The 72,089-nt window shown below is 39.2% G+C and overlaps 3 protein-coding genes across 3 annotated transcripts; all 3 read right to left on the bottom strand.

Moving 5' to 3' along the window:
* Positions 1–18,275: 18,275 nt before the first annotated feature.
* On the bottom strand, positions 18,276–19,712 carry LOC138869291 (uncharacterized). Its single transcript, XM_070146898.1, has 3 exons — positions 19,518–19,712; positions 19,078–19,403; positions 18,276–18,864 (listed from the first exon to the last, which is right to left on the bottom strand). The coding sequence occupies exons 1-3, from the start codon at positions 19,710–19,712 to the stop codon at positions 18,276–18,278; spliced, it is 1,110 nt and encodes a 369-aa protein (XP_070002999.1).
* A 12,671-nt stretch (positions 19,713–32,383) lies between these two features.
* On the bottom strand, positions 32,384–34,402 carry LOC104238391 (uncharacterized). Its single transcript, XM_009792730.2, has one exon. It carries the CDS (start codon positions 34,095–34,097, stop codon positions 32,589–32,591), a length of 1,509 nt encoding a protein of 502 aa, XP_009791032.1. The 5' UTR covers positions 34,098–34,402; the 3' UTR covers positions 32,384–32,588.
* A 25,382-nt stretch (positions 34,403–59,784) lies between these two features.
* Positions 59,785–60,288, bottom strand: LOC138869290 (uncharacterized). Its single transcript, XM_070146897.1, has one exon. The coding sequence runs from the start codon at positions 60,286–60,288 to the stop codon at positions 59,785–59,787; it is 504 nt and encodes a 167-aa protein (XP_070002998.1).
* Between the last annotated feature and the right edge of the window lie 11,801 nt (positions 60,289–72,089).

Below are 72,089 nucleotides of genomic sequence, written 5' to 3'. Positions count from 1 at the left end.
CAAACTCATAAGTGCGTTCATAACATAACTAACTCTGGGTCATTAATCGAATAATTCTTTTCGTTCCTTCTCAGCTTTCTTTAAATGTAAACAATTATTTTTCCTGGTCTTTTTGCCCCCTTCTTACGTGCGTACTTAGCTTACCTTAGTGCTTGCACATATTGGAATTCCATACGACTCATATGATCTTGAATATCATTGCTGATTTTATTTCTCATTCATTAGCCACAGTAGGTGCCATTTTCTTATGTAGTGCATACACTGTTGTTATGAAATTGTTATTACAAGTCCATTTCCTCCTTAGGTTACTGAGATTAGGTTGAAGCCTTCTTACTTACTTCCTCAGCTAGTCTTTCATTGTAGTATTTAGGGAGGATCCTCTGATTCTTGTAAAGTTATGAGTTTATTACATTGTATACTCGACGGACCTCTTGGTGTCCTTCCTTGCCTATAATTATCCATAGTTACTTGCCTCCACGTCTGGATTGCTTCTTAACTGATATCTTGATTGTCTTCGCAGTGCCACTCTCTTGTATTCCCGTAATACTCATACGGTACATTTAACTACCCCAACTCCTATCTGAATATTTCTCAAATATTACAATAACACTACTGCGAGGCTGAATTCACTATATTGGGTTTTACTATATTTATCTTGCACGATCTGCTGACTCGTCTGTAACCTCCTGTCTAGCCATAACTAGGCTCTTCCTGAATCAACTACCAACTATTTGTTGTCCCATTCTCATATCAATGTTTCACGTAATCTTTCTTGGGTTATTTCCTTTGTCTTAACTTACCTTTCGCAATGGCTCCTTATTTATCAATAACATCCAGGACATGAACCCTTACTTCCTTTCTTTGACGTCGTGTGTCACGACCCGGATTTCCCACCCTCGGGAGTTGTGATGGCGTCTACTAATGAGAGATAGGCAAGTCAATCCTTAACTACTTACTTCACTATCAAATTACTTCCATTTAACAAATATAAGGCGATAACAGAAAAAACTGCGGAACTTTAAATAATTAAGCAAAAGATAACAATTAAACATCTGAAATCTGCGTCTATTACAATTACTTAAGTCTCAACCACCCAAAACCTGGTGTCACATACTGTCTAAGAGATTACTAAATACAAAGTCTGAAAAAAATGACAATACACTGTTTCTGAATAAAAGGAAAAGGAAACAGGAAATAGGAATAGAGGAGAAGCCAGGGCCTGCGAACGCCTGTAGGTCTACCTTGGATCTCCACGTGGACTGAAGGTAGCCTCCACACTACGGTCCAAAAGATGCTCCGGGATCTGTACATCGTGCAGAGTGTAATATCAGCACAACCGACCCCATGTGATGGTAAGTGTCTAACCTAACCTCGGCGAAGTAGTGACGAGGCTAGAACCAGACTACCAAATAAACATGTGCAGTGATATAATATATATCGGAAAGTAAAGCAGAATAAACAAATAAAGGTAGGAAGGGGAAACATACTTCGGGGAAAATAGGTAAAACAGAATATCAAGAGAACTATAAATGAATCAAACTCCAACCACTAATAAGAATAAGGAAAACAAAGGCAGATTTCACTTTCTTTTCACATCTTGTTGCAGGCGTGCAACCCGATCCCATTTCCATTATCTCGTGGCAGGCGTTCCACCCGCTCCCATTTCATTTATCTCGTAGCAGGTGTGCCACCCGCTCCCATTTCATTTATCTCGTAGCAGGTGTGCCACCCGCTCCCATTTTATTTATCTTGTGGAAGGCGTGCCACCCGCTCCCATTTCATTTATCTCGTGGTAGGCGTACCACCCGCTCTTATTTCATTATATATTGTGGTAGGCGTACCACCCGCTCCCATTTCATTATATCTTGTGGTAGGCATACCACACGCTCCCATTTACAAGCCAACAATAATCACAAGGAATCACGGCAAGGGAACAAGAGTAATATAACAACTGCCTGGCAAGGGAACAATGATATTTCAACAACATCCCGGCAAGGGAACAATACTATCAAAACAAACATCCCGGCAAGGGATCATTAATATCAAACAAACATCCCGGCAAGGGAACAATGGTGATAATAATATATGAAGCACAATAAACCACAACAGAGTCATAACATTTATAATACAAGACTCACGGGCATGCTTGACACCAACGTATCGATACTCGTCACCATGCCTATACGTCGTACTCCACAATTAACATGTAGCAAATAAGACACAACTCCTAATTCCTCAAGCTAAGGTTAGACCAAACACTTACCTCGATGCCACGAACATAATTCACAATTCAACTATAGTTTTACCCCTTGATTCCACCACCAATTCGCTCGTATCTAGTCACAAGTTACTTAATTACGTCAATAAACGCTAAGAGAATCAATTTGAATGCATGAAAATGAATTTCCCAAAGTTTTACCCAAAAAGTCAAAAATTGCCCCCCCCCCTCCTAGGCCCACATGGTCAAAACCCGAGGTTCGAACCAAAACCCGATTACCCATTCTCCCACGAACTCAAATATATAATTTGTTTTGAAATCGGACCTCGATTAACCAATTTTTGAAAAACCTAGGTTCTACCCAAAACACTCAATTTTCCCCCATGAAAATGATTGATTTTGAGTTGAAATCATGTTAAAAGATGTTAAGGAGTGAAGAAAATGAGTTAGAAATCACTTACCAATATTTTGGAGAAGAAAGGTTATTTGAAAAATCACCTCTTATGTTTTTGGGGTTTTGAAAAATGAAAAATAATTGAAAATCCCGTCTTAATATACTACTTTCAGCTGCCCTGTGCGGACCACACAAAATCAACTGCGGCCGCACAGCTCCCATGTGGACTGCAGTGACATGCTTTAGTATTTTGGTCATCACTTTCTCTATAGATGTCCAAATTGTGATTTCTTTACCTTTCTGGAAACTAGACACGAAGGGCTACAACTTTCGTTTTTGAATCATCTCAATAACTCCTTGTAGATAAAAAGATATAGGCTTCCGAAGTCGGATCAGTGAAATGTTCTTCACCGCGGACCACACAGAATCTAGTGCGGCCGCACAAGCCCTCACCGCGATCCGCACAAAATCTAGTGTGGCCACACAAGCCCCTCCACGGCAGCATTCCTCTTTGTACGGATCGCACTGGTTTGTTTAGAGGTCTTCCACTTCTCTGAACCTGCAACAGCTATGTTTTTAAGCCTAAGACATCTCAGAACCAACCCGAAACTCACCCGAGCCCTCAGAACTCCAAACCAAGTGTGCATACTAACTCAAAAACATCATATGGACCTACTGGTGCGATCACATCATCAAAATAACATGTAAAATCATGAATTAAACCTTAAAACTAAACATTTTTATCAAGAACTCTTAAAGTTCATAACTCTTCAACCGAAAGTCCAATTCACGTCAAATAAACTCTGTTTTTCACCAAATTTCACAGTTATCTTTCAATTATTATAACAAGTTTGTACCAGGCTCCGGAACCAAAATACGGTCCCGATAACAATGGTTTCAAACATTAATTCTTTTCTTTATTTCTTAGATAATTCAGTAAAACAATTTCTTTCTAAAATTGATTTCTAAGGCTTGGGACCTCGGAATTCATTTCCGGGCATACCCAAGTCCCATATTTTACTGCGGACCTCCCGGGATCGTTGGAATACGAATCCGGGTTCGTTTGCTCAAAATGTTGACCAAAGTCAACCATAATCAAATTTTAACTCTAAAATTTCTATTTCTCTTATTTTCACATAGAAGGCTTTCCGGATATAAGTCCGGACCACGCACGCAAATCAAGGTGGGGTAAAAGGGAGGTTTTTAGGCCTCAGAACACTGAATGCACCATCACATTCTCCACCTCTAAAACAATTGTTCGTCCTCGAACGAACATAAAAAGGAAGTACCTGAGTCGGGAAAAAGACGGGGATAATGGCTCCGCATATCAGACTCGGACTCCCAGGTCGATGCCTCTGTGGGCTGACCTCTCCACTAAACACGAACAGAAGAAAAACTCTTCGATCTCAATTGACGAACCTGCCGGTCTAGAATAGCTACCAGCTTCTCCTCATAAGACAAGTCCTTGTCCAACTGGACAGTGCTGAAATCTAACACGTGGGATGGATCGTCGTGATACTTCTGAGCATGGACACATGAAACACTGGATGCACGGCTGATAAGCTCAGCGGCAACGCAAGTCTATAAGCCACTCTCCCACTCGATCAAGAGTCTCAAACGGGCCAATGAACCTAGGGCTAAGCTTGCTCTTCTTCCCAAATCTCATCACACCCTTCATAGGCGACACTCGAAGCAATACCCTCTCACCGGCCATGAATGCCAAATCTCGAACCTTGCGGTCGGCATAACGCTTTTGCCCGGACTGAGCTGTACGAAGCATATCCTGAATAATCTTGACCTTGTCCAAGGCATCCTGAACCAGATCCGTACCCAACAACTGAGCCTCTCCCGGCTCAAACCATCCAACCGGAGACCGACACTACCTACCATATAAAGCCTCATACGGAGCTATCTGAATACTCGACTAGTAGCTATTGTTGTAGGCAAACTCTGCTAAGGGGAAAAACTGATCCCACGAGCCTCAAAAGTCAATGACACAAGATTGGAGCATATCCTCCAAAATTTGAATAGTCCGCTCGGACTGCCCGTCCGTCTGAGGATGAAACATTGTGCTCAACTCAACCTGCGTGCTCAACTCTCGCTGAACTGCTCTCCAGAAACATGAGGTAAACTGCGTACCTCGGTCCGAAATGATAGACTCGGGCACACCATGAAGACAAACAATCTCCCGGATATAGATCTCAGCTAACCTCTCGAAAGAATAGGAGACTGCTATAGGAATGAAATACTTGGTCAGCCTATCAACAATGACCCATACTGCATCGAACTTCCTCCGAGTCTGCGGGAGTCCAACAACGAAATCCATAGTGATCCGCTCCCACTTCCACTTGGGAAGCTCAATCCTCTGAAATAAACCACCAGGCCTAATGCTCGTACTTAACCTGTCGACAATTCAAACACCGAGCCACATATGCGACGATGTCCTTCTTCATTCTCCACCACCAATAATGCTGTCGCAAATCTTGATACATCTTAGCGGCGCCCGGATGAATAGAGTACTTGGAACTATGGGCCTCCTCTAAAATCAACTCTCGGAGCCCATCCACATTAGGCACACAAACTCGACCTTGCAATCTCAAAACTCCATCATCACCTAAGGTAACCTACTTGGCACCTCCGTGCTGCACCGTGTCTCGAAGGACACACAAATGGGGATCATCATACTGCCGATCACGGATACGCTTCAATAAAGAAGAACGAGCGACCGTTCAAGCTAACACACGACTGGGCTCAGAAACATTTAACCTTGCGAACTGATTGGCCAAAGCCTGAACATCCAAATCAAGCGATCTCTCAGCGACCGGAATATAAGCAAGACTGACCATACTGGCTGACTTCCTACTCAAAGCATCGGACACCACATTGGCCTTTCCTGGATGATATAAGATGGTAATATCATAATCTTTTAACAACTCCAACCACCTCCTCTGCCTCAAATTTAACTCCTTTTGTTTGAACAAATACTGAAGACTCTTGTGATTTGTGAACACCTCACATGCCATGCCATACAGATAATGCCTCCAAATCTTAAACGCGTGAACAATAGCTGCCAACTCCAAATCATGAACCGAATAATTCTTCTCATGAATCTTCAATTGCCGGAAGCATAGGCAATGACCTTGCCATCTTGAATAAACACTGCACCAAGTCCAATACGAGATACATCATAATAAACTATATAAGGCCCTGCACCTGTGGGCAAAACCAGCACCGGTGCCGTAGTCAGAGCTGTCTTGAGCTTCTGAAAGCTCGCCTCACACTCATCTGACCACCTGAACGGGGCACCCGTCTAGTCAACCTGGTCATTGGGGTTGCGATAGATGAAAACCCCTCCACGAACTGGCAATAATAGCTTGCCAATCCTAAGAAACTCTGAATCTCTGAAGCTGATGCTGGTCTAGGCTAGTTCTTGGCTGCCTCAATCTTCTTCGGATCAACCTGAATACCCTCCGTTGATACAAAGTGACCCAGGAATGCAACTGAACTCAACCAAAACTCACACTCTGAGAACTTAGCATATAACTGACTATCCCTCAAGGTCTGAAGAACCACTCTAAGATGTTGCTCGTGCTCCTCCCGGCTGCGGGAATATATCAAAATATCATCAATAAAGACTATCACGAACGAATCCGAATAAGGCCTGAACACTCAGTTCATCAAATCCATGAAAGCTGTTGGGGCATTTGTCAACCCGAATGACATAACCAAAAACTCATAATGTCTGTACCGAGTGCAGAAAGTTGTCTTAGGGACATCGGATGCCCTAATCCTCAATTGATGGTAGCCAGATCTCAAGTAAATCTTCGAAAATACCTTGGTACCCTGAAGCTGATCAAACAAATCATCAATCCTTGGCAAGGGAGACTTATTCTTGATTGTAACCTTGTTCAACTACCGGTAATCAATACACATTCTCATCGATTCGACCTTCTTCTTAACAAACAACACCGACGCACCCCAAGGCGAAACACTCGACCTAATGAAACCCTTCTCAAGCAAGTCTTACAACTACTCCTTTAACTCTTTCAACTCAGGTGGGGCCATACGATACGGCGGGATAGAAATGGGATGAGTGCTTGGAGCCAAATCAATGCAAAAGTCAATATCCCTGTCGGGAGGCATATCCGGCAGGTCTGAAGGGAATACCTCAGGAAACTCACAAACAACGGGCACAGAATCAATAGAAGGAACCTTATCACTAGAATCACGAACATATGCCAAATAGGCCAAACACCTTTTCTCGACCATGCACCGAGCCTTCACATAAGAGATAACACTACGGGTAGAATGACTAGGAGTCCCTCTCCACTCTAAACGAGGCAAACCCAGTAAAGCTAAGGTCACAGTCTTGGCATGACAGTCCAAGATAGCATGGTAAGGTGATAACCAGTCCATTCCCAATATAACATCGAAATCAACCATGTCCAGAAGCAACAAATCTACACGAGTCTCAAAACCCCCCAAGACCCCCCAATAACAACTATACATGAACAATGGACTCGATCTACCACAATAGAATCACCCACCGGCGTAGACATATAAACAGGATTACTTAAAGAATCACTAGGCATGACTAAATATGGTGCAAAATAAGTGGACACATACGAGTACATAGACCCTGGATCAAATAACACTGAAGCATCTCTATCACAAACCAGAATCGTACCTGTAATAACTACATTGGAAGCCTCAGCCTCGGGCCTGGCTGGAAGAGCATAACATCGGGGGTTAGGGCCCACCACCCTGAACTACATCTCTGGGACAGCCTGCTGCTGGCTGGCATCCACCTCTAGCGGTTTGAGCACCACCTCTAGCACTTCTACCTCCACCTATAGAACCTCTACCCCCACCTCTGGCTAGCTGGGTGGCCTGTGGAATACCTGGTGCCTAAACTATAGCACGGGAACCCTGATGCGGAGAACTGCTCAAAGCTCGAGGGAATACCTAGCAATGTGCCTCGTGTCGCCACAAGTAAAATAAGTCCTCTGTTGTTGGGGCTGACGGCCCTGGAAACTCTGAAGCGGCGGTGCACCGATAGGATTTGGTGGTTCACTATAGCACTACTGATCAAAATACTGCATCTGAGAACCACGGCAACTTGAAGCACTGTAAGAAACCTGAAGTGCTGACTGGAAAGGCTTGGGAGGATTTCCCCTACCATATGAATCCCTACCTCCAGACGAGGTACTAATGAATCTACCTGAATGACGAGGCCTCTTGTCCGACCCATGACCGCCTCCCTATGATAGAACCATCTCAACTCTCCGGGCCACATTGGCCGCCTTCTGGAAAGATATCTCACTCCTAGTCTCCCTAGCCATCTAAAGACGAATCGGCTAAATAAGACCGTCAATAAACCTCCTCACCCTCTCTCTCTCAGTAGGAAGTATGACAAGGGCATGACGAGCCAAGTCGATGAACCTAGTCTCATATTGGGTAACAGTCATAAAACCCTACTGGAGATGCTCAAACTGCCTCCGATAGGCCTCTCTCTGAGTAATAGGGAGAAACTTCTCCAGAAATAGCTGAGTAAACTGTTCCCAAGTCAAAGCTGGCAATTTGGCTGGTCTAGCCAAACAAAACTCCCTCCACCAAGTCTTGGCGAATCCAGACAAGCGAAAAGTTGCAAAATCGACCCCATTGGTCTCAACTATCCCCATGTTCCTGAGAACCTCGTGACAACTGTCTAGATAATCCAGGGGATCCTCAGTAGATGCATCGCTGAAAGTAGTAGTGAAGAGCTTGGTGAACCTATCCAACCTCCACAAAGCACCGGCAGACATAGCCGCTCCATCACCGGTCTGAGCTACCATACCTGGCTGAACTGCTCCAACTGGCTGAACCGCTGGAGTCTAAATCTGGGGAGCTACCTGCTCTGGAGTGTGAGTAGCAGGAGTATGGGCTCCTCCTCCAGTCTGAGAGACGGCTGGTGCTACAGGAAGAAAACCTGCCTGGGTGACACTCTCTATAAGGCCCACTAGTTGGACCAGAGCATCTTGAAGAACTAGGGTAGCAATAAACCCCTCTAGGACCTAAGCTGGGCCCACCGGAATTGCTGGGGTCGGAACCTCATCATTAAAAGCAACCTGAGGCTCCGCCGATGGTGCTGTTGCTCAGGGCTGAGATCTGCCCCTAACTCGGCCTCTAACACTGCCTCGGCCTCGCCCTCTGCCCCTCGTGGAAGCTGTTGCTGGGGCTCGGGCTGCTGGTCAGTAGATGAGGAAGCGTGTGTTCTCGCCATCTGCGAAAGAACAGAGTAGTAATTCAATTAGCATTGAGGAACCAAACCGCACGATAGGAAAGAATAAATGTGAAGTTTTCCAAACTCTGTAGCCTCTAGGGGATAAATACAGGTGTCTCTGTACCGATCCCTCAGACTCTACTAAGCTTGTTTATAAACTGTGAGACCCATGTAACCTAGAGCTCTAATACCAACTTGTCACGACCCAGATTTCCCACCCTCGGGAGTCATGATGGCGCCTACTAATGAGATCTAGGCAAGCCAATCCTTAACTTCTTACTTCATTATCAAATTACTTCCTTTTAACAAATATAAGGCGATAATAGGAAAAACTGTGAAACTTTAAATAATTAAGCGGAAGATAACAATTAAACATCTGAAATCTGTGTCTATTACAATTACTTAAGTCTCAACCACCCAAAACCTGGTGTCATAGTGTCATAGACTGTCTAAGAGATTACTACATATAAAGTCTGAAGAAAATGACAATACACTATTTCTGAATAAAAGTAAAAGGAAACAGAAAATAGTAATAGAGGAGACGTCAGGGCCTGCGGACACTTGCAGGTCTACCTTGGATCTCTATGTGGACTGAAGGTAGACTCCACACTATGGTCCAAAAGCTATTATAGGATTTGCACATAGTGCAGAGTGTAGTATCAGCACAACCGACCCCATGTGCTGGTAAGTGTTTAGCCTAACCTCGGCGTAGTAGTGTCGAGACTAGGACCAGACTACCGAATAAACCTGTGTAGTGATATAATATACAACAGAAAGTAAAGCAGAATAAACAAATAAGGTGGGAAGGGGAAACGTGCTTCGGGGAAAACAGGTAAAACAGAATATCAAGAGAACTATAAAGGAATCAAAACCCAACCACTAACAAGAATAAGGAAAACAAATGCAGATTTCACTTTCTTTTCACATCTTATTGCATGCGTGCAACCCGATCCCATTTCCATTATCTCATGGCAGGCATGCCACCCGCTCCCATTTCATTTATCTCGTGGCAGGCGTGCCATCCTCTCCCATTTCATTTATCTCATGGCAGGCGTGCCACCCGCTCCCATTTCATTTATCTCGTGGTACGCGTACCACCCGCTCCCATTTCATTATATCTCGTGGTAAGCGTACCACTCGCTCCCATTTTATTATATCTTGTGGTAGGCGTACTACCCGCTCCTATTTCATTATATCTTGTGGTAGGCGAATCACCCGCTCCCATTTACAAGACAACAATAATCACAAGGAATCCCGGCAAGGGAACAAGAGTAATATAACAACTTCCTGGCAAGGGAACAATGATATTTCAACATCCCGGCAAGGGAACAATACTATCAAAACAAACATCCCAGCAAGGGATCATTAATATTAAACAAACATCCCGACAAGGGAACAATGGTGATAATAACATATGAAGCCCAATAAACCTCAACGGAGTCATAACAGTTATAATACAAGACTCACAGGCATGCTTGACACCAACGTATAGATACTCGTCACCATGCTTATACGTCGTACTCCACAATTAACATGTAGCAAATAAGACACAAATCTTAATCCCTCAAGCTAAGGTTAGACCAAACACTTACCTCGATGCCACGAACATAATTCACGATTCAACTATGCTTTACCCCTTGATTCCACCACCAATTCGCTCGTATCTAGTCACAAGTTACTTAATTACGTCAATAAAGGCTAAGAGAATCAATTCGAATGCATGAAAATGAATTTTCCAAAGTTTTATCCAAAAAGTCAAAAATCCCCCCCCCTCCCACGTAGTCAAAACCCGAGGTTCGAACCAAAACCCGATTACCCATTCCCCCACGAACTCAAATATATAATTTATTTTGAAATCGGACCTCAAGTAGAGGTCCAAACCCCTAATTTTTGAAAATCCTAGGTTCTACCCAAAACACCCAATTTCCCCAATGAAAATCATTGATTTTGAGTTGAAATCATGTTAAAAGATGAGTGAAGAAAATGAGTTAGAAATCACTTACCAATATTTTGGAGAAGAAAGGTTATTTGAAAAATCACCTCTTATGTTTTTGGGGTTTTAAAAAATGAAAAATAACTGAAAATCCCGTCTTAATATACTACTTTCAGCTGCCCTGTGCGGACCGCACAAAATCAACTACGGCCGCACAGCTCCCATGTGGACTGCAGTGACATGCTTTAGTATTTTGGTCATCACTTTCTCTACATATGTCCAAATTGTGATTTCTTTAACTTCTAGAAACTAGACACGAAAGGCTACAACTTTCGATTTTGAATTACCTTAAAACTCCTTATAGATCAAAATATATAGGCTTCCGAAGTCAGACCAGTGAAATGTTCTTTACCGTGGACCGCACAGAATCTAGTGCGGTTGCAAAGCCCTCACCGCGGTCCGCACAAAATCTAGTGCGGTCGCACAAGTCCCTCCACGGCAGCATTCCTCTTTGTGCGGACCGCACTGGTTTGTTCAGAGGTCTTCCACTTCTCTGAACCTACAACAGTTATGTTTTTAAGCCTAAGACATCCCGGAACCTACCCGAAACTCACCCGAGCCCTCAGAACTCCAAACCAAGTGTGCATACTAACTCAAAAACATCATATGGACCTACTCGTGCGATCACATCATCAAAATAACATGTAAAATCATGAATTAAACCTCAAGACTCAACATTTTCATCAAGAACTCTCAAAGTTCATAACTCTTCAACCGGAAGTCCAACTCACGTCAAATAAAATCCGTTTTTCACCAAATTTTATAGTTATCTTTCAATTACTATAACAAGTTTGTACCAGGCTCCAGAACCAAAATACAGGCCCGATAACAATGGTTTCAAACATTAATTCTTTTCTTTATTTATTAGATAATTCAGTAAAATAATTTCTTTCAAAATTTGATTTCTAAGTCTTGGGACCTCGGAATTCATTTCCGGGCATACGACCAAGTCCCATATTTTACTGCGGACCTCCCGGGATCGTCGGAATACGGATTCGGGTCTGTTTACTCAAAATATTGACCAAAGTCAACCATAATCAAATTTTAACTCTAGAATTTCTATTTCTCTTATTTTCACATAGAAGGCTTTTCGGATATAAGTTCGGACCATGCACGCAAATCAAGGTGGGGTAAAAGGGAGGTTTTTAGGCCTTGGAACATTGAATGCACTTGCAACACAAGTGATGACCTTTTGGGTCATCACATCGTGTTTGTATAATGTTCTGGAATTATAGCATATATGTAGGATTTGAATAAGTGCAATCTTATCCCTTTCTCAATCTTATCACATTCTTCCTTTATTATTCCATAGTTACTAGAACTTCTTAATTCTGACTTAATGCCACATCACTCCATATTTCCCCCTTTAGGAGAGTACTAAGATTTAGTGCTATGATGATCTACGTATAGATGTTTTATCTCTTCATTTTTGGCATCTTCTCACATTATCGATGACCCTTACTCGCCTTGCGGTAATCCTTCTGGACCAAGGATAACAAATTTCCTTACTCGCGAGGATGTAACTGGCACATATAGTCCCTTAAGCTTAACTTTGTTTACCTTTCTTGCTTTAGGAAAATGTCTTCCTGAATGAACTTTAAAGGTTATTCTTCTGTCATCCATTCTATTATCACCGGAACACAATCTCTAAAATTCTCATGATGCCGACTATTATCAAATTACTCAGTCCCTAATTCATGTTTAGTTTATTTTATTCACCATCCAATACTGGTTCCTATTACTCTGGGGTTTAATTTTTCCTTCTGGTAGTCGCGTTGGAGTCACAAACTTATTTCTTGAAATGAGGATATGACTTCATAGCCTATACTCTTTAGTTGTCTCAAGGCCTATCACCTCTTGTCTTTTCCTTTACTTGACTATAGATTTTGTAGTATTGTCATCTTTTTTATCTACCTTTGTCATCCATGAATCACATCTTACTCATAATGCTTCATTAACTCCCTTCTCATTTCCAACTAACATTTATATCTATTACTTTATTTCGAAAACTCAAGCAAGACATTATTTTGCTCTTAGCTCCCCTTGCTTCACCTACTAGCTCTTCGGGTTGCCTAACATTCTTTCTCTACTAAGGATGGGACCCATACTAAGGTAACATTTATCCCTTCGAGGATTCCAGTGCCTGTCTTAAAAAAAATTGAACATTCTAGTATTCATATCTAGTTGTATCATGCTAGAGTGCACCATATATTTGTCTCACAAGGAGAATTATTACCACGTTTGTAATATCCTTTGAAAATATCAGCTAACACTAACAATCCATCCAATATTTTGGGTCACTCTAACTCCAGTCGGATTTTGATATCCGTTCTTCTCTTATACTACTTATGTTAGCTCCCATAGGGCATAACTGAGATGGGGGTGCCCAATTGTACATACCTCTGTTATTGTTGAAGGTAAGTCAAAATGCTTATATTTCTCTGCTTGAATTGTAAATATTATTAATCTTCACTAACTGGGTACCTCGTACCTTTCTTCACCTTGCTTCTTTTACTTATTGAAACTTGTATCTTCCTTCTGAATCGCTCATTGCTTTTCACCATATGGGTGGATAGATATTCTTCCCTTAAGGCTCCTCATCAAGAAGCTTACACGTCTTAGTACACATATGTTCTGCTGAAAACCTTACATTTTACTCATCATAATCATGATGCAAAATTGAGTTCCTCTAACTCAACTCTTCCACAACTATATCTCTTACCAACCGTCTTTCTGGATGTAGGCATCGTCATATTATGAATAAGATAGAGTTTAGGAAATTGAATTCTTACAACTGAGCTCTACCACACGATCTAGAGTAAGAAGAAAGAGTGACAGTCCTAAATGCCCTGTAGCCTCCTAATAATAAGTGTGGTGCACGACATACCCATAAACAAGACTCTACTAGACATGGCTTGTAGACTCCCAAGGATAGAACTCCTCTGAGACCACTTTTGTCACGACCCAAACCGATGGGCCGTGACGGGCACCCAGTACCTTCTTTAACTGAGTACCAAAATAACATATCTTTCCTATTGTACTTTCATTGGAAAATAGGCCAAATGGGCCTTCATGGGCAAACTAGAATAACCATAGAGGAATACTCAATATAAGACAACCCACCCTGATATAAAAACTTATACATGTGATATACGGGTCTATAAGGCTAACATGATCATTTGTAAACTCAAAACGTAGGTCGGCAAAGACATACAAGCATTCGTATACATGACATCTGTCTACAAGCCTCTAAGAGTACATACTTGACCTAAAGGTCAGGACAGGACCCCGCCATACCAAACAATACATGTCTAAATCATACTGACCAAACAAGCTACTTTAGAGCAAATGGAGCGCACCAACATCTTCCGCTGAGCTGATAGCCTACTTGGAGGACTCTCGACCTATCTATCAGGACCTGCGGGCATGAAACGCAGCGTGCCCAGGCAAAAGGGACGTCAGTACGAATAATGTACCGAGTATGTAAGCCACATAAATAAGTACATAAAAGACATGGAAGAAATATAGAGTAAATAACTCAACCAGTAAGTATGGATAACTATGTAAATCATGAAATTCTTATGGTGTCATGCATATGCATATGAATCCATATCGTGTATAGGTACATGTGTTCATAACATCATCAAGCCTCTGAGGGCATCCCGTCATATCATATCGGCCACTGTGGGCAAAATCATCAATGTATACCAACTGATCAGGTGGTGGTGCATATATAACGCCGTAACCTTTTTCCATATCTCATATACATAAAATATACATATATATACGCATATATAACACCATCTGGTCATGGGTCAATATGCATGTATAAATGCATGAAATCCATATGAAATACTTTAATAAGATTTTCTCGGAATGCCATAAAAATCAATTTCGGATAAACTTTATCAAATACGTATTTTTCTGAGACCCATGAACAGAAGATATAATAATAATTCACATGGAGAATCAAGAATATATACACCCCTAGTATTTCTATTAATAGAGTTATTTATGAAAGATGCGTATTTTGCTCGTTTTATTTGTATTATTTGGATCATGCCAAAAAGAAAGAAGGGATATCCTTAACATACCTGAGCCGATTCTCTTGACAATCCCTCTAGAACACGTCAAATGCGATAAAACACGTAACAACAGGATCAATGTAGGGGAAAATCCGTATGATATTCTTAAGAAAGATTGCACCATACACCCTTAGAATCGCAAATTCCCGTTGTATCTTCACTTGCATTCTTGGACGTATTATTTTGCTTCTGGTTTATATATGTCATTCAATAGTATGATTAATCTAATGTGTCTTATCCATGGAAGAATACATAATTCTTTCAAACTTGATCGAGAAGACAAGTGACAAAAAGTCTTCAAATAGGCAAAGTGGGGAAATAACGTGACAGCATGGTCATTTTAATATTGTTATGGACTTGGTTTTTGATTGCAAGATTCTAAATTTGATTTGTCTGAATCCTTAACGTTGGTAGAGTCCTTCAGATGCATATATTCATGCATACAATCTTCCATTATTGGAAAATGCATTTATTTACAATAGTTGGTCCAACAAATTCATGTTTGATTTATTGTGTGTCACCTCCTCCTTTAGGATTGATTAGTTGGCAATTTGTTGTCACACTTATATATCCCCACATGTATAGTTGTCCCCTCATAATTATCCAATAAATTTTACATAAATATTTATCCACAAATCCAATAATTAACCAATTACTCGCATAATTAAGAATTATCTCAATTTACTTAAAGTACTACTTACTTTTAATATACTTTATACACCTTACTATCATGGTCATGTGGTACCTTGTATGATACTAGTCCATAAATACCGGGTATTTTAGCTCGGGCCGTATTTTATCCCAAAATGTCAAACTTCGGCGAAAATTCATTTTCTCCAATTTGCCTTCTCTCTCACCTTCACGAATTTACTCATCACTTGTTTGCAATATATTAATGATTATAATCTCCAAAATAATCTCATTCCCGAACTTACGTCGATTAACTTACGACGAAACTTTAACATATGAAAATACGGGATGTAACATCTCATTTTCCGAGCTTCTATCAATTTACTTATGGAGTACCTTTACGTATGAAAATATGGGGTGTAACAATGTTCTTGATGAGGACCTTCAAAATTTATGGCGAAGACCCATGAAAGTTTGCGCAAAGACCCTTAAAAGCTCGTGGTCAAGATTTTTAAAAATCCACAGTGGAGGCCTTTAAAATTTTGTGGTGGAGATCTTTAATAGCACGCGATGAAAATTTTAAAAATTTGCGGCGAAGCCCATAAAATTTCGTGATGAAGACCTTAAAAATTTGCGGCGAAGCCCATAAAAGTCCGTAATGAAGACCTTAAAAATTGGCGGCGATGCCCATAAAAGTCTGCGATGAAGATATTTAAAAATTCGTGGCGAAGATCCTTAAAAGTTCGCGATGAATCCTTAAAAGCTGGTGGTCAAGATCTTTAAAAGTTCACAGCGAAAACCTTTAAAATTTTGCGGCAAATACTTTAAAAGCACGCGATGAAGACCTTTAAAAATTAGTGACGAAGACCTTTTAAAAGCTCGCGATGAAGACCTTAAAATTTATGGCGAAACCTATTAAAAGTTCGCGCGAAGATCCTTAAAATCTCGTGGTCAAGATCTTAAAAGTTGCGACAAATACCTTTAAAATTTGCGGGGAAGACCCATAAAAATTCGCGCGAAGATCCTTAAAATCTCATGGTAGAAATCTTTAAAAGTCGGCAGTGAGGACCCTTTTAAAAGTTCGCCCCGAGCACCTTTAAAAGTTCAAGACGAGCACCTTTAAAAGTTCGAAACATATGCCTTTTAAAATTTCGGAACGAAAACCTTAACAATCTGAATGCCTTTAAAAGTTCGAGACAAACACCTTTAAAAGTTTGTTACAAAAACCTTTAAAACTTTGAATACCTTTAAAAGTTCGCAACAAAAACCTTTAAATTTGAATGCCTTTAAAAGTTCGAGACGAACACCTTTAAAAGTTTGCAACAAAAACCTTTAAAAATTTGAATGCCTTTAAAAGTTCGAGACGAACACCTTTAAAAGTTCGCAACGAAAACCTTTAGAAAAAGTCCGACACATGCATCTCTTTTTTTTCAGGGTAGTGAGCGGATATAAAGACCAACAAACTTGAAGATTATGAAAACATAGCGAATTCCCAGACTTTGCTACAAATATTGTCATCATTTCAGTGAAGACACCATTTTACCATAGCAGCTTGCCCCTTTAAATCAAATGAGATTCAAAGCTTAATAGAAGAATGGTATCTCAACTTGATTCTCAAATGTTGATTGAATGAATTACATTCCATCGCACTTCATTCGAACGATGATTGGGGCACTTTGTATATTTTGAACTCATGCGACTGAACTCAAAATGAAACTCTAAGCTGCCTACGTACCCCGGTGAAGAGGATCAAGTCATACCGTAGTTCAGAATGGGTGATTTTTTTTATTTATATTTTTTTTATGTCGTAACTTTTTCCTAGGCCGCCTCTTTCGAAGTTTTCAACCTAGTGGACTCTTTTTTTTTGGTAGGGGCCATACATAATTTAAACTCATGTGGGCCAGGAGTGTAGCAACATACAGTTTAGGCTCATGCATCAAGGTGCGTTGCAACTTCAAGGATAATACTTCTTTAAAAACTTGCCATTGATAGGGCTACTTCTCATGCCATCTGTATCAACCAACTTGTAAGCCCCACTTGAGTAAGCTTCTTGTACGACATATTGCCCATCCCATTTTGAAGTGAACTTCCATACAGGTTTATGGGAAGTAATTATGCGTCTTCATATGGCAAGGATTTGATCTCCTACTTGAAAGGATCTCGGGAGAACTCTTTTATTGAAGGCGCGAGATAATCGAGCTTGATAACATTCAAGACTCTGTTGAGCTTCCAACCTCTTCTCATCAAGAGCCTCCAACTCTGCTAATCAAAGTCGAGCATTTTTTTCATCAGTGATCCCTTCTTGAATAGCCAGTCGTAACGAAGGTATTTGATGCTCAAGTGGCAAGACGGCTTCGACTCCATAAACGAGTGAATAAGGAGTCGTTTGTGTTGGCGTGCAGTGAGTCGTCCTATATGCCCATATAGCTTCTTCCATATGGTCATTCCAATCTCGTTTGGATTTGGAGATGACTTTCTTTAACAAGTTGCATAGAGTCTTGTTGAATGCCTCAGCTAGACCATTGACGGCAGCATTGTACATCGATGAGTTACGTTACTTGAAGCAAAAGAGATCACAAATCTTGTTCGTCATCCTATTATCGAATGGATTTCCATTATCCATTATTATGTAATGAGGAATGCCAAAGCGATAAATAATGTTTACTCGAATTAAACTTGCAACATTTTCCTCTTTACTTCCTTAAGAGCAACAGGTTCAGCCCATTTTGAGAAGTAGTCAGTTGCAGCCAAGATGTATAGTGCCCACCATAGGACTTTAGCAGTGGTCCAACAACATCCAATCCCCAAGCGTCAAACGGCCAGGATGCAACAGTCGGGTGCAACACTTTAGGAGGTTGATGAATAAAATTTGCATGGAATTGACAAGCCTTGCATCTTCGAGCATAATCCAAGCAATATTTTACCTTCGTTGGCCAATAATATCTCATCCTTTTTATATGAAAGGGGAGTTTTGGTCCAGACTGGTGTGACCCACATACCCTAGAATGCGCTTCTTGCAAAGCTTGGAGTGATTCATCTTCCCTTAAGCATCGCAAGAGTACTCTCTCGAATGATCTTCTATATAGGGTATCTTTGTAGTAAAGGAAGCGAGGTGCACGACGACGGATTTCAGTTTTTCTCCGCTGATTTTCTGGAAGTATCCCATAGCACAAGTAGTTGATAATGGGTTGTCTCCATTCTTCTTTCTCTACTTCAGAAACAGTGACAAGATGCTTGAGTTCATTTTCTTCACCTTCATCCTCATTTGGCAGCGATACTACCCTTTTTTGGCAGACAGTAACTTGCGCTTACTCAGGCAGGGTTAAAGATGAAGCTAGGGCAGCTAAAGCATCTGCCTTCTTATTTTCTTTCCTTAGCACATGCTGAATAGTCACATCACCGAGCCACCCCATTAACTTTTTAACGTAATCATGATATGGGCGTATTTCAGGCTTCTTGACCTCGTAACTACCTAAAAGTTGATTGACCACTAACTGAGAGTCACCAAAGACTTGCAATTGCAACCGCTTCATTTTGACAGCCATTTCGAGCCCAAGTATTAGTGCTTGATACTCAGCAACGTTGTTAGAGCAGAGTTGTGTCAATGTAAAAGAGTAGGGCAGAACTTCACCTTGAGAAGTGACAAATACTACACCAGCACCAGCTCCTCCGCGATGTGCAGCACCATCAAAGTACATCTTCCATGGAGGCTGAACTTCGATGACCATGGCGTCCTCATCAGGTAGTTCGTCAGTTAGCTCCCAATCATCAGGTATAGGGTGATCTGCCAAGAAGTCCGCTAATGCTTGTCCTTTTATAGCCTTTTGAGGGATGTACACGATTTCAAATTGTTGAAACTGGAGGTACCACCTTGCTAGTCAATCACTAAGGATAGGTTTGGACATCACGAACTTAATGGGATTTGCTCTAGAAACCAAACGAACGATATGGGCTTGAAAGTAGTGCTTCAACTTTTGGATTGAGAAGACTAGTGCCAAACATAACTTCTCAATTGGCGAATAATTCAGCTCATTTGGTGTCATCATCCTGCTCAAGTAGTAAAGAGAGTTTTCTTTCCCTTCACTATTTTCTTGGGCCAATAGTGCTCCATCAGACCTTTCTTGTGCCATAATGTATAGTATCAATGGATTTCTAGGTATAGGAGCTGCTAAAACTGGAGGCTTCATCAAGTAGGATTTAATGGTCGCGAAGGCATTACTGCACACTAAGTTCGATATGAATCTCTTAAGGTATGCTAACTTTCCCTGCAGACTTTTCAATTCGTGAATGTCTCAAGGCTCAGGAATTTTCAAGATTGCATCTACTCTGGCTTGATCAATTTCAATCCCCCCATGTCGAACAATGAAACCAAGGAACTTTCCGGAAGTAACTCCAAAAGCGCATTTCAATGGATTCATCCCAAGTTGGTACCTCCGGAGCAACTCAAACACCATTCTCAAGTCTTTCAAGTGGTAGCCCTTCTCTCTTAATTTTACCACCAAGTCGTCAACATAGCATTCAACATTCTTGTAGAGAAGATTGCCAAAAATATTCTACATAGCCCTTTGGTAAGTAGCACCAGCATTTTTCAAGCCAAACGACATTACCTTGTAGCAATAAATACCCTTGGGGTACGGAATGCAGTAAGCTCTTCATCTTTTGGCGCCATGCAAATTTGGTTATAGCCTGATGAACCGTCCATAAATGGCATTGCCTCGTACCTTGTAGTAGCATCGATCATCAATTCTAGAATGGGAAGCGGGAACTCATCTTTTGGACACGCATTGTTAAGATCCCTAAAGTCAACGCACACTCGAATCTGGCCATTTTTCATCCTTACAGGGACAATACTTGAAACCCATGTTGGGTATTTAACTTCACGAATAAAGCCAGCTTCGATGCGTTTATTAACTTCAATTTCAATCAAGGGAACCAAGTCCGGCCTAAAATGCCTTTGAGCTTGTTTAACAAGGCGAGCACCATTTTTGACTGCAAGGTGATGGACTGCTACTTTCGGGTCCAAGTCAGGCATCTCTTTATAATTCCAAGCAAGTACATCCTTGAACTTCTTGAGCAACTCAATATAAGTTCTCTCTTCATCTGCTTCTAATAAAGCACTTAGGTAGGTGGGTCTTGGTTCTTTATCGGTGCCAAGGTTAACTTCTTTTAAGGCATCAACTGTCGTCTTCACTCCTTCTTTAAGTTCAGGTGGAGCATCTTTTGCATCTTCATCTTCTTGAGGGTCCCCATCATTGAAAAATATGTGATAACATGGCGAAACATCCTTCATTTCTGCATTATCTTCCATTGAAGATGGAATGCCATTCTCGACTTGTACAGTAACATGATACGAAGAACCCACACTTTCTTAATCTTTGTCACGTTCCTTAGTGTAGACCACAGTATATGGCTTTACCTTCAGTACTTCTTTACATCAAACCACAAGTTTTATTTGTCGCCTCATTCTAGAAGGAACCAAACTTTGGAAATCCTTAGAGATCTCCTGGATTTTGGGTGAAGCGGGTGTTCTTATGGTTTGAAAATTTCTCCGGAACTTGTTCCCCTTTTTTAATGGACCCAATCTTTCAAACACGGAGGTCCTCACAGGCAATTTCCAAGTTGATCAAAGATAGAAAGCTTGTTAGAAGCGACCGATTCATCGTCTACAGTGATATAATTGTTGCTCGCCCTTCTTATGGAAATGCGCATTGGTAACAGTTGCTTGTATCCCAAACCTTCACGTGGTTACCTCATTGCAGCTTCTGATGGGAGCTTCCCTAACTTTGACGGCTCATTGGGATTGTATCCAGCTTTCGCAAATAGCTTGTAAGCGTTAGAATCAAAACCTTTGTATGTTCGTTTTGTAGGGAGTGCCACATTTTGCAAAGTTTGGGCTACAAACCCTGCAAGCGGCTTCGATGGCAACTTTACTGCCTCAATTCGTTTTACCAGAAGAGTTAACTCCTTTAGTGTGTTGGTTTGGAGGTTAGATGATTTTCCCTCGTCTTTCTTCCTTTTAGGGACATATTGGAGCTTAGGACTTACTTTCTTTCCATAAGATGCAATATCCCCTCTATAAGATTTATTCACGTCGGTTTGTACCTCCTCAGTAACAGCTCTGACTTTACCGATAGTCACCTCAGCTCTTTTAGTTATGGGCTCGTCATTCTTGCATTTCATGCCATCATCACTTTTTATCTCTTTCACAATGCGGTTCTTCAAGTAGAACTTTGCATCGGTGAAGTGTGACTTTGCCTCGGTGAATGGCTCATCATCAGCAACTATTTTTTTCTTAACTTCACCATCGTAGTATTTTAAACACTGATGGTAGGTAGATGGAACTACTTTATTCTCATGTATCCAAGGCTTCCCAAGCAAAACATTGTATGAAGTTTTCACATCGATCACATGCAGCCATGCACTTGATTGCATATCTTCAATAGTGATTCCTGGCCTGATCGTGCCTATGGCTCTTTGCCCTCCTTGGTTGAATCCTTGGATCATCACACGACTTTCTGAGAGTTCGTTCATGGGAATACTAAGTTCTCTCACAGTGTGGATTGGCAAAATGTTCACTGAGGATCCTCCATCAACCAAAATTCGATTTACCCTTTCATCGCGCATATAGCCAACCAGGTACAATGGGCGGTTATGAGAAGTGTCACCTAGCAGAAGATCGTCATTTGTGAATGTGACTTTTTCCTCACAAGAATTAACTTCTTGAGGAGTGGACTCGATGAGATTTTCCGGAGATGGTTCCAATGGTAGGTCATCACTCTTTTCTTCCCCTTTGTCAGCATGGCAACAAGAGGCATCGATACCCTCATGGGAAATCTTCGTGCGGAACCAACTTGGTAAAAATTCCTCCAAGCTCACTAGATTTCGTGGCTTTTGAGAATGGTGCATCTCCACTTTTGCTTTCTTCAAATGCCTAACTGGATTCTTTTTTATTGGTCTTTTTACCATCATCTTTCTTGTTGGTTGTTCTATTGATTCTTTTCATGGGCTCCTTTTGTGGTGCCTATGATGAGTCAGCAACGTCCAACCTTCATCATCATTATGTTGATCGTCTTTAACTTTGTTGTTCACCAGTAATTCTTCATTTTTGATTCCTTTTAAACTGCATAACTCATCTAGACTGAATGAGCCAGAGGTGATAGAGACTTGGTTTGCGCTTGCTTTCTCATCTTCAAGCACAATCTTCTTTTTACGGGCCAAGTCCATAACTTTGTCCTTGAAGACAAAGCACTTCTCCAGAGGGTGGCTTACAAGTCGGTGATAGTTGCAGTAATTTGGGTCATTCGTTTTCCCAGCTTTATTTGGTCGCTTCATCTCCGGAAGCTCAATGAGATTTAACTCATGAGTTCTTTGAAAATGGCTAGCACATCAGAATCCAGGAATGGGTACTCTTTCTCCTGCATTTCTTTTAGAGTCAACTTTCCACTTGGCTTATCTTGAAAAGAAGTGGATTTCATACTCTTCTTTTTGCTCACCTTCGTCATGAACTTCATAGGTGACATGTTGACATTCATATCTTCTTTGCTTTCAGACTTGGGTACGAACTTGCCCCACTTCTTGACTTCTTGCTTGTCATTCCCTTTGCGAGGTTCATAGATGGGCAGCCTTTTATTTCCAGCGGAGGCCATGCTCAATTCCATGTCATGGGTACGAGTTGCAAGTTCTTCAAATGTGCCAGGCTTGATACCTTGCAAGATGTAGCGCAATCCCCAATGCATGTCTTGGATGCACATCTCTATGACTGAAGCTTTACAAAGCCTGTCTTTACAGTTGAGGCTTACATTCCTCCAATGATTGATAAAGTCGATAACTGGTTTCCCCTTTCTTTGACGAGTATTTGTAAGTTCTATCATACTCACAGTACGTCTCGTACTATAAAAGCTATTGAGGAACTCTTGCTCAAGTTGATCCCAGCTATCGATAGATCCAGCCTCGAGGCCCGTGTACCAGTCAAAAGCATTTCCTTTTAGCGAGCGGATAAACTGCTTGATGAGGTAATCTCCATAAGTCCCAGTATTGTTGCATGTCTCCATAAAGTGTGCAACATGTTGCTTTGGGATACCTTTACCATCAAACTGTTGAAACTTTGGAGGTTGATAGCCAGTAGACATCTTCAATATATCAACCCTTGCAGTGTACGACTTTGCATATGTAAGGGAGGATTTGGCAGCAACTTCATATTTGTTCTTAATGGTTCCTTCAATGAACTCCTTCAGTTGATCGATTGGAATTATCCCTTCAGATGAGACAGGGATAGCCTTAGTGGATGTTGCTTGTCTTGGGGGAGAGTCACTCTCTAGAACTTCTGGGAGCTTGCCGAGTGCATGAGTGGATTCTTCTTCCATCAAGATTCCCACCTTATTTGTTAGCTTGTCAATTCTAGCCTCTGGATTTTGCATGAATTTGGTCAAGCCAGCAATTGCTTCCGTCAAGTTTGCCAACTGCTCCTCCACAAATGAAGTGTTTGTCACCATGGCTTGCATGATTGTCGTGGACTACGGGGAGTAGCATGGATTTTTACACAGATTGATCCTTGATTGGCTCACGCTATGTGGTGTAAGTGGAGAGGATCCATCACTTGAAGCATCATTATCTTCCTTCATAGTAGAGTGCTTGGATCTGGAGAGGTCAAGCAGAGCAAGAGTTTTCTTGATCTTTCCAGCAACTTCGCGTCCTCCTTCAGGTGCGTTTGTGGAAGATCTTGCTCCTTTTGAGGCTGAAGATCCGAAAACAGGTGTTGATACGGACGACACTTGGGGTGCTTGTTGTCCTAAAGAGCTCACTTTGCTCCTCGTAACTGGTCCGAAGCTTCTAAACGTAACATCGAGGATGCTTTCCACATCAGCATAGAACCTGGAGTTAGCAGCCTTGGTGAAGTTGAACCGCAGTTGATTCTCCTTGAAGCCATTTCAATGTTCTTGGACTTTGGTGATTAAAAAGTTGAGATGAGAGGTAGAGATTGTCCCACTGTGCGTACCAGAATTTGTAGACAATAAACTGCGTCGAGAAAATAAAATCACGATCAAAAAATATCGTAACAATCGTAGTATTTTATTTCGAATATTTGAGTGTTACAATCTCCATGAATCCTCTGATTCCACTTTTCCCCAGTAAATAAAAGAGCTTATGAGCTTGATCTTGAATTTTATTTTATTTTAATCCAAGTGCTTGAGGCCTGATCTTGATCTTGTCGTATTTTTAATTCAAGGGCTTGCAGCTTGTTCTTGAATCTTCGTCTTGATCTTTTAATCCTTAGAACACCTGAATGCTTGTAGCTTTTAGAGAAATCTACAACGTTTGATCCACGAGCTCCCTCTTGCTTCTTGTTATAACTTCCGGTGTCTTTTCTGAGTTATGAAGACCCCTATTTATAGTTGTGGGATGAAAGAGTTATGACCAATCAAATTAAAGTGTGACAAGGCCGCATTTGATTGGTCGAAACATGTCACTTGCACACGTGGCGCGATTTCATTGGCCCTTTAATTTGACTTGGCATGCCTTGTCATTTTGACACGTGGCACAATCCTATTGGCTTTTCCGTTTGACTTGGCGCGCCATGTCATTTGACACGTGGCGCCAAACTGGGCCTCTAGGAAGATGACATCTTGGGCTTAATGAAGTGGGCTCATCACTATAGCCCAATTAATGGGCTAGCCCAATGGATTAAGGCTTATTTATTTAACCCATATATATTGGACTTATATAATTAATTCAATTATATTAGCCCATAACATTTTAGTTGGACTATAATATCTTAAATTTAAAATACAATCCAAATTATTTTATGGATTTAAATCCAATAAATTTTGCATGCCTACGCCATGTATCAAATATGGGAGACACTTCAGTTGATTTCAAGCAACTTGTAACAGTGACATAACAATTATGTACAAATTTGTAAAATCTCAGTCATGAAAATTTAACTTCGGGCCAATTTTAGGCCCACAAAAGCTCGTAAATGATCCACTGTGGTCCATGAGGTCAACTATCTCATGTGGAAAATGTCATATCAGTTAAGCAAGGTTTTGAGTTCAAACTAGTAATGTTCTACTGGCAATAGCTTGGCCTTTTGCACTTTGCTGGAGTAAGATTATTTATAGGTTTAACTAATAAAATTGTCACTGTAATTTTAATCCATTTTAATAGGTAACCTGCCTTATTTCAGATAATTAATCTCAAATTTTATGAATAATTGCTTAAATTAGTTACTTGAAGTTATCTTTTAGTTGACCTAATAATGTAAAAAGAGATGCATTTACAGTGTGTGGAAGTTAATCTTATTTATAAAGTAGTATTTTGTTGACCAAAGCCTCCACGAACTAAAAATACTGGTGTACAAAAAAGCCAGAAGTACTTTTTTAATACTAATAAACAACTTTATTTATTAAATAGGACTGTAGGAGAATAATAACATGTTTGGCCAAACTTCTTCAATTTTAGAAGCACTTTTTTTCCAAAAGAAATACTTTGGTTTCAAAGTTGAAGTGTTTGGCCAAGCTTTTGGGAGAAAAACAAGTGTTTTTGAGGAGAATCAGAAGTTGTTTTGGAGAAACAGAAAAAAGTAGTTTCTCTCCAAAAACACTTTTTCGAAAAGCACTTTTAAGAAAAATACACTTAGAAATAATTTTTAAAAGCTTGGTCAAACACTAATTGTTGTTTAGAAGTGTTTTTCAAATTAATTAGTCAAATACAAACTGTTTCTCACAAAAAGTACTTATGAAAAAAAGCACTTCTCAAAATAAGCTGATTTTTGCAGTTTGGCCAAACAGGCTGTAAGCGGGGAGGAGTGGAAGGGACTACTCCTTGCTACTGACGTTGATGTCTAATATTTTAATTTTTTATTTATTTTGGCTACATCCTTTTTTTTCCCTTTGTTTTTAACAGTCGTAATTTAGTTATCTTTGAGCTCTGGAGGCAAGCTAAGGAAGCTTATGGGCTAGTCTGAATAAGAAAATGAAGTTTTTTTTTTTTTGGTTTCTTATCCGGTGTTCGGTATTCGTATTGGGGCCCGACTAAATTCGGATTCGCGCCGGGAAGTCCCAAATGAAGTTAATCCATAGCCAAACCCATTGCACACTCTCTTTGATTATCCATGTTGGGAAATTGCGATTGGTCGGGTCCACCCATAAAAGATATTAATTAGCCCATTAACCCGTTAGCTAGTCCTTCTCCTGAAATACTATTTTTAGCTTAAATAAGCATCACTATAGGTATTGAAATAAGATATTTTTTACTAGACTAAAAACGACTAGAGTTAGATATTCTCTACATACATCTTATATAGGATATCTAGGATGTGGAGGTTGCTACAAATTCGCTTGCGGGAGAAATCCGTAAATCTCCTAATCAAGTATTACGCTTCAAATACTTCACTCCCTTTTTTCCGGGAGAGGTTCAGGGTTGGGAAAGAGAAGAAGAATGAAGAATTTGACGGAGTTTCAACTTTGACCATTAGGATACGAAGGCAACTATGATGGGAGTTAATTAACGGTTCGGTGCCACTGGTTATTCTAATAAATTTTATATTGATATACAACATATAATTGAGTTAGAAATAGAAAGAAAATTGTGAAACTATAACAGGGCGATCTATAAAAGAATTTACTAACCAAAATGTAGTAATAATAACGTAATGATATAATTCGAGTGACACAGAAAATCTTATGGAAATATTTGTAGTAGCGTATAACGTGTAAAGCTTTATAAAAGCCTTATGTAACTGACATTATTCATCGTATATCTTTATCATTAAAAATCGACTAATCTTATTACACAATAGTTCTTTGAAAAGGAACTTTAGAAATGAAGAAAAGGGGAAGAGGAAAAACGAGGAAGAAAGAAAGACAAAAACACATTCCTTCTTGTGTTTGGGTCAAGAAGAGTCCAGCTGAGCCCAGTTTTAAGTTTAAAGGCTATTATTTGAACCAAACTCATATCCAGGTTCGACAAGTATTCTTTCAAGGAATTTTTACCTAGCTATATTATATTAGAAATTTATTTATCAATATTTTCTATGTTTTGTAGTTTTTAATAAATATTTAAATTTTTCTTACAAATTGTATAGATTTCTCGTTGAAAGATTCTCATCTCATTATTAGTGTCTTCAATTAAGAGATTCAATTATATCCTTTCCTTTTTTCCCCTTTCCTCTTCTCTCTCCTTTTTTTCTACATTAAAATACCTTAATCTACACCCAGAATCTCAATCCTCTGTCCTCCACCATTGGTGACAGCTTTATATTATTAAATCATCAATTGCATCGTTCTTTTGCTGGGAGACCAGACACTACTGAAAATGAAAAAATATTCAGGGATTGTATGATAATTGTATCATAATTGTATTTGAATTGTATCAGATATATCAATGCGTCAAACATAATTGTATCATACTTATATCACAATTGTATCTAACTTGTAGATGGTACATTAATATCCAAACTAATACCTGATACAATACTAATAAATTAATATATGTAATTATCATATATTTGTGATATAAACTGTGAAATTCGTCATGAACTCACAACTACTCATTATTCAGATACAAATTTGATACAATCCCGAAAGTATTCTTACACAATTCTGATACAACTTAAAACCGATTCTAAACTTAAAATAATACAATATTGTATTATATTTGTATTAGCATTGTATCATATATTATTTTAGGTACAAATTGCGATACAATTATGATACAACTTTGATCTTCATCTTTTTCAAGTTTCAATTTAAAACATCCACCTAGAACCAAGTCTAAACTTAAATTATGGTACAATATTGTATTTTAATAGTAATAGTATTGTATCAGAATTGTCTGAGGTATTGACGCATCAAATACAACTCAGATACAATTATGATACATTTATCATACAATCGTAATACAATTCCGAAACTTCTTCTTCCTCGTGTTTCAATCAGAAATTTAACCTAAAACCAACTTTAAACTTAACGAATCTCCCTTAAAATTGTGATATAAACTCTAAAGGATATTTTCAATAACACCCAATCAAAAAAAAAATCACAAATTCGTAAAATTTGAATATCTAATTCAAAGTTTCGAAGCTTTTTAATGGTATGTCAATGGCAGGCCTCTCCACCTATAATTTCAGAGATAATATTGATGGATTTGTCAATAGTTAAAGCTTTTAAATGGTTGTTGGTGGAATTGATTCAGAGAAATATATGATGCTACAATTTTAGAGAGATAATAGTTTGATTTGTATGAGGGAGAGAGAGAGAGAGATATTGGTTGATTTGTATGAAAGAGAGGTGATAGTTTTGGGTATCAGTGGGTTTCTTATGGTGGGTAAGTACAAAGACAGATGATGTTTTGTAATCCTTTGAAAAATTTCAAAGGAAGAGTATCTTAAATGTAGGGGGATTATGTGTAACTGATATCTAGTATTTAAGGTATGTTTTATTTTTTTCCTTTTTATGGTTTTGTATAAAATTAGTAAATATAGGTATATAAAGTAATTAATAAGAAACCTAAATAAAGGTAGTAAATAGGTTTCTATTATAGTATAGCTAGATAAAAATCTCTTCTTTCAAATGCCTTTTGGTTCCCACTCGATGGCCGATATCCGCATTGAAGCCCGACTATATCCGGATTTGCGTTGGGCAGGGGCCCATTTGGGAGGTAACGCTCCCTACCAAGGATTTTTCCGTATCCAGGGCTCGAACTCGAGACCTCTGGTTAAGGGAGGAGCAGTCCCATCTATTGCACCGCATCTTTTGGTGGTATTCTTCCAAATACGAACATACTTAAACTATATCATCACTAGGGGTGTACATGGACCAGGTTGGTTCGTTTTTTATCAAAACCAAACCAAATCAACTATATCGGTTTGGATTGGTTCGGTCTTGTCGGGTTTTTCGGGTTTTTGGGTTTTCTGTTACTTATATATTATTTCAATCTTACTTTGTTAAGTTTTTGATAAGTAAATATCTATTTAGTAAAAATATAAAAAAATTGACAAACATATTATCGATTAAAATATTCTTATGGGAGAATTCTATTAGGAACACATAATAATTATTTTTTTAGTCGCATGACAATAATATTTCGTTGATATACATTTTCAGGTTAATCAGATTTAGTATTTAAACATAAAAATCAATATGATGCCTAAATATTAATAACCACTTCACATTCGAAAAAGATATAAGAATTTAATAGATCTTAATATATGATATGAATATGGAAGAAAAAAGAGATAGACGCATTTCAGTAATATTTGATAAGAAAGTGATCATACAACCCATTATTTAAGGTCAGTAAATATGGAGGACTTCATATTCTATTAAAATTTATAATATCCCACAAGAGAATCCCAAATATTTCTAGACATTTTATAAAGAAAATTCTATATAAAATCTTAAATATATATATATAAATTATATATTTATATGTCGGGTTGGTTCGGATTTTTTTAATTAATACCAAATCAAATCAAACCAAATCAAGTCGGATTTTTTAATCGATTTGATTTGATTTTTCGGTTTGATGCGGTTTTTCAGTTCGGTTTGTACACCCCTAATCATCACAATTCACAACCCAAATATCTTGTATAAATTATACTTCTTTTGTTTAACTTGTTTATAATAGTGTTCAACTAGACACATATCTTAAAAAAATTAGTTTTGATTGTATTATACTATTGACAATAGGAAAAAAAAACGTTAAAGCAATGGTTAAAAAGTTAATTTGATTGAAAAAAGGTCATATCATCATAACTAAATTTCGACTAGCTTATCGAATTTTATCATTTAAAATTATAAGTTGCATAAAAACAAAATAACGTTCAGATTACTTTTGAGGCCTCCAAAAAATGAAAAATCACTCGGTAAATTAGGATAAAAGAGTAACAAATAACTAAATCATATCATGATTTGATGAATCACCTGCACACTTTTGTTTAATTTGTTTTTCCTCGTTTTTAAGTTTTACAAAGATTTGATTTAGGCTGAAAAAGAAGAGAATGGGATGAATGCTTTACGACCCAAAGTGTCAATATCTTCCTATTATGTACAAAATAAATAGCATGCTTTTGTATGCTATTTGATGCAACGTAAAATTGTTTAATATTGTTTTGAAAAGATAATCTACTATGAAAGGATTATACTTTGAATTTATATGAAAACATGACATATTTAAGACTTATTATCTTTTAAAATTACATATCAAAATAAAAGCTTGTCATATGATCAGAATTCAGAACTGAAGAGACAATTACGCTTTGTATCATCGGTCTTTGCGTGTCTATTATTTCATAACTCCCAATCGCTTGTTCGTGATTACTTTCATTATGTTATAATTTAAAATGTAATACATTTTCGGGAAATGTTTGAAATATATTGCAGTGGTTCGAACTTAAGATATTAGAACGAAAAGACCTTTAATATCATAGCTCAAAAAAGGTAATGTTTGAGGAGCAGAAATTCTAGATTTTCACCCTTTTTTAAAAAATTAATTAAGAAGAAAACATCTCATTTTTCTCATGATATAAAGTTGATAAACAATCCATGTCATGCTTTTTAGTCCGTTAGAATTTTGTCTTGACTGTTGACTCATTACAGATCCAGTCTAAATGTACCCTCGCCCATGCCCAATTATAGTGATTATACTAAGGAATTTAAAAAAAACATATTCTTAAAAATAAAATAAAATATTCGCATTTAGTGTTTGCATAAATCTATATTAACATACTATTGTTACATGGATAAAATCAGACGAAAATGTAACCAATTAATTCTAGTTAAGTGTTAAAAAGATTATATATATACAATATAATTCATTCATTTATTTGTTGTAGTTTAAGTTCTGTGAATTTACTATAAAAAATAATTACACAATTATGCAAGTAAAAAATATTTGCAAGTAATTTTATCTAATTGATTAGTAATGTAGAATAAACGATAAATATCTTGTTATAACAACTTAAATTATACAAAAATCTCGTTACACTTTGCATAATAACATATTGAATAATTGGGTTTTTAACGTAAACAGTGTTTTTTTAAAATATATTTGTCGGTGATGGCGGAAGATGAACTTGATTCCATTCAGAAAGCTGCTGTGGATTGTTACGTTTTATTTTGGAATTTCCAGATTTACGTCACCGACACCTCCCTTGCCCGAACCCGTCGGTTGCCTTAATTCGTGTGAGCCCAATCAACTAACATTGACTCTTTATTTATGTATAGTACTATTTATCATCTCTCTTTGTTAAGATAGTAACTATACACGCTCCAAGCTTAGCGGGTTTTCTGTACTATATTCCACCGGATCCCACCCTCACGTGTTCCTTACATTCTTCCTTGCGCGTGTAACATTAATTTGGATTGACTTATTTTAATTGTTTTTACGTGAAAATAATTTTTAAGCCATTTTGTATTATTTGCGTAGAGTAAAAATATTTTTAAGCACTTGTTTTTAAGCTAAATGACAAAAACAAGCCAAAGGTTAGAATTTTTAACTTATAGCTTAAAAGTCACTTAAAATAAGCTCATCCAAACGGACTCTTTGCTAGGAGAGTCAAAAAAACAAAAAGATTTTTACACCGTATGGCTACCTCGTAAAATAATAGGAGATAAAATATTATATATTTGTATATTTGGCTTAGCAATTATAATTATTTTTGACCGATCCCGTGAGTTGGACAATAAAAGTACAAGGTATATAGAGAGACATGTGAATGTGATCCTAGTAGTAAAATTAAATATTACAACTGAGAAATGTACATAAATGAACAACTTTTATGCTATTTAAGTTATTGAATAAGTTACAATGGAAAAACGCAGCAAACGTTACTGCCGTTGCATCATTTATTATAACAATGCCTTAATAAATTACACATTGCAATAAAGAAGAAATAACGTTGGACAGTGAAAATATTTTTTTTTCTTCACTTTCTAACTAAAAAACAATAGCCCATTAAGTAAATAGAGAAAAAGAATTGAAGTAAAAAATAAAAATAAAAAAAACTTTTAGCTCTTTTTACCCTCCTCACCACCTTCTTCCAAGTAAGTTTTCTTAATTCTGTCAGCTCTACTCAGCAGACAAATCAGAAGAAAACACGTGGCATAAATTGCATGAATTCTCCAACTAGTCTTAGGAGGCTGACGCAATACAGCCTTGTGAAACACCGTCATGTAATAATGCAGCCCAACAGCAAAGCCCACAAATGTCTGGGCCAGCCCAATCATCTTTGTAATCGGCCCAGTCTCAGTAGAGAATACTAAAACAAGGTACATCAATAGCATCAAGAGGTACAACACATAAGCAAGAGTTTGCAGGAGTTGTAGGCAAATGTAGGTGGACTGCGCAGTAGCGTAGAAAAACTTAAGTGGCTCCAAACCAGTGACCAAAGAAGAAAGGCAGAGAATAGAGAAGTAGATTGAGAGATAAACTTGGATGAAAATTAACAGTCTTTGGAGTGAAAAATAGGCTTTGATTCGGTTGAAAATGAGAGAAACAAGAATTAAAGGGATCAAAATGAATGCAAATGAAATTACAGAGGCAATTGTGGGTGCATATTTGTTACCTACAATGGGTTTGAAATTTTTTGTCATTTCTTTGTTGGCTTTGTTGAGGTAAACTTGTGAGGTTTTTGAGATTCTTTCTAAATCTGGCAAAAGGGTTTCTTGAAATTTGGATGGTAAGTCTCTAAAACCAAGCAACAAGTCATCTTCATCATTTTCTAGCCAATAAAGCTGTGAATTCTTCTGTGTAGTTTCTTTCTTGGGATTTTTGTTTGTTGTAGATTGGTTCTTTGTTGTGTTTTTGTTGGATTTGGATTCACTTAGGTCTTTTGTGGTGGTTGCTTTGGTTGTTTTATTCTTGGGAAAAGAAGTGCTGATTTTGGATAGATCTGAGGATAACTTTTTGGTGGCAGAGGTAGTGGTTTTGGTTGAATTTGAGTACTTGGAAGAAGAAGTGGAATTGAGCTTTTTCAATTGGGATTTGAGTACAAGTTTCTCTTCTGGGATTGGTTTCATGAGTTTGGTTTTGTTCTTGGTTGAACCAGACACTGAATCAGATAAAGAAAGTTTGGTTTTTGCTAACTTGGTTTGGTTCTTGATTGAACTAGAAACTGAATCGGATAAAGAAAGTTTGGTTTTTGCTAGCTTGGTATGGTTCTTGATTGAACCAAAACTAGAGGAAGAAGAAGAAATCATGGCTAACTTTGTTTGGTTCTTGGAAGAGCTAGTGGTGGATTTGATGAGCTTGGTTTGGTTCTTGGAATTGGAAAGTGAGATTGAATTGGATTTCTTCTTGATTGATTGAGAAGAATCATCAATACTTGAACTGGATTTTTTCTTGATTGGTTGAAGAAAATCATCATCAATGTCTAACTCCAACATTCTTCTTATTCTTGTTGATGAAGCATTGTTGTGATCTTGAGTCTGAGCAGAAATGAATGAAGAATCTAATAAGACTAAAAGAAGACAAAGTACTAAAAGTACCTTAGAAAAGCTGCAACTAAGTGGAGCCATATGGTACTGAATTCTATGACTACTTTTTTTATGAGGCTAAGTTGAAGATTTAAAGCCTCAATTGGATCTGAAGTTCATAAAAGAAAGGTGGCAATAGATTTATAAGTCTAGTACTGTGTGTGTGAATGGTGATGGAAGCAAAGGAGACTTTAATGTCAAAGTAGAAGGAGATGAGATGAGTCACATGGAGCAACTAGACAGGCACAGTATCCAAATACTACGCGGTTTTGCCTTTTTATTTATTTTTTTCTTTTTAAAAGAAATAGAAGAAAACGGTGATAGTCGGAGAACTAGAATTTAACACATGCAATGTCCAATGAGATTTGGACTTCAGCATCTTAATTTTTTTGGATAACATATTTAGAAACTAATTATAAACATATATAATACTGGAGTTTAATTTTAAAGAGTAATTTAAATTTAACGTATTGACAATATAAGAGTAGTTATATAATCAGTATCATAAAGTAATTATTAGTAAATGTCTATTGTTTTAATTATAATTTAGCAACAACAATAACCTGCTATGAATTCTCAAATAGCAATAGCGTCATTGTTAAAGTGAAAGGAACTCTTTTTTATATTTAGCATCATTGAGAGCTAATAGGAAATCATTACAATGAGTGTCACTGTAAGCTCATTGGCAATTCATTATTGGTTTGGCGACACAGATATCTATGTTAATAGGAGTATAATTTAGTCGGATATTGTAATTAGTTATTACTACAACTACTATAGTGCTAAGGATCTATTTAACGAAAATAAAATAAAATCTGAAAGCTTCACCGTCAATCCTTCCCTATCAGGTGCCCAAAAATGTCGTCGTCGTCATCATCACTGATGGAATGTGTTCGATAAAAAAAAAAAGTACGAAACCTTATTTGTTAAACTAATTAAATAAGAAGATGGATGGTAAATCCTAATTAAAGATAATTAATTCTAGATCCAAAATAAATAATATGAATAAAAAAACAGAGCTGAGTATGAGTACCGACAGTGATTATGGTCAGACTTAATAGCACAAAGAAAGATGCATTAAGTAATATTAAATGGCAATAAAATGCAAATAAAGGAAAAAGATGAAGGTGTGAGATCATAGATCCTCTAATCTCTTTAGAGAGGAGTGTTTAGATATTTTCTAGAGAGAGAGAGAGAGAGGGGGGGGAGCCCAAGTCCTCTCTTCCTATTTATAAGGGTATCCATAGAAAATCCTAAAAAAGTACAATTAGAGGGCTTTGAGGATTCCAAAGCAAACTAGCTGTTTCATCGCTGCCCGACCTCGGCCTGTCCGGCCTCGGCCTTATTGATGACGGTTCGACCTTGGCCTTATTGATGACTGCCCGACCTCAGCCTTATTGATGATCGTCCGACCTTGGCCTGCTCGACCTCGACCTTATTGATGACCGTCCGACCTCGGCCTGTTCGACCTCTGCCTTATGTCTTCACGTGCCGAATTTCTCTAATCTAATTTTGATCCATACATTTAGTCCCTCTGCTTATCGAGGTCGTTTCTTGGTCGATCTCGGTGAGCGGACTTCATTAATCGTAGTTAAAGAAATTCGGATGGGGAGGTCGACTAGTGTGGATCGCGGCTGAGGATGCCGATCTTTAGGTCAAAGTGGTATCCCCGCGGGCTAAACTTTAGCAGAGTTCGATCAGGGCCAATGACTCGAGTGATGAGTCGATCGAGAAGACGGTAGAGTTGGAGAAGGCCGTCGAGGCCAGGATGGCGGCTTTGGCAAGGATGGCGGCATCGGAGGGGGTCATTCGCGTCCTCGGACCTGGACGAGCGAGGAGGCCGAACGTGAATTCGGACGAGGTCGTCGAATAGGAATTCGGGCGAGGTTGCCAAATGTTGATTCGGGCGAGGAGACCGAATGTGAATTCGGACGAGGTCGCCGAATGTAAATTCGGGCGAAGTCGCCGAATGTTGATTAGGGCAAGGTCGCCGAATGTGAATTCGGGTGAGGCCACCGAATGTTGATTCGGATGAGGTCGTCGAATGTTCATTCGGGCGAGGTCGCCGAATGTCCATTCGGGCGAGGTCGCCGAATGTTCATTCGACCGAGGTTGCCGAATATAAATTTGGGTGAGGAGACCGAATGTGAATTTGGGCAAGGCCGCCAAATGTAGATTCGGGCGAGGTCGCCGAATGTTGATTCGGGCAAGGTCGTCGAATGTGAATTCGGACGAGGTCGCCTATTGTGAATGCGGGCGAGGTCGCTGAATGTTGATTCGGGTGAGGTCGCCGAATGTTGATTCGGGTGAGGTCGCCGAATGTGAATTCGGGCGAGGTTGCCGAATGTAAATTCGGGCGAGGAAACCGAATGTGAATTCAGATGAGGTCGCCGAATATGAATTCGGGCGGGGTCGCCGATTGTTGATTCAGGCAAGGTCGCCAAATGTGAATTCGGACGAGGTCGCCTACTGTTGATTCGGGCGAGGTTGCCGAATGTGAATTCAGTCAAGGTCGCCGAATGTGAATTCGGATGAGGTCGCCGAATGTGAATTCGGAAATGGTCACTGAATGGGAATTCGGGTAAGGTCACCGAATATTGATTCAGGCGAGGTCGCTGAATGTGAATTCAAAGAGGTCGCCTACTGTGAATTCGGACGAGTTCGCCGAATGGGAATTCGGGAGAGGCCGAAGTTGATTCGGACGAGGCCGAAGGTTGATTCGGATGAGGTCGAAGGTTGATTAGGATGAGGTCGAAGGTTGATTCGGACGAGGCCAAAGGTTGTAATTCGAGTAAGGTCGAATTCTTCTTTTTGGCGATGGCCCTTGGCCGTATGGGTGTTATTTTAAGCTAAGGCCGAAATATTAACCCATTGTAATTCGAGCAAGGTCGATTTCTTTGTTTTGGCGATGGCCCTTCATCGTAGGATGTTATTTCGAGCTAAGGCCGAAATGTTAACCTGTCGTGGTTCGAACGAGGTTGAACTCTTCTTTTTTGGCAATGTCCCTTGGCTGTAGGGGTGTAATTTCAAGCTAGTCAAAATGTTAACCCGTCGTGGTTCGAAAGAGGTCGAACTCTTCTTTTATTTTTGGCGATGGCCCTTGGCTGTAGGGGTGTTATTTCGAGCTAAGGCCGAAATGTTAACCTGTCGTAGTTCGAACGAGGTCAAACTCTTCTTCTTTGGTGATGGCCCTTGGCCATAAGGGTGTTATTTCGAGCTGGTCGAAATGTTAATCCGTCGTGGTTCGAACGAGGCCGAACTCTTTTTTTTTTTGGCGATGGCCCTTGGCAGTAGGGGTGTTATTTCGAGCTGGTCGAAATGTTAACCCGTCGTGGTTCAAATGAGTTCGAACTCTTCTTTTTTGACGATGGCCTTTGGCCGTAGGGGTGTTATTTCGAGCTGGCCGAAATGTTAACCCGTTGTGGTTCGAACGAGGTCGAACTCTTCTTTTTTGGCGATGGCCCTTGGCCGTAGGGGTGTTATTTCGAGCTAGTCGAAATGTTAACCCGTCGTGGTTCGAACGAGGTCGAACTCTTCTTTTTTGGCGATGGCCCTTGGCCGTAGGGGTGTTATTTTGAGTTGGTCGAAATGTTAATCCATCATGGTTCGAACGAGGTCAAACTCTTCTTTTTTGGCGATGGCCCTTGGCCGTAAGGGTGTTATTTCGAGCTGGTCGAAATGTTAACCCCTCGTGGTTCGAACGAGGTCGAACTCTTCTTTTTTGGCGATGGCCCTTGGCCGTAGGGGTGTTATTTTGAGCTGGTCGAAATGTTAACCCGTCGTGAGTCCCAATTTTTGGAGAGTTTCGGGGTGTCCTCTGGGTGAGTCCCAGTTTCGCTTAGCTTCTGTGTTTTTTGGGTGAGTCCCAATTATCTAAATTTTGCTTGCATTGGAGAGTACGACACGTTTCCTGGGTGATTGCTCCTGCTTCTATTCCACTTAGAAAAATAGTCAGTTAAAACAAAATGAATACGTTCGTTACCTTGATTCGATCGGTCGATGAGTGGAGAGGAGTGACCACGCTCCCTTCTCCGATTATGCTTTCAGTGGCCACTACCAATTTGGCGTGGCTGTCCGCTTTAGTATAGCTTTATGTCTACGGTGAAAGTTTTGAGTAGTGAACTCCGGTGAAAGTTTTGAGCAGTGAACTCCGGTGAAAGTTTTGATCTTTTCCGACGACCCATATGTTCTCCGATGTCGGAAATATCTTTTCTTCTCTTCACAACTACTCTATTTTCGATACACATGTTTACTTTCAGATAACAGACCCCTCTCCTTGTGCTCATTACTTTATCTTCGTCCCAGATCCTCACGTCCATCCTCGACGGTGCTTGATTTTTTGCCCTTTATTACTAGAATCTTCTATTCATTAAGTATGAGGTTCGATTTTCATCAAATTCTTCTGGTCTCGTCTTCGGTGCCTATTAATCAAAGAGACAAAAAGAAACTCTTCTTTCGTGCTTTTGTTACAACAATATATGTCAATAAGAACTTAATTACATTGGTGATTCTTTGTCTAATAATGAAAGCTGGAGTTTCATATAATATAACTGAAGTTGTTTAAGTAGAAACAAGGGAAAGAGAAAGGGGCAGTTGTTGTTCTGTTACTCCAATTTTGTTTTTACTTGCCTTAATTTATTGTGAACAGAACGTAACTAGCATGAAGGAAGATTTACCACGTAACTATTATGAATCAAGATACGTGGTAAATCATACTTATGAACAGAACGTGGAACTAAAATTGAATTCTAGTTCTAGAGAAAACTAAACTTTTAACTAGAAAATCCCCACAGACGGCGCCAAATTGTTCGATAAAAAAAATATGAAACCTGTTTTGTTAAACTAATTAAATAATAAGACGGAGGGTAAATCCTAGTTAAAGATAAATAATTCTAGATCCGAGATAAATAATATGAATAGAAAAACAGAGCTGAGTATGAATGCCGACAGTGATTATGGCCAGACTTAATAGCACAAAGAAAGATGCATTAAGTAATATCAAATGGCAATAAAATACAAATAAAGGAAAAGATTCATCCAATCTTAAGTGAGACAGATCCTCTTCCATTTGATAAAGATGAATAATAAATAAATACAAGAATCTTAGGACCCTTTTTGGATCTGATGAAGGTCCGGGATCATAGATCCTCTAATCTCTTTAGAGAAGAGTGTTTACATATTTTCTAGAGGGAGGGAGAGAGCCCCCTTTTGGGAAGTCGTCTCTTCCTATTTATAAGGGGTATCCATAGAAAATCCTAAAGAAGTACAATTAGAGGGCTTTGAGGATTCCAAAACAAATTAGTTGTTTCATCGCTGTCTGATCTCGGCTTTATTGATGACTGTCCGACCTCGGCCTTATTGATGACTGTCCGACCTTGGCCTTATTGATGATTGCCCGACTTCGGCCTTATTGATGATTGCCCGACCTTGGCCTTATTGATGACTGCCCGACCTCGGCTTGTCCGACCTCGACCTTATTAATGACCGTTCGACCTTGGCCTGCTCGACCCCGACCTTGTTGATGACCGTCCGACCTCGGCCTGTCCAACCTCAGTCTTATGTCTCCGCGTGCCGAATTTCTCTGATCTAATTTTGACCCATACAGAATGACCACAAGATAAATTCTTGTTCTACGCTGAAGCAGAATCATATACATTTACTGTTAATGAGTGATAACGTTTATATAGATGCGGTAAACTAAATTAATTGTAAAATATAATAATAATAATAATAATAATAATAATAATAATAATAATAATAATAATAATAATAAATCGAGTAGTGGTTGATAAAATATTTGAGTATTTAAGGATTAATAGTAGTGTATAAATGTTGGATGGAGCTTCTGATAATAATAAATTAAGAGATAAGGTAATTGTAAGAAAAATAATATCCGCCATAAGTGAGAGAAATTATTTTTTTTAAGGAACATTTTTTGGTAACCAAACACAAAAAAATTATATCCTTGTAATAAAAAATTTCTAGAAAATAACTCCCGCTATACTAAATATTTTGATAATATATATGCACTAAAACACTAATATTTTAGAATTACAATTTTAAACGCACTCAACTAGAAAAAGAACGCGTTCAACTTAATTATCACTTCTTTTTGAGATGTTACTATGATGCAACAAAGAGGTGCTCTAAAAGTTTAAGTCGGTTCCGGTATCAGTATGCTTTATGAGAGGACGAGTGACCTGAATTATGAAAGTCAGTTAGCTAATTTTAGCTTTAGTTTTGGTTAATACATAATTATTTTAAAGAACCACCCCTCATATATTTATGTTCTACATACTCAAAGAAAATATATTAATCCCTACTTATCTACACTCTTCCTATTTTCAGATACTAGTACATGCGCGGATGCGCAGTCCCTAATCAGGTTCAATATTTAAATTATTTGGATTTTATGTAAATAATCTTAAAATTTACACTTTCTCAGTAAATATAGATAATCATTGGATATTAACTACATGAAAAAAATTAACCATTTCTTCTTGTCACGATCCGGATTTTCCACCCTCGGGAGTCGTGATGGTGCCTACTAATGTGAGCTAGGCAAACCAATCCTTTAAACTAATTACTCCATTATCCAATTAATTTTTTTAACAGATATAAAGTGATAACATATAAACAGCGGAATATTTAATTAAGCGGAAGAAAAAAAATAAAATATCTGATTCTGTAGCTATTACAACTACTTAAGCCTTAATCACCCAAAACCTGGTGTCACAGTGTCACAGACGGTAACTGCTAAATACAAGGTCCGAGAATAAAAGACACATTATTTCTGAAGCAAAAAGATGAAATAGGAAATAAAAGATAGAGGAGACGCCAGGGCCTGCGGACGCCTGCAGGTCTACCTTGAATCTCCACGTGGACTGAAGGTAGCCTCCAATTACGGTCCAAGAGCTGCTCCAGGATCTGCACATAGTGCAGAGTGTAGTATCAACACAACCGACCACATGTGCTGGTAAGTGTCTAGCCTAACCTCGGCGAAATAGTGACGAGGCTAGGACCAGACCACCAAATAAACCTGTGCAGTTATATAATTTAGAGCGGAAAGTAAAGCGGGAATAAACAAGTAAAGATGGGAGGGGGAAACATGTTTCGGGGAATAACAGGTAAAACAGAATATCAAGAGAACTATAAAGGAATCAAAATCCAACCACTAACAAGAATAAGTAAAACAAAGGCAGCTTTCACTTTCTTTTCACATCTTGTTGCAGGCGTGCAACCGATCCCATTTCCTGTATCTCGTGGCAGGCGTACCACCCGCTCCCATTTCATTTATCTCGTGGTAGGCGTACCACCCGCTCCCATTTCATTATATCTTGTGGTATGCGTACCACGCGCTCCCATTTCATTTATCTTGTGGTAGGCGTACCAATCGCTCCCATTTCATTATATCTTGTGGTAGGCGTACCACCCGCTCCCATTTCGTTATCTCGTGGTAAGCGTACCACCCATTCCCATTTCATTATATCTTGTGGTAGGCGTACCACCCGCTCCCATTTCATTATCTCGTGGTAGGCGTACCACCTGCTCCCATTTCATTATATCTTGTGGTAGGCGTACCACCCGCTCCCAGTTACAAGCCAACAATAATCACAAGAAATCCCGGTAAGGGAACAAGAGTAATATAACAACTTCCCCGCAAGGGAACAATGATATTTCAACAACATCCCGGCAAGGAAAAAATACTATCAAAACAAACATCCTGGCAAGGGAACAATAATATCAAACAAACATCCCGTCAACGGAACAATGGTGATAATAACATATGAAGCGCAATAAACCACAACGAAGTCATAACAATTATAATACAAGACTTACGGGCATGCTTGACACCAACGTATAGATACTCGTCACCATGCCTATACGTCGTACTCCACAATTAACATGTAGCAGATAAAACACAACTCCTATCCCATAAAGATAAGGTTAGACCAAACACTTAACTCGATGCCACGGACACAATTCAAGCCTCAACTATCGCTTTACCTCTTGATTCCACCACCAACTCGCTCGTATCAATATTTTGGAAAAGAAAGGTTGTTTGAAAAATCGCCTCTTATGTTTTTGGGATTTTGAAAAAAATAAAAAATAACTGAAAATCTCGTTTTAATATACCCCTCTCAGACCCCTTGTGCGGACCACGCAAATTCGAGTGCGGCCGCACAAATCCCATGTGGACTGCAATGACATACTTTAGTATTTTGGCCATAACTGTCTCTACAGATGTCCAAATTATGATTTCTTTAACTTTCTGGAAACTAGACACGAAGGGCTACAACTTTTATTTTTGAATCATCTCAAAATTCCTTGTAGATCAAAATATATAAGCTTCCGAATTCGGACCAGTGAACCTGTGCGGACCGCACAAAATTGAGTGCGGCCGCACAGCCCCCACCGCGGACAACACTAAAACCAGTGCGGTCAGCACTGGCGGGTTCAGAGATTTGCACTTCTCTGAACCTGCAACATCCATGTTTTAAGCCTAAGATATCTCGGAACCTACCAAAAACTCATCCAAGCTCTCGGAACTCCAAACTAAGTATGCATACTAACTCAAAGACATCATGTGGACCTACTCGTGCGATCACATCATCAAAATAACATGTAAAATCATGAATTAAACCTCAAAACTCAACATTTTCATCAAGAACTCTCAAAGTTCACAACTCTTCAACTGGAAGTCCAACTCACGTCAAATAAACTCCATTTTTATCAAATTTCACAATTATCTTTCAAATACTATAACAAGTTTGTACCGGACTCCGGAACCAAACTACGGGCCCGATAACTAGAGCTCTCAAAACGAGCTAGCCCAACCCAAGCCTCGTGGGTTTTTAAATTTGGTGGGCTAGGACGGGACAACCCTCCATCTATATGGGCCTTAAAATGGCCAACCCAGCCCAGCTCTAAGAGGGTCGCGGGCTAGAGCGGGCCGGCCCTTCAATTTTTTTAGATTTGTTTTTTCAAATCTATAGATATTTTTTTGTGACATAATCTCTTAATTATATGAACGACTTTTGTTTATTTAAAGTGTACAAGAATCTTGATATTTGACAATGAATCTCGTAATTGAAATACAAATTCTCTATTTCTCTAGCTCTTCTTTTTTTAACGTTACATGAATATTTTTTAAGTAATTTTCTTTCACTTTCCTTAGGTTCGGGAATTGCTTCAATAAGTTTATATGTTAAAGTTTTTTAATTTAGGTTTAATTTTAAAATTTGCTAGTGTTGTCAATTTTCTTTGAGTATTAAAACTTGACCTTTTTCTTGCTGAAGAGCAATTCAATAATTAATAATATATTAAAGTAATCAAACTGATTATTGTCCACTTAAAGTAATATTTTCTTTTGAAAAAAATTATAATTGGCCACTTAAAACTTTCCTAATTCGTTTTTAATTAAGCAAAAGAAAAACTAATCTTGTCATACTACATGCATGTCAAAAATATAAATTATAGTTGATATGAAAGAGTAAATGATCAATTAAGGTTGGAAAATGAGGATTATAGATAATATTTTTTTAGTATTTACTTTTTAGAAATATTTAAATTTGAATTTAATTAATTTTTGGCCCACGGGCCGGCCCAGGCCCAGCCTCGGTCAAGCCTCAAGGGTCAGCGGGCTGACTTGGGCCGGGCTTATAAGCCTCAATTTTAAATGAGTTAAAAAAATCCCAACCCAGCCCTACCCAAGTAGCGGGCTGGGTTTGGCTGGCTTCATGGGCCAAGCCCATTTTGACGGCTCTACCGATAACAATGGTTTCAAACATTAATTCTTTTCTTCATTTCTTAGATAATTCAGTAAAACAATTTTTTTCAAAAATTGATTTGTAAGTCTTGGGACCTCGGAATTCATTTCCGGGCATACACCTAAGTCCCATATTTTAATGTGGACCTCCTGGGATCGTCGGAACACAGATCCGGGTCCGTTTGCTCAAAATGTTGACCAAAGTCAACCATAATCAAATTTTAACTCTAGAAATTTTCTATTTCTCATATTTTCACATAGAAGGCTTTCCGGATATAGGTCCGGACCACGCACGTAAATCAAGGTGAGGTAAAATGGAGGTTTTTAGGCCTCGGAATACTGAATTCACTCACACTTCTATTTTTCTTTTTTGATACCATTCTTGTCTGTGTCATTGGATCCTAAAAATAGTCAGGAAGCAAAATAATAACTCATATTTATGGCAAAATAATCAAATGTTAAGACAATAAATGATTCTTTGGATAAGACTTAACTCTTTTACTACTACTTATACTTTTATTTGGTGTATTGATATCTCTTAAAAAATATTTATATCTTAAACTTTCAGTTTCTAAAACATTATTTTTCAATAATAATTATTTTTATAATAATTTAATTAAAAATATTATTCTTAATTCAAAACTCATTTTAGTTGCTATATAAAATTATAAAAAATTCTTTAGCTAGTGAATTGTTTTACTCCATTTTGATATTTGACATTAACCATGTTAAATATCTGAGTTATTTGAATTATATATAAATAACATTAACATTTAAACCTTCTAAATAATTATTGATAATCGTCAGATATTAACTAAGAAACACTACATGAAAAAGATTAATATTTTCTCAATTCTCGTAGTGATAATTTTATTTTTACACTATTCTCATAGGTGTCATAGGAATTTAAAAATAGCCACAAAGTAAAATAATAACTCATATTTATGGCAAAACAAAAAGATTGACACGATATAAACGATTCTTTGATTATGACATGACTCTTATACTACGATTTGAACTCTTATTTGGTATGATTTTATCTTTCAAAAAATATTTCTATTTTGAAATTTCAATTTCTAAAACTTTATATATATTATAATAATATCTTTATAATATATATATATATATATATATATATATATATATATATATATATATGATTATCTTTATAATGATGCAAGTGAAGATATTATCCTTAATGTGAAATTCACTTTAATCGGTTATCTAAAAATTTAAATAATTCTTTGGCCGGATTTATTTCAGTATGACTCCACTTTAAGTTTATCGATATCTCCAGCCCCATAATTTAAATTTTTAATACCCTATATATACAAATATTTGGTTCTTTGAATCATTATTAAATTAGTTGATTATTATTTTAAAATGTTGCATATATTGTCTTAAAATTGTCAAGTAGTTTATTTTTCGACACCATACTTGGCTTAACCTCAATGCAAACTACTCAAATTGCATTCTAATTCAAATTCGAATATCATATCAGTTTGTTAATAATAGTAATTTTTAAAAACGACACATAATGTAAATTAAAAAAGAATATTCTAAGATATCCTTATCTTATAATCTATGTATTTGAGTTGAAAAAATATATATTTGAAATCGATGAGATTAACTTTCAAATTTTTTATACCCAATAAAGATGAAACATAAGAAGAATTTGTTGTCATCTTTTATTTCTCGTTTTTAAATCTTTCTAATATTTTTTTCAATATTTACTTTCTTTTATCTTATTTTTTATGTCATTATTTCTTTTGTTACAAAAATTAATTTATTTCACTATAAAAGGATGAGCTTTAATAAAAATTGTCTACATATAAACTTTAATTATATTTTTAGTCTTTGGTTGAAATTATTTCATATTTTCTTTTGGTTGTATATAATCAACCTAAATAGGGGCTCATCCGACTACGTAAATTTAAAAATTGAATGATGTGTAATTTATATATAATCCATATATAATATGTGTATAATCGTGTATTGTCGGTATATCATCTATTTATATTAGCTATAAAAAGTAAACAATAAATATGGCCGGATATTATGTAAATATTCCATAAGATTTCGATTTTTTGATTTTATCCATGATATAACTTCTATTATAATAATTTTAAAACTCTGTACTAATGTTCAAAAATATCTTATCTTTTTATTATCTTTGATTTAAAAAAAAGTAAAAAAAAAAATTCGAAATAATTTGTTTACATTTAAAAAAAAAATATTCATGTCATACCCATTTTTTCTTTATATATACTCTTTGTTACACTTAAAAGTCATTATAGAAACTATCAATTAGAAACCAATTTCTCTCTTGTTGAGTTTGAAAAAAAAATGTCACGACCCGGATTCCCCACCCTCGGGAGTTGTGATGGTGCCTACTAATGGGAGCTAGGCAAGCCAATTATCAAACAATTACCTTTTTACCAATTTTATTTCTCTTTAACAAACATAAAGCGATAACGCATAAATAACGGAAGTTTAAATTTAAGCGGAAGAAAACAATGAAATATCTGAAATCTGCATTTATTACAACTACTTAAGCCTTAATCACCCAAAACCTGGTGTCACAGTGTCACAGACGTTCTAAGATTGCTACATACAAAGTCTGAAGAAATTACAGTACAATGTTTCTGAAGTAAGGAAATTGAAACAGGGAATAAGGGAGAGAGAGAGACGCCAGGGCTTGCGGACGCCTGCAGGTCTACCTTGGATCTCCGCGTGGACTGAGGGTAGCCTCCAAACTACGGTCCAAGAGCTGATCCGGGATCTCCACATAGTGCAAAGTGTAGTATCAGCACAACCGACCCCATGTGCTGGTAAGTGCCTAGCCTAACCTCGGCGAAGTAGTGACGAGGCTAGGACCAGACTACCAAATAACCTGTGCAATTCAACATATATAGCGGAAAAGAAGTACAGAAATAAACAGTCAAGTATGGGAGGGGGAGCATGCTGCGGGGGAGATATCAATTCCCAATAGAAAGACATCAAGTAAACAAAAGAAACAATATAACTCGGGTATCAACAAAGAGTCAGAAATCAATAAATGCACGACATCACCCTTCGTGCTTTTACTCTCGTCCTCACCTAAGCAATCATATAATAAAAATGTGCACGACATCACCCTTCATGCTTTTACTCTCTTTCCTCACCATATAATCAATATAATCAGCACGGAATGGTACATCGTGCGGCACGACATCACCCTTCGTGCTTTACACTCTTTCCTCACAATCATACATGGCATCACCCTTTGTGCTTTACACTCTTTTCCTCACAAAAATAATGCACGGCATCACCCTTCGTGCTTTAACTCTCTTCCTTACCCAAACAACAATCACAAACAATAGGGCAAGGGAAATAAATAAAATTATAATAAGAATCCCGGCAAGGGAATAACAATTCAACAATTTAGTCCCGGCAAGGGAACAACATCAATAATATCAATATCCTGGAAAGGGAGATAACAAATAAAGCAACAATAACCCGGCAAGGGTGGCAATATAATGATCTCTTCTCTTTCTCACTTTTACTTCACAATTCACTTCACAGCTCGAGCCAATGCTCTAGAGGTTCAATTATCACTTATACCTTCACAATTCGTTATACAACTTGAGCCAATGCTCCTCAATGTTCATAGGTCACAATTCCTTCCACAAACTTTATACAACAAATAGAAACCATTACCAAGGCATGAAAGATACAACGAAGTCATGATAATCATAATATAAAGACTCACGGGCATACTAGACACCAACGTATAGATACTCGTCACCATGCCTATACGTCGTACTCAACAATTACCACACAACAAATAGGACTCGACTCCTAATCTCTCAAGCTAAGGTTAGATCAAACGCTTACCTCGATGTCACGAACACAATTCACGATACAATTATAGCTTTACCCCTTGATTCCACTACCAATTCTCTCGTATCTAGTCACAAATTACTTAATTACATCAATAAACGCTAAATGAATCAATTTGAATGCAAGAAAATGAATTTCCCAAAGTTTCACCCAAAAAGTCAAAAATCGCCCCCGGACCCACATGGTCAAAACCCTAGGTTCGAACAAAACCTAATTACACATTCCCCCACAAACCCAAATATGTCATTTATTTTGAAATCGGACCTCAAAATCGAGGTTCAAATCCCCAATTTTTGAAAAAACCTAGGTTCTACCTAAAACACCCAATTTTCCCCATGAAAATCATTGATTTTGAGTTGAAATCATGTTAAAAGAGGTTAATGATTGAAGTAAATGAGTTAAAATTAACTTACAATCGATTTGGAAGAAGCATTGTTCTTGAAAAATCGCCCTAGGGAGTTTGTATTTTGAAAAGATGTGAAAATGGGTTAAAAATTCGTCTAAGTATAAAAGTTGCAGGTCTCAGATGTGGGAATTGTGAACAGGGGTTCGCAATTGCTAACCCCGACCTCTGCTAGGTTGGGAAATGTGAAGGGGGACTCGCAATTATGAGATGGAAATTGCGAAGACAGGGTCGCATTTGCGACTCAAGGCTTAACAGGGGAAGTTTCGCATTTGCGAAAGGAGCCTCGCATTTGCGTGACTGGAGCTGGCTTGGCTTCCTTCGCATATGCGATCAGCCACTCGCATTTGCGATATCCCATTTGCGAGCCAGGCTTCGCAAAGCCTATCCACAACTGAAAATCTGCAATTTTTTCAAGTCCAAAATGCACCCCGTGGCCTATCCAAAACTCACCCGAGCCCTCGGGGCTCCAAACCAAACATGTACACTACCTCAAAAACATCCTACAGACTTATTCGTGTAATCAAATCATCAAAATAACATGATGAACATCGAATTAAACCTCAAAATCAATGAAATTTCTCAAAACTTCTTTAAACATCTAATTTTGCATTTAAGGTCCGAATCACGTCGAATGGATTCCGTTTCTTACCAAACTTTACCGTCTACACATATAAATCATATAGAACCTGTACCGGGCTCCGGAACCATAATACGGGCCCGATACCACAGGTTTCACATAACATTTCACTTTCAAAAGCCTTTATATTTTTCAGAAAATAATTTCTTTCAAAAATTCATTTCTCGGGCTTGGGACCTCGGAATTCGATTCCGGGCATACGCTCAAGTCCCATATTTTCCTACGGACCCTCCGGAATCGTCAAATTACGGGTCCGGGTCCATTTACCCAAACCGTTGACAGAAGTCAAATTAATTTATTTTATAGTAAAAATTTATTATTTTTCACAGATTTTCACATATAGGCTTTCCAGCTACGCGCCCGGACTGCGTACGCAAATCGAGGTGATGCTAAAAGAGGTCTTTAAGGCCTCGGACGTAGAATTCATTTTAAAAACAAGTGATGACCTTTTGGGTCATCACAAAAAACCTTTCACATAATCTAATGATTCAAAATAAATATTCTTCAACGGAAAAAATATTATACCCTTGCAATATTGGCTTGACTACAACTAAATGAAGCGGTTTCCACTTATATCCTTCAATTCCTTGAATGTGCTAAATTAAAATTAATGATAGCAATTGTATAACCAAAGTTTTGTTATTTGTTTGATGTCCATTTATGCAAATTGACTCTTCAAACAAATATTCTTCAAGAAGAAAAAAGAAACAACTTTTTTTTAATATTGACTGCTTTTGTGATGTTTCTTTCTCCAACATGTATGTTTCCTTTATTATATATATAAGTAAACTTTATTTGATTTTGTAAACTCTTTTTTGTTATTTAGATAAACATAGACATGTACCCTATATATTACAGTTATTTTAAAAGAATTTCGTTTTATTCAAATCTACCTACAGTGTTTCAGAGAACTATACTTATAGGATTTTAAATGTGAAAGAGTTATATGGAGTACTTTTTTTTTTGCTAGAGGCGAAGTAGTGTTTAAATAATTAGAAAAAATGACAAAATTTTCTAACATGATTGCATATGATCATTAACCGAATTTAGTATGATAACATGATAAAAAAAATTATTTTTAATTTAAATTCGAATTTTAAAACTTTATCTATAAATTCAAAATTATACTTTAATTCAAATTCCGTATACTATTGACATTTATTAGCTTGTTACTTGGCTTAACCATAATGTCAATTATATATGGTAACTTTCTTGCTTTAATATATATATATAGATTACCGAAGCATTTAACAGTACCATTTCACCAGCAAGATTATTACAAGTAACTTTCACAAGTTTCAAGAATTAGAATTAATTTGACAAATAAAATTAGTTTAGAATTTAGATGTGTTGTTTTATTAGTAATATAGTGTAGTATTTCATCTGAAAATACTAGTTTAGGAGACGTATAGGTTTTTCGTTAGTGGAAACGGATCTGCAATAACCACTATATGAGTCATCGGTCATTAGAAATTTTTATGAAGCGGATGAATTCTCTTTGTTCACAACCTACTAATCCCTTAGCAAAGGCGGAGCCAGGATTTAGAGTTTATGAGTTCGGGATTCTAGTCCTTTTAAGTTACTGAATTCTAAATTAATAATTTATACATATTCAATAAAATTTTTAAGACAAATACATGATTTGGACCAAAGCGACTGGATTCAACCGAACCCATACTCGATGGGCTAGCTCCGCCCCTGCCCCTCATATGCAGAGATAGATCTTATGTTATGTGAAAACCCTAGCCTTTTCTATCATGAGATGATTGAAAACCTCTTCTTAAACGCCCCTAATAGATTTCTATAGGCTAGCTTTAGAATTTTACGCATGGAGGATTAGTTACTTCCTATAGCAAAAATTGATACCTTATTTATTTTAAATAAATACCCTTTTAAAAAATTATATTCCATAGCTACCTTTTGATTTTTTATAGCCAAATATCTATTTATGGTTACCTCCTACGCTTATGCCATAAAATAAACTTTGTATTATTTTTCTCTCTGCACTCAAATTTCTCCTATCCCTAACCAAGCTTCAACCGAGGACCCCTAAAAAGCTGCCACCCCCAATCTCTCACCCACCAACAGCCCCATCTCGTTCTCATTCTCTTCAATGGAGGATAGATCTCCTCCTTCTTGAGAGAGCATCATCCATCCTTCCGATTTCCCTTTTCCAAGAACGCCCAACACTCCACCCCTCACAAACCTGATCACCCGTCCACCTTCCTAAGAGAGGATCATCATCCTTGAATTCCCAAAAGAAAGCTAATAGCAGCCCACTCCATTAACAACCTCCAGTCGCCACCCCAAGAAAAGGAAACAAACAGCAGCTGCAAAAAAAGAAAAACGAAGACGACGGAGTTTGGGGATGAACAACTTGAATTTTCTGTTAATATATTCCAATGTATTTCAATGTATCTCGCTGTATTTTCATCTATTTCATTGTATTCATTGTCTTTTTTTTATTGTATATTAATGTATCTCGTTGTATTCCATGCATTTCATTGTATTCACTATCTCGTTGTATTCCATGAATGTATTTATATATATTTTTAATTAATATAATTTATGTATTCAGATGTATTATATAATTTCTCTGAAGATTGCTATGTTTTTGGGGTGTTTTTCGGTTGAGAATCTTTTTTATAACCGGAAATACAAAATTTGAGTGTTATAATTGAGTTTGTTGAGTTATATTAGGAGTCTATTATGTTAATTGATTCACTTTCCGTTTAAAAACAGTGTAATCCCCTGTTTCATGCCATGAATACAGTCAAATACAATAGTCTGTCCAGCTGTAATCCCATGTTTCACGCCATGAATACAGTCGAATACACTCGAATACAAAAGTCTGTCTAACTGTAATCCCCTGTTTCACGCCTAGAAATGCTATTGTATTCATGAATACATTAGCTTAAATACATCAAATACACTCTAAAATATCTGGAAACATAACTATAGGAAGTAATATAGTAAATGGTAGCTACAACTAGCTAATAACCATTAAAACATAGTTGTTTCCGAAAGTTTCTCATAATTAATAGATCTGTGGGCCATCTAGCACCCTTATGGGTAGCCGACCCAATAATCTTTTCCAAACACCTAGCATTTCAATTACTCAAAATGAATGGAAAATTGTGATGATTAATGGGTAATTAATTAGCATTAATGGGTGTGGATCAGTTTTGCTATAGAATCTGCTATCCATATAATTATGGATTTGCTGCTATAACTTTATAATAATTTCTTAAATCATGTCTAGTTATAAAAGTTGTCCAAGAGAAAGAGAGATTAGGTTTTGAGGGGATGAAGGACAATAAGTTAATGATCCATCCTTTAATTAGTGATCCCTTAATTAATGAAATTTTATAATATGCCACAATTGTAAATGAATTTGCTATTTTTGGAATATGGCAAAGGTAATATCATTTCTATTTTAAAAAAGATCTATCATGTAAAAACCTCAACCACAAAAATAAAATAAAATAAGCAGGACTGGTTGAAAATTTTGTGAGTTTTGCCAAACCCATCCCGCCTGCACCCGCCCGCCCCATTGCCATCCTTACCAAAGAAGATACAATGGAATAGTAAATGCTTCAACTGATAGATGTTTGGCGCTCCGTTATTTATGTATCCATGTGTACATTAACAAATTTAATTTACTACACAAATAATATTTACTCAGTTATAAAGAATACATATAAGTCAGTGTACTTCCGGTATTTTAGAGGAAAATGGAAATTACAACCTTCAAGTTCTAGCCTTTATAAGTAATGGACTACTCGTGAACTTCCAGAGTTCTAATTAGCAAATTGTTTATTGTCAATTTGGCCTTGTCCCTTGTTTAGCTGCCTCTACTTGTTCCCTATTTCATTTCAGTGTGAAGTTGACTTGATGAAACGAATAATTCTCTCCTTTCTTTTTTCTTTTATTTTATTTGGCTCTTTCTGTGTTTGAACCAACTAACGAGCTTTGACTATTTCAGACATATTTATTATTTTAATTTACAAAGACAGATGGATTGAAGAAGAGAAGAGGGAGTTGGTTTTATGAGTGTGTCTGGTGGAGTGAGTTATTGAGAGAAAAATAACCCGTTTAGATTTAATAGATGACACATGACAAAATTCTAAAGGACAATCGGGAGAAAATGAAAAGGCGTGTACGGGTAAAATCAGGGGTAACGTCTACCCCGATTTCTCGGTAAAAAAGCAGAGGAAAGGCACGGACGCACGAGATTGTAATCGAGGTTAAAAGCTCATCATGTCGAGATCCAGGGAGAATGAACGATGTGCTTGCCATCGGGTATGGTAAAGCGACACACCCCAAACCAAAAATGAGTTCTAAGACTTCGTAAAACACGATAAACAGTTACGTATGACGGATAGAGGCCCCTAATATTCACACCCAACCGAATATCACGGTGCGGATCTCGCTCGCTGTCGATTATGGATCAATAATTACTGGGAAGTGAAGATTTTTACCCTTTTTAGTCTTAAACTAGGGATGAAACTCTCCTACTACATAAATGAAAAAATTTTCTTTTGTAAGACACACTGTAACATGCATATCAAAGCAGTACAAGTTTATTTTCTACCTTTAGCTACTGTTAAAGTTCTTGTTCACTTATCTTGTTCTTCATTCACGACTGGGCTCGAACCGAGGGTCCAATCGAGGACGAGGTCACTGTTCAATCTAAGCTCAGACTTGGCCATAACATCACAATTGATTTGATCGCTTATTTCGTCTTTAATTCATTTATCTAATATTCTTAATTATTTGTGTTGAATCAAACCACATATCTTTAAGACCGCGTACAAATTTTATTGTTATCCAATTTTGGGGTAAGCATTTTGGCGTCCACCCTGGGGCTAATGAGAACGGTGGTGATTTGATACGAGTCTCCATAACACACCCTACTTTACACTTGTTCTTTGAAGTCTTAATTTCAGGTCAGCCCAAAAATGTCAAACTCTCACTATGCTCACTTGAATGTTGATGCTGAGTCTGGACATTACGGCAAAAATAATAATTTGGTGCCTAGTAATGAGGTACCTCCTGCCGATCCCAACAGTGTCTCAACTGCCGACCCAGTCGATGCTAACTCACAGGTGGCCATATGCCATCAACATCAATTTGCCAATTGATCCTGAAAACAGTGTTCGCGGGGAACCTCGGCCAACAACTCAAGAAGCGCTCGAAGGCAAAGGTGATGGGGTTAGCCTACGGCTAATTTTTGAAATGTTGCAGGCTCAACAGGCGACAATAGCGCAGCTGCAAAATCAGAGCCACGCCCCCAATAGGGTCGAGCCCGAACAATCTCGGGAAAACACCCGAAGAAATGAACAAATCATCGATAGACCGGGTGAAGCCGAGCCCGAGATCAATCCTGAGGTAATGAAAATTCTTAAAGCATTGACGAAATGGGTGGAGTCGAGTGAGAATAAAAATAAGGCTAGTACAAAAAGTTGGAAACATATAATTCCAGGGTCGATTAGATCCCGAGAGCACCCCCGATATTGAAGGGACCGGACTCCAAGAAGTATATCCAAAAGTCTTTTCCTTCGAGTGAGGCACCAAAGCCGATCCCAAAGAGGTTTTGTATGCCTAACATCCCCAAATATAATGGGACCACGGATCCAAATGAGCATGTGACCTCCAATACGTATGCAATCAAGGAAAATGACTTGGAAGACGATGAGATCGAATCGGTGTTGCCGAAGAAATTTGGGAAAACTTTGTCCAGGGGCAATGATATGGTAGCACAACTTATCCCCAAATTTCATTGACTCATTTGCTATGCTTGCAGATGCTTTCGTAGAAGCCCATGCTAGGACCATCAAAGTCGAGACCAGAATGTCAGACCTTTTCCAAGTCAAACAGAGGGACAACGAGATGCTCATGGAGTTCGTGTCAAGGTTCCTGTTGGAACGGATAGACCTACCTATGGTGGCAGATGATTGGGTCATTCAGGCATTCACTTAGGGGCTTAAGCCCCGAAGTTCCTTGGCCTCTTAACAGTTAAAACAAAATTTGGTGGACTACCCGACGGTAACCTGGGTCGACGTCCACAACAGGTACCAATCAAAGATCAAGGTCGAGGACGACCAACTCAAGGCCCCTTCTGGATCTATTTACCCAATCAGGGCCGGTGATAGGTCTAAGAGGGCCATTGATCAGATCCAAGACTGGTCCAAGATTGGTATCAACCATACAGTGTGGATCAAAGAGGAAGCAGATCCGGGCATCATCCCGCAAGGAATGAGAAAAGAAGCGATTGAGGGCTTGATGTCGAGGTCTAATGAGCAAAAATGGGTTCGATAGGCCGCTCGGAAGTAGGGAAGCACCGAGATTGTCGGAATACAACTTCAATATGGACGTCGCCAACATCGTGTTAACCATAAGATGCATTAAAGAGACCAAGTGGCCCCGACCTTTGCAGTCTGATCCTACACAGAAAGATCCCAATTTGATATGCAAATATCATGACACTCATGGTCACAAGACCGAAGATTGTCGACAGTTAAGAGAAGAAGTTGCCCGGTTATTCAACAATGGGCACCTCCAAGAATTCCTGAGTGATCGATGCAAAAACCACTTTAGGAACAGGGATGCCAACAAACATATCAAACAAGAGGAGCCTCAGTGTGTGATTAACATAATCATCGGAGGATTCGATGTCCCCCAAGGACCAGTGATTAAACTCACTAAAGTATCCATCACGAGGGAAAAACGCACCCGGGATTTTGTTCCCGAGGAAGCCATTTTGTTCAGCGATGAAGATGCTGGGGGCATCGTACAACTTCATGACGATGCATTGGTAATATCCATACTTATCAATAAATTTCGAGTTAAAACGTGTGTTTGTTGATCCAGGTAGCTCGGCTAACATCATCAAATCAAGGGTCATAGAGAAGTTGGGGTTACAGGACCAAATCGTGCCATCAATCAGGGTGTTGAACGAATTTAGCATGGCATGTGAGACCGCTAAAGGGGAGATAACCTTACCAGTAAATAGTGCCAGGAGGATCCAAGAAACAAAGTTCTATGTGATCGAGGGGGATATGAGGTATAACGATCTATTTTGAAGGCTGTGGGTGCACAATATGAGGGCGGTACCCTCGACCTTGCACCAGGCATTGAAATTCCCCACACCGGAGGGGAGGGGGGAGGGGGTTCAAAATGGTCTACAGAGAATAGCCGGCCGCAAATGAGATGTTCGCTGTCGACGAGGTAATCTCGGCCCGTGGTTTCGATATCAAGGAATGCGAAAATGACCAAAACGAAAGAAATTAAATAGCAATCATTGATTCCAGCCTCGGCTATACCGGAGGAACGAGGAGTATACGAGGAGGGCAGTTACGGTGTCCGAGATCATTCATAGCTTTTGATGACACCGACGCCACCAAATTTATGGTTGAAGAGCTAGAGCAAGTCATATTAATCGAACACCTACCGGATCGAAAGTTATATCTGGGCACAAGGTTAACCCCTGAGCTTAGGAAAAAACTTATTGATTTTCTTAAAACTAACGTTGACTATTTCGCTTGGTCCTATCTTAACATGATAGGGATCCCACCGGAGCTAACCACTCATAAGCTGAGTTTGGACCCAAAGTTCCATCCGGTTAAGGAGAAAAGGAGTCCACAGTCCGAGATCAACATGCATTCATCAAGGATGAGGTATCCAAACTTCTTAAAATAGGATCCATCCGGGAAGTTAAATACCTGGACTAGTTAGCTAACGTAGTGGTAGTGCCTAAAAAGGGGAATAAACTAAGAATGAGTGTAGATTACAATGTCCTAAGCAAATCATGCCCTAAGGATTCTTTCCATTTGCCTAACGTCGATCGAATGATCGATGCGATGACCGGGAACGAGATACTCAGCTTTCTCGACGCCTACTCCAGGTACAACCAAATTTGGATGGACTCGAATGATCAAGAAAAGACTTCTTTCATCACAAAATTTTGCACCTAGTGTTATATCGTAATGCCGTTTGGATTAAAGAATGCCGGTGCCGCCTACCAACGCCTAGTAAACCGGATGTTCGAAAAACAAATAGGGAAATCAATGGAAGTTTATATTTTTATGATATGTTGGTCAATTACATGCGAGCAGAGGAATTTTTGAAACATTTACAGGAGACCTTTGACATACTAAAGAAATACAACATGAAGCTAAACCTGAAGAAATGCAGATTCGGGGTCGGATCAGGTACGACATCGAGTACCGACCATGAATTGCCATAAAATCTCAGATTTTAGCAGACTTCGTGGCCGACTTTACGCAAGCCTTAATAAACAAAGTCTAAAGGGAACTACTGCTCACCTCGAGGACTATTTCAGGAATCTTAACCCTCTTCGAGGTCGATGCATTGGACAAATTGGGGTCGTCGGTTGATTCCGATGAATTCAGCTCGGGAGTAGTAATGCAACTAATGAATTCGGTGGTAGAAGAAGATCATGCCGAAGTGAACTCAACGAGTTTAACATGGGATTGGAGAAACAAATACATAGACTACTTAAAGACAAGAAAATTGCCTTGGGATCCCAATGAATCGAGAGCCCTGTGCACCAAAGCTGCTAGATTTAGCTTAGTTGAAGGGGCATTGTTCAGGAGATTTTTTTTGGCCCACTAGCCAGATGCTTAGGACTGAGAGAGACCAAATACGCTAAGAGAGGTTCACGAGGGTACTTGCAAAAACTATTCGGGGGCAGAATCCTTGGTTCAGAAGCTAATCAGAGCTGGCTACTACTTGATCGAAATGGAAAAGGATGTGAAAGACTTCGTACAGAAATGTGATGAGTGCCAATGACACGCCCTGATGATCCATCAACCGAGAGAAATGCTCCACTCGGTCCTGCCTCCGTGGACATTTATGAAGTAGAGAATGGATATCGTCGGTCCCATGCCATGGGCGCTAGGTAAAGATCAATTCACACTATTCATGACTGATTATTTTTCTAAATGGGTCGAGGCCCAGGTGTTAGAGAAGGTACGAGAGAAATAAGCCATTGACTTCATATGAGATCACATAATATGTATATTTGGGATACCAGCCGATATCGTTCGCCACAACGAGAAACAATTCATCGGCACCAAGGTGAGTAAGTTTTTCAAAGATAACAAGATCAATAAGATACTATCGATGCCTTATCACCCTAGTGGGAATGTGTAGGCGAAATCGACGAACAAGACTCTACTCAAAAACCTGAAAAAGAGGTTGACAGGTTCAAAAGGGAAATGGAAGGAAATCTTGCCCGAAGTCCTATGGGCATACCGTACGACTTCGAAATCAAGCACTGGGGACACCCCATTTTCTTTTGGTCTACGGAGCCGAAGCCTTAATACTAGTTGAGGTGGGGGAACCGAGCCTTAAGTTCCAGTATGCTACCGAAGAGTCAAATGGTGAGGCCATGATCGCGAGCCTAGAACTATTGGTTGATAGGCGGGAGGTCGCCCTGGTCCGGGTGGCCGCCCAAAAGAAGTGAATAGAAAGGTATTATAACTGAAGAGCCAACCTCCGACACTTTCAAGTCGAGGACTTGGTATTGAGAAAGTAACACTACACATAAGGAACCCAAATGAAGAGAAACTGAGCCCGAATGGGGAAGGACCATACCGAGTTGTCGGAATAACCAACAAAGGCTCATAAAAACTCGAAGCAGGCAATGACATAGAACTATGAAACAACTGGAATGTGGCACACTTAAAGCGGTATTACTTCTTAGGTACGAACTTTTTTTTAATTTTGTTATATTACAGACTAACATATGCAGGTACTCGGCCAAGGGCAGATATGGCTATTAGGTCTGAAAGCACGTGTTGTACTTTTTTTCTTGAACCAGTTTTGTCCCAAAGCTGGTTTTTCGGTAAGGTTTTTAACAAGGCAGCAGTAAATTGTGCTACCTTAGATTTGAAAACTGGCTCTAAACTGGAATCAGTGATTGTTGGCATCAGATCAACAATATTCGTGCCCCAACAAGTTCGACATCGAGTACTGGTGGCCATTACCCCTATATTAAGATCTTTAGCAAGGGAAAAGAAAATTTTATGTGCCAAAAGCTAAGGCTTGGTGGTTAGGATTCATTGTAAGGGTTAAACGGTCATACGAACCATGCCCACAGAGTCCATTCTTGCCACAACACAAGTTTTATGCGCCTTCGATCATGTATCTTGCATATTAAGAAACTAAAGAAATTTATACCTTCCTTACACTTTATTATCGTGCATTCTATTTCTTCGATCCTGGATCCTAAAACTCATGGGCTAACCTTACTCGAAGACTATCGACCGATAAGGATTTGGACGACCCAGACTACCAAATCTCAGAGGTACCAAACCTATTCGGCAGTGCTCAAATATGAAAGGCTATGACCACCCTAAAAATGGCTCGGAGATGCCCGAAGTTGGTGCTTAGAATGTAAGGCCCTTACAAAAAATCGAAACCTATTAAAAGGTTACCCTCGATAAGAACATCATCTAAAAGCACTTAAAACATCTTAAAGGCCTTCGGTTTTATCGAAGATTTAAAGCCATAAGTAACCCGAAGTGGCTTCGAAGTCGAGCTCCATTCGGACCTCCAAAAAACGAATGCTCTAGACTACATATGATTTTATGCTAAGGAAATAAAAATAATACACAAATAGAAAATTGCAAATAGTTGCTAGAAAAGTGAAGACGTGGTATTGCCGAAACATTTTATATATTCCAAAATATATTTACAAAGGCACAATAGGACGACCTCAAAATAAACAAAAAAAAGTACACAAGGAAAAATAAAAAAAGAACTAAGGCATCTACACCTAGTCTTCAACGGTGATCGACTCATCGCCAGAACCCTTGGAACCTTCGAGACCCTCAGGCTCGTAGAGTTCTTTTGCCTCGGCCTGAAGTCTTCTAGCTTCCTCAATCTCGGCCGATAGGTTAAAACCCAGGGCATGGATTTCTTTGAGGGTTTCTTTCTAGGACAACCACTTTATGTACTCGATCTTCGTCTTCAAGCAGGCCTCGGCTACCACCACATCAGCTTTATACTAGGCCAACATTTCCTTGACGTCAAAAGAGGTAGCATCCAACTTGGACCTCAGTGCTTCATATTCTTGTCTGAGGGCATCCCTTTTCGTAACAGCCGAGCTCAGTTGCGACCTGGGTCTATTTATCGACTTTGCGACTCCGGGTCTATTTATCGACTTTGCGACCCGGAGTTGGTTTTTGGCTGATGCTAGCTCTATTTTTGCAGCTTCTTTCTCCAAATCTAGAATCTTGCCCTTCCAAACCTCAGTCGTAGCCTTGACCTCATCCATCTCACCTTGAAGCTGGTCGATTAGGTCTATCTTCTCTTGGACCTGCAAAGTTGTGTTATTAGTCACCACGACTAGCTGCTCATTTTTAGTTTCACAGATCCTTACCTTCTTGACTAGGTCATCGTGCTCCCGCTTCAAGGACGAAACCTCCTTTCGATCCTTTTCTAGTTTAACTTGTAGAATTGGGAGGTCCTTAAGGGCCTCGTCTTGTTGCTCACTGAGAGCCCTGTACATGTCCTTCTTTCGGACCTACTCTTTGAGCTCGAACTTGAGCTGGCTGATCTCCAAGCAGGACCGGAGGAAGCTTTCATGATGAAGTACTGAAGTCTGGTAAAACAATAAAGTTAATAAAGCACATAAAAAACCAAGTAAGATTCACAAAGGGGTACAAAGGGTCGACGACTTATCCGGTTTGGTGCATGTTGCGCCTCTTTGAAGAGGCTCAACGTGCCTACTTCGTTCATATTTGCCTGGTCCTCCTTGATCACCAGGAATCGAAGGTAGCCAGCTACTCCCACCGGAGCAGATAGGATTCGGGAGTCTTCCGAGATTGTAAAAACAACCGTTCTCTTACACTCGGGGTCCACGCTCGGAGCAAGAAATTGCTTCACTAGTTTTGGGCTCGGACTCGGCTCGCCCGCTCCCGATGAAACATCCTTTTTTTGAGACCTTCAGGTGACCAAGCCCGGAAATGTCCTCTAGCGCGGCCATATCCATATTGTCGAAGAACGCATTAAGGGCATCGTCTAGGCCTTGCACTATCTCACTTGACTTCTCTTTGCCCGCTTGGCCTCTTCAAGCATGGACTTGATGTAGGAGGGTGTTTCTATGATGTCAATGACACCAGCTACCTCCTTCGAGACAGGAGCGGCTTCCCAAGAGGCCGCGGCCTCCGTGTCTCCCTCTAGTTCCCAAGCTAGAGGGGTTCGATCTCGTGGTCATCTTTTTCAAGTGCTGCCTGCTCCCCCTCGTTAAGGGTCGACATATGAGAAATAAAAAGGTCATTATCCGCAGGTTCTTCCCTGAGTTGGTGGAGGGAATCAGAGTCTGGTACCCTGGGCCTGATGCTTTTTTTTATTTTCTTGATCTGTATGATCAACTTCTTCTTCTTCTTCACCTTGGTGTCCGGGGAACCCGAGGACTTTCTTTTCTTCATATTTTTCTCTCCTTTGCTGAATCCCCCGGTTGTCCTTAAGCGGAGGGTTCAGCAAACGAAGACAGATCCTCTTCCTCATCCAACTACCTGAGTTCGGTTGGTTTAGGGAAACTTGTAAGAAAGGAAGGAGACTTAGTAATGCGTAAGCTAAAAGTATGAAAGTAACTATTCGGGAAAGGACCTCACCATGAGAACAGGCCTACTATTTGCCCTTCGAGAGCTTGCACCATGCGAGCTTGGAGTATGACATCTGTTTGCAGATTCCATCGATCCACTCTTTGAAGCGAGGAACCTGTGATGACTCAAAAGGTCATCACTTGTTTTAAAAGTAAACTCTGTGTTTCGAGGCCTTAAAAACCTCTTTTGGCATCACCTCAATTTGTATGCGCAGTCCGGGTGTGTAGCCGAAAAGCCATTTTATAAAAATCTGTAAGAAATGATGAATTTTGCATTTAAAATGAGTTTACATTGACTTCGGTCAATATTTTGGGTAAACGGACCCGGACCCATGATTGGATGGTCCCGGAGGGTCCGTAGGAAAATATGGGACTTGGGCATATGCCCAGAATCGAATTCCGAGGTCCCAAGCCTAAGAAATGAATTTTTAAAGAAAATTATTTTCTAAAATTAATTATGAGTTTTGGAAATGAAAGGTGTTTAAAAACTTGATGGTATCAGGCACGTATTTTGGTTCCGGCACCCGTTATAGGTTTTATATGTGATTTAAGATAAGTCAGTGAAATTTGGTAAGAAATAGACTTGAATCGACGTGAATCGGATCATTTTTGAGAAAAATTGGAAAATTTGAACTTCTTAAGAAATTTCATGATTTTGATGTTAAATTCATAGTCGTTGATGTTATTTTAATGATTTGAATGCACGAGCGAGTCCGTATGATATTTTTAGGTTGGTGTGCATATTTTGTTTGGAGCCTCGAGGGCTCGGGTGAGTTTTGGATAAGCCACGAGGTGGATTTTTGACTTGGAAAATTGCAGGTTTTTAGGTGGTGTGATTAGGCCTGCAGGCTTCGCATTTGCAAAGCCTGGCTCGCAAATGCGATGGCTGAGTCGCAAATGCAAACAGCCCAGGCCAGCTCTTATCTCACATTTGCGAGATACCCTTCACAAATGTGAAGTTTTCATTTAATGCCTGAAGCCGCAAATGCAACTCATGTATCGCAAATGCGAAGTCGCAAATGCAAAAGTCTAGGAAATCCTGAAGGGTTCACAATTGCGAACCCTAGTCACAATTGCGACATTAGAGACCTGTAAGTTCATAACTTGGACGCATTTTCAACCATTTTTCACATCTTTTCAAAACATAAACTCCCTAGGGCAATTTTTTAAAGGCAACTTCTCTTCCTAATCGATTGTAAGTGAATTCTAACTAGTTTTCTTCAATTCTTAACATCTTTTCACACGATTTCAACTCAAAATCAATAATTTTCATGGGGGAAATTGGGTGTTTTGGGTAGAACCTAGGTTTTTCAAAAATTGGGGATTTGGACCTCGATTTGTGGCCCGATTTCAAACAAATTATATATTTGAGTTTGTGGGGGAATTGGTAATCGGGTTTTGGTTCGAACCTCGGGTTTTGACCATGTAGGCCTGAGGGCAATTTTTGACATTTTGGGTAAAACTTTGGAAAACTTGTTTTCACGCATTGACATTGATTCATTTAGAGTTTATTGACATAATTAAGTAACTTGTGGCTAGATACGAGCGAGTTAGTGGTGGAATCAAGAGGTAAAGCGATAGTTGAGGCTTGAATTGTATTCGTGGCATCGAGGTAAGTGTTTGGTCTAACCTTAGCTTGAGGGATTAAGAGTCGAGTCCTATTTGTTATGTGGTATTTATCGAGTACGACGTATAGGCATGGTGACGAGTATCTATACGTTGGTGTCAAGCATGCCCGTGAGTCTTATATTATGGTTATTATGACCTTATTGTATTATTCATGCTTTGATGATGATTTCTATTGTTGGGCAAAGTTTGTGGAAATAATTGAGACATTTGAACATTGAGGAGCGTTGGCTCAAGTTGTATAATGAAATGTAAAAGTATAAGTGGTAAATGAATCTTTTGGAGCATCGGCTCAAGTTGTGAAGTGAGTTGTGAAGTAAAAGTGAGAAAAAGAAGAGAACTATTACGTGGCCTCCCTTGCCGGGATATTGTTGCTTTTGATGTTATCTCCCTTGCCGGGATGTTGATGTTTCTTTTGGTGTTGTTCCATTGCTGGGACTTGATTGTTGAACTATTGTTCCCTTGCCAGGATTCTTATTGTAGTTTCATTTATTTCCTTGCCCTATTGTTTGTGATTGTTGTTTGGGTGAGGAAGAGTGTTAAAGCACGAAGGGTGATGCCGTGTATGATTTGTGAGGAAAGAGTGTAAAGCACGAAGGGTGATGTCATGCCGCAAGATGTACCATTCTGTGACTATTATATTGATTTTATGGTGAGGATGAGAGTAAAAGCACGAAGGGGGATGCCATGCAGTTTATGTTGATTCTTATGGTGAGGACGAGAGTAAAAACACGAAGGGTGATGCCGTGCACTTGTCCTTGATTTTCTTGATTCTTGCTGATTACTTAGTTATGTTGCCCTTTATGTTTACTTACTGATTTTTGTTGTTGCTTGATTTTATTTTGATGTTATAGATTCCCTTACCCTATTTGCCTTGTGATTTGTTGCTTGGGTGAGGAAGAGTGTAAAGCACGAAGGGTGATGCCGTGTATTGTTTTGGTAAGAGAGTGTTAAAGCACGAAGGGTGATGCCGTGTATTGTTTTGGTGAGAGAGTGTTAAAGCACGAAGGGTGATGCCGTGCACTTGTCTTTGATTCTCTAATTTTTATTGATAACTGAGTTACAGTTTCTCTACATTTAATTACTTGTTTCCTGTTGATACTGTTGTACCCCGCAACATGATTTCCCCTTCCTATTTTCAATTGAATTGTGGTGATCCTCATATTTATTTGTTGTTCTTTTGTTATTATTCGATGTTTCCTTGCAATATGTTTTCCCCTCCCATACTTGACTGTATATTACTGTTCTTCTTTTCCGCTATATATAGTAAAATTGTACAGGTTTATTTGGTAGTTTGGTCCTAGCCTCGTCACTACTTCGCCGAGGTTAGGCTAGGCACTTACCAATACATGGGATCAGTTGTGCTGATATAACACCCTGCACTCTTTTGTGCAGACCCAAGTATTGTAGACTTCGGACCATAGTGAGATTGTTGTTTCTGGTTCATCAAGCGACCCGAGGTAGTCCTGCAGGCGTCCGCAGGCCTTGACGTCTCCTTCTATCTACTATTCCTGTTTCTTTCATGTATTTCCAGAGACAGTATTGTATTTATTTCTTTTAAACCTTATTTGTAGTACTTTTAGACCGTCTATGAAGCTGTGACTCTAGTTCTGGGTAGTCTTGTTTAAACAGTTGTATTGGTTATACTCAGTAATTTTATTATTTTTCTTCCACTTGATATAAATTCTGCTATCTTTAAGTTATTGCTCATAATTTATTGGAAAGGATTAAAATGGGAAAAAGGTAATTTTTTCGAACAGTCAGCTTACCTAGCTCACACTAGTAGGCGCTATCACGACTCCCGAGGGTGGAAAATTCAGGTCGTGACAAGTTGGTATTAGAGCTCTAGGTTACATGGGTCTCACAGTTCATAGACAAGCTTAGTAGAGTCTAAGGGATCGGTACGGAGACGTCTGTATTTATCCCCTAGAGGCTACAAAGTTAGGAAAAAATTCACATCTATTCTTTCTTGTCGTGCGATTTTGTTCTCTCAATGCTAAATTGAAACCTCTACTCTTGTCCTTTTGCGAATGGCGAGGTCACGTACCGCTTCCTCAGTCGAACAGCAGCACAAACCGGTGTTAGATCAGCTACATCTTCGGAGGCTTTGAGGAGGTTGGATAGGTTTCACCCAGCTCTTTACTACTACTTTTAGTGGTGTGTCTTCTGAGGATCCCCAGGATTATCTGGATAGCTGTCAGAGGTTCTCAGGAACATCGGGATAGTGGAGACCAATGGGGTCGATTTTTGCTACTTTTCGCTCGTCTGGATCTGCCAAGACTTGTTGGAGATCTTATTGTTTGGATAGACCAATTAGGTCATCAAATTTGACTTGGGATCAGTTTTCTCAGCTATTTCTGGAGAAGTTTCATCCTGTCACTTAGAGAGAGATCTACCCGAGGCAGTTTGAGCGTCTCCAACAAAGTTCTATGACTATTACTCAGTATAAGACCAGGTTTAATGATTTGACCCGTCATGCTCTTCTTACTCCCACTAAGAGAGAGAGTGAGGAGGTTCATTGAGGGACCCGTTCAGCCTGCTCAGTCAGCTAGAGGTGGAGTTAGAGGTATTACAGGTGGAGGTAGAGGTTCTAGAGGTGGAGGTGGAGGTACAGGTACTGTTCTGGTTTGTAGTAGAGATGCTTCGGTTTTATTTGATCCAGGATCTACATACTCTTATGTGTCATCTTATTTTGCACCGTATTTGGTCATGCCCAATGATTCTTTAAGTGCTCTTGTTTATGTGTTTACACTGGTAGGTGATTCTATTATGGTAGATCGTGTCCATCGTTCATGTATAGTTGTGATTCGGGGTCTTGAGACTCGTGTAGATTTGCTCCTTCTGGACATGGTTGATTTCGATGTCATATTGGGGATGGATTGGTTATCACCTTACCACGCTATCTTGGACTGTCATGCCAAGACTGTGACCTTATCCTTGCCGGGTTTACCTCATTTAGAGTGGAGAGGGACTCCTAGTCATTCTACCCGCAATGTTATATCATATATGGAGGCTCGACGTATGGGCGAGAAGGGGTGTTTGGCCTATGTCCATAATTCTTGTGCTGAGGTTCCTTCTATTAATTCTGTGCCCGTTGTTCGTGAGTTTCCTGAGGTATTCCCTTCAGACCTGCCGGGTATGCCACCCGACAGGAATATTGACTTTTGCATTGATTTGGCTTCGGGTACTCAGCCCATTTCTATCCTACCGTATCGTATGGCCCCGCCTGAGTTGAAAGAGTTGAAAGAGCAGTTGCAAGACTTGCTTGAAAAAGGTTTCATTAGACCTAGTGTTTCTCCTTGGGGTGCGTCAGTGTTGTTTGTTAAGAATAAGGACGGATCGATAAGAGTGTGTATTGATTACCGGCAGTTGAACAAGGTTACAATCAAGAATAAGTCATTACCGAGGATTGATGATTTGTTTGATTAGCTTCAGGGTGCCAAGGTATTCTCGAAGATCGACTTGAGATCTGGCTACCATCAGTTGAGGATTAGGGCATCCGATGTCCCTAAGATAGCTTTTCGCACTCGATACGGGCATTATGAGTTCTTGGTGATGTCATTCGGGTTGACAAATGCCCCAGTAACTTTTATGGATTTGATGAACCGAGTGTTCAGGTCTTACTTGGATTCGTTCGTGTTAGTCTTCGTTGATGATATTTTGATCTATTCCCGTAGCCGGGAGGAGCACGAGCAGCATCTTAGAGTGGTTCTTCAGACTTTGAGGGATAGTCAGTTGTATGCTAAGTTTTCGAAGTGTGAGTTCTGGTTGAGTTCAGTTGCATTCCTGGGTCATGTTGTGTCAGCAGAGGGTATTCAGGTTGATCCGAAGAAGATTGACGCAGTCAAGAACTGGCCTAGACCAGCATCATCCACAGAGATGCAGATTTTCTTGGGATTGGTAGGCTACTATCGTCGGTTTGTGGAGGGATTTTCATATATCGCAGACCCAATGATCAGGTTGACCTAGAAGGGTGCCCAGTTCAGATGGTCAGATGAGTGTGAGGCGAGCTTTTAGAAGCTCAAGACAGGTCTGACTACGGCACCAGTGTTGGTTTTGCCCACAAGTTCAGGTCCTTATACAGTTTATTGTGATGCATCTCATATTGGACTTGGTGCGGTGTTGATGTAGGATGGCAATGTCATTGCCTATGCTTCGCGGCAGTTGAAGATTCATGAGAAGGACTATCCAGTTCATGATTTGGAGTTAGCAGCCATTGTTCACGCGTTGAATATTTGGAGGCATTATCTGTATGGCGTGGCATGTGAGGTGTTCACAGATCACAAGAGTCTGCAGTATTTGTTCAAGCAGAAGGATCTAAATTTGAGGCAGAGAAGGTGGTTGGAGCTATTAAAGGATTATGATATCACCATCTTATATTATCCAGGAAAGGACAATGTGGTGGCCGATGCCTTGAGTAGGAAGTCAGCTAGTATGGGTAGTCTTGCTTATATTCCGGTTGGTGAGAGACCGCTTGCTTTGGATATTCAGGCTTTGGCCAATCAATTCGTGAGGTTGGATGTTTCTGAGCCTAGTCGTGTGTTAGCTTGCACAGTCGCTCGTTCCTCTTTATTGGAGCGTATCCATGATCGACAATATGATGATCCCCATTTGTGTGTCCTTAGAGACACGGTGCAGCACGGAGGTTCCAAGAAGGTTACTTTAGGTGATGATGGAGTTTTGGGATTGCAGGGTCGAATTTGTGTGCCTAATGTAGATGGACTCTGAGAGTTGATTTTAGAGGAGGCCCATAGTTCCCGGTACTCTATTCATCCGGGCGCCGCTAAAATGTATCAGGATTTGCGGCAGCATCATTGGTGGCAGAGGATAAAGAAGGACATTGTTGCATATGTGGCTTGATGTTTGAACTATCAGCAGGTTAAGTACGAGCATCAGAGGCCTGGTGGTTTGTTTTAGAGGATTGAGCTTCCCGAGTGCAAGTGGGAGCGAATCACTATGGACTTCATTGTTAGACTCCCATAGACTCAGAGGAAGTTCGACGCAGTGTGGGTTATTGTTGATAGGCTGACCAAGTCAGCACATTTCATTCCTGTGGTAGTCTCCTACTCTTCGAAGAGGTTAAGCTTAGATCTATATCTGAGAGATTGTTCGTCTTCATGGTGTTCCCGAGTCTATCATTTCGGATCGAGGTACGTAGTTTACCTCCCATTTATGGAGAGCAGTTCAGCGAGAGTTGGGCACACGGGTTGAGTTGAGCACAGGATTTCATCCTCAGATGGACGGACAGTCCGAGCGGACCATTCAGATTTGGGAGGATATGCTTTGAGCTTGTGTCATTGACTTTGGAGGCTTGTGGGATCAGTTTTTGCCTTTAGTAGAGTTTGCCTACAACAACAACTACCAGTCGAGTATCCAGATGGCTTCTTTTGAGGCTTTGTATGGTAGGCAGTGTCGGTCGCCGGTTGGATAGTTTGAGCCGGGGGAGGCTCAGTTGTTGGGTACGGATCTGGTTTAGGATGCCTTGAACAAGGTCAGGATTATTCAGGATAGGCTTCGTACAACTCAGTCCATGCAAAAGAGTTATGCTGACCGTAAGGTTCGTGATTTGGCATTCATGGTCGATGAGCGGGTATTGCTTCGAGTGTCGCCTATGAAGGGCGTAATGAGATTTGGAAAGAAGGGCAAGCTTAGCCCTAGGTTCATTGGCCCGTTTGAGATTCTTGATCGAGTGGGAGAGGTGGCGTATAGACTTGCGTTGCCGCCGAGTTTATCAACCGTGCATCCAATGTTTCATGTGTCCATGCTTCGGAAGTATCACGGCGATCCATCCCACGTGTTAGACTTCAGCACTATCCAGTTGGACAAGGACTTGTCTTATGAAGAGGAGCCGGTAGCTATTCTAGATCGGCAGGTTCGTCAGTTGAGATCGAGGAGTTTTTTTCTGTTCGTGTTCAGTGGAGAGGTCAGCCCGCTGAGGCATCGACCCGGGAGTCCGAGTCCGATATGCGGAGCCGTTATCCCCATCTTTTCCCCGATTCAGGTACTTCCTTCTTCTGTCCGTTTGAGGACGAACAATTGTTTTAGAGGTGGAGGATGTGACTTGTTTTAAAAGTAAACTCTGCATTTCGAGGCCTTAAAAACTTCTTTCGACTTCATCTCGATTTGCGTGCGCAATCCAGCGCGCAGCCGGAAAGCCATTTTGTAAAAATATGTAAGAAATGATGAATTTTGCATTTAAAATGAGTTTAAGTTGACTTCGGTCAACATTTTGGGTAAACGGACCCGGACCCATGATTGGACGGTCCCGGAAGGTCCGTAGGAAAATATGGGACTTGGGCATATGCCCGGAATCGAATTCCGAGGTCCCAAGCCCGAGAAATAAATTTTTAAAGAAAATTATTTTCTGAAATTAATTATGAGTTTTGCAAATGAAAGGTGTTTAAAAACTTGATGGTATCGGGCCCGTATTTTGGTTCCCATGCCCGGTACAGGTCTTATATGTGATTTAAGATAAGTCTGTGAAATTTGGTAAGAAACGGACTTGAAACGACGTAAATCGGATAGTTTTTGAGAAAAATTGGAAAATTTGAAGTTCTTAAGAAATTTCATGATTTTGATGCTAAATTCATAGTCGTTGATATTTTTTTAATGATTTGAATGCACGAGCGAGTCCGTATGATATTTTTAGGTTGGTGCGCATATTTGGTTTGGAGCCCCGAGGGCTCGAGTGAGTTTTGGATAAGCCACGGGGTGGTTTTTGAACTTGGAAAATTGCAAGTTTTTAGCTGGTGTAATCAGGCCTGCAGGCTTTGCATTTGCGAAGCCTGGCTCGTAAATGCGAGTTCACAAATGCGAACAACCCAGGCCAGCCCTTATCACGCATTTGCGAGATACCCTTCGCAAATGTGAAGTTTTCATTTAATGCCTGAAGCCGCAAATGCGACTCATGTATCGCAAATGCGACATCTTGTTCGCAAATGCGAAAGTCTCGGAAATCCTGAAAGGTTGGTCGCAATTGCGACATCAGAGACCTGTAAGTTCATAACTTAGACGTATTTTCAACCATTTTTCACATCTTTTCGAAACATAAACTCCCTAGGGCGATTTTTCAAAGGCAACTTCTCTTCCTAATCGATTATAAGTGAATTCTAACTAGTTTTATTCAATCCTTAATATCTTTTCACATGATTTCAACTCAAAATCAATGATTTTCATGGGGAAAATTGGGTGTTTTGGGTATATCCTAGGTTTTTCAAAAATTGGGGATTTGGACCTCGATTTGAGGTTCGATTTCAAAACAAATTATATATTTGAGTTCGTGGGGGAATGGGTAATCGGGTTTTGGTTCGAATATCGGGTTTTGACCATGTGGGGCGATTTTTGACTTTTTGGGTAAAACTTTGGAAAACTTATTTTCACGCATTGACATTGATTCATTTAGCGTTTATTGACGTAATTAAGTAACTTGTGGCTAGATAAGAGCGATTGGTGGTGGAATCAAGAGGTAAAGCGATAATTTTGGCTTGAATTGTGTTTGTGGCATCGAGGTAAGTGTTTGGTCTAACCTTAGTTTGAGGGATTAGGAGTAGAGTCCTATTTGCTATGTGGTATTTGTCGAGTACGACGTATAGGCATGGTGACAAGTATCTATACGTTGGTGTCAAGCATGCCCGTGAGTCTTATATTGTGGTTATTATGACCTCGTTGTATTATTCATGCTTTGATGATGATTTCTATTGTTGGGCAAAGTTTGTGGAAGTAATTGAGACATTTGAACATTGCGGAGCATTGGCTCAAGTTGTACAATCAAATGTGAAAATATAAGTGGTAAATGAATCTTTTGGAGCATTGGCTCAAGTTGTGAAGTAAAAGTGAGAAAAAGAAGAGAATTATTACGTGGCCTCCCTTGTCGGGATATTGTTGCTTTTGATGTTATCTCCCTTGCCGGGATGTTGATGTTTCTTTTGGTGTTATTCCCTTGTCGGGACTTGATTGTTGAACTATTGTTCCCTTGCTGGGATTCTTATTGTAGTCTCATTTATTCCCTTGCCCTATTGTTTGTGATTGTTGTTTGGGCGAGGAAGAGTGTTAAAGCACGAAGGGTGATGCCGTGTATGATTTGTGAGGAAAGAGTGTAAAGCACAAAGGGTGATGCCGTGCCGCACGATGTACCATTCCGTGCCTATTATATTGATTTTATGGTGAGCATGAGAGTAAAAGCACGAAGGGTGATGCCATGCAATTTATGTTGATTCTTATGGTGAGGATGAGAGTAAAAGCACGAAGGGTGATGCCGTGCACTTGTCCTTGATTTTCCTGGTTCTTACTGACAATTGAGTTATGTTGCCCTTTACGTTTACCTACTGATTTTCTGTTGTTACTTGATTTTATTTCGATGTTATAGATTCTCTTACCGTATTTGCCTTGTGATTTGTTGCTTGGGTGAGGAAGAGTATAAAGCACGAAGGGTGATGCTGTGTATTGTTTTGGTGAGAGAGTGTTAAAGCACGAAGGGCGATGCCTGTATTGTTTTGGTGAGAGAGTGTTAATGCACGAAGGGTGATGCCGTGCATTTGTATTTGATTCCCTGATTTTTATTGATAACTGAGTTACGATTTCTCTACATTTAATTGCTGGTTTCCTGTTGATACTGTTGTACCCCGCAGCATGATTTCCCCTTCCTATTTTCAATTGAACTGTGGTGATCCTCATATTTATTTGTTGTTCTTATGTTATTATTGGATGTCTCCTCGTAACATGTTTCCCCCTCCCATACTTGACTGTATATTACTGTTCTTCTTTTCCTCTATATATAGTTAAACTGCACAGGTTTATTTGGTAGTCTGGTCCTTGCCTCGTCACTACTTCGCCGAGGTTAGGCTAGGCACTTACCAACACATGGGGTCGGTTGTGCTGATACTGCACTCTGCACTCTTTTGTGCAGACCCTAGTATTGTAGACTTCGGACCGTAGTGAGATTGCTATTTCTGGTTCATCAAGCGACTCGAGGTAGTCCTACAAGCGTCCCAGGCCTTGACGTCTCCTTTTATCTACTATTCATGTTTCTTTCATGTATTTCCAGAGACAGTGTTGTATTTATTTCTTTCAAACCTTAT

The sequence above is a fragment of the Nicotiana sylvestris genome, chromosome 5, assembly GCF_000393655.2.
Source record: "Nicotiana sylvestris chromosome 5, ASM39365v2, whole genome shotgun sequence".
NCBI classification, from domain to species: domain Eukaryota; kingdom Viridiplantae; phylum Streptophyta; class Magnoliopsida; order Solanales; family Solanaceae; genus Nicotiana; species Nicotiana sylvestris.
The sequence above is the reverse complement of the archived record's forward strand: the minus strand, read 5'-3'. Positions and strand labels throughout refer to the sequence as shown.

What these genes read in the sequence shown, in the direction of transcription:
- LOC138869290 (XM_070146897.1), bottom strand. Translation starts at nt 60,288, where the DNA reads ATGTACAGGGCTCTCAGTGAGCAACAAGACGAGGCCCTTAAGGACCTC.
- LOC104238391 (XM_009792730.2), bottom strand. Translation starts at nt 34,097, where the DNA reads ATGGCTCCACTTAGTTGCAGCTTTTCTAAGGTACTTTTAGTACTTTGT.
- LOC138869291 (XM_070146898.1), bottom strand. Translation starts at nt 19,712, where the DNA reads ATGGCACAAGAAAGGTCTGATGGAGCACTATTGGCCCAAGAAAATAGT. An exon ending in AAGCCCATATCGTTCGTTTG is followed by an intron (nt 19,404 to 19,517) that starts GTTTCTAGAGCA and finishes ATCCCTCAAAAG; the next exon opens with GCTATAAAAGGACAAGCATT. An exon ending in CAAGTCTTTGGTGACTCTCA is followed by an intron (nt 18,865 to 19,077) that starts GTTAGTGGTCAA and finishes CTGCCAAAAAAG; the next exon opens with GGTAGTATCGCTGCCAAATG.